The following is a 72,089-nucleotide window of genomic DNA, read 5'->3' as shown; positions in this document are numbered from 1 at the left end:
GGTCAAATGTGGCCTCTGGCCCAAAGGCCCTGTATCTCCTTTAGTTTTTGTAGGTCAGACTTGAGTTGTAGGTAATTTCCAAGCAATAAGTCTTTTCTGCACAAATACTATCTGGTTCTGCTATAGCAAATAAAAAAAGAATGTTTCAGAGATGTACTGTTTGTTTGTTAGCATCCTGAACTGTGCCTTATCATCTGGCTAGTGAACAGGACTTGGTGAAGCTAAAGTCTGCATTTGCAGACTGATCAATCTATAGAACTCCTTATACTGACTACCAGATCACTCTTCCTACTATCTAAGCAATGCAAGAATATATGTCTTCACAGCCATCTGACCCACTGAGATGACAACAGTGATGAGCATGATATCCTAGTGGTTTCCTTCCTCCAAATTTATTTGTAATTTGAGCAATTTGGCTATGTGCTGGGAGAGGAGGGCCAGATTAAGGCCAACTAATGCCTTAAGCACAGCCCCAAAATAGTGCCCCTTGATGGAAGCAAAACTCTCACACCATGGGACAGAAACAAATGTGGTATCTGACAACACCTTCAAACCAAACTTTTAAATTTAGTCACTATGCAAGGAAAATGTGTTTTTTAAACAATGCAGATTAAAGTCAAACATGACAGATAAGGACAATTACAAAAAAATTGACTAAAGTCAAGTGTTAAGGGCATGATAGCTAGGGGAAAAAACTCTATGGTACACCCCTTCCCTTGGTGCCCTAAGCATGTGCTTATTTTGCTGAATGGTTAATCCAGGGCTGTAGGAGAGCCGATCATCTCTGGAGAATTGCTTCCACAGATAGAAAGGGGGAGATGCTAGTTCATGTTAGAGCCTTTCTGGAAGATCTGAGGACTGTTTTGCTTTTCCAGTTCTAGGTACTGAATCAACATCACACAGGCTAGAAGTGAAGGTGCAGATTGGCAAACCTACAGAAGAAGTAGGAGATTCAGGTTTTTCTGACCCCACTGAAGTAAAAAAAATGCATTCAACTTCACTTCGCAGAAGGAATATTGATCAAGATGGGAGAAGCCTTTGGGTGACAGCCCTTCAAGATAGTTCAGGCAAAAAACCAAAACCATGAGTACTACCACTACCTTTACTGTAAGGTTACAGTAACAGAATCTTGCAAGTCTAAAAGCACATTCCCCCTTTCCTGCCTTTACTTTCCAGAGGGTCCCTTCTGAGATGCTTTCCTGTCCCCATTCCTTCTGTGGGCTGAGATATCTTCTGTCTGACCATTGTCTAGACTCTGGCTGCTGCTGCTGCTGCTGCTGCTGCTCCTCCTCCTCCTCCTATCTCCCAAGGTTATCCTTACAGCCCATTACATTGGGGATGTTTAATGTCTTTACAGATGTTGTTGTGAGATACTGCTTCTTGTCTCTTCTAACAGCTCTCTGAAGCTCTTTGTTAATTTCCTTTCTGAGATTGTCGTCTTTCTTGGATTTTATTTTATTTATATATTTGGTAAATTTATATAGCCACCCATCTCACGTACATGACTCTCAGCAGCATACAAAGTTAAAAATACCAAACACTACAACAAAATAACAACAACAACAAAAATAGAAACCATTAAAAAGACATAATTGGTGGCACAGTGCGCTCAATGTCCTTAGCAATACAGCCACTTTACAGGCTCCATACCATGTTCCCAGATCCCCAGGCCAGATGGCAAAGCTATATTTTTAGGTTCTTCCAGAAGGCCAGCAAGGTCAGGGCCAATGATGTTCCAAAGAGTGGGTGCCATGGCAGAAAAGGCTTTCCTCCTGGGTCCCATCAGATGACATTCCTTTGTGGACAGGACTCACAAAATGCCCTTCCTGCCGGACCTGATGGGATGGGTTGATGTGATTGGGGAGAGGCATACCCTCAAATAACCTGGCCCTATGCTGTGTAGAGTTTTATAGGTCATTACCAGCACCTTGAATTGAACCCTGGAGCAAAATGGCAACCAATGTAGCTCATGGAGCAGTGGTGTTACATGCACTGATGTCGGTGCACACATAACTGCTCATGCTGCCGCATTTTGCACCAGCAGTAGCTTCTGTATGATCTTCAAGGGCAGCCCCATGTAGACCTTGTTACAGTAATCCATATAGGAGGTGATCAGGGCATGAATGACTGAGTGTAGGGCCTCCTGGTCCAGGAATGGGACTAACTGGCGCACAACCCTAAGTTGTGTAAACGTCCCCCCAGCCATGGCTGCCACCTGCTCTTCAAGCAGGAATCCTGGGTCCAGAAGGAATCCTAGATTGTGCACTGGGTCTGTCTGGGGCAGTGCCACCCCATCCAGAACTAAAGATAGTAAATTCCCAGATCCAGGTGGCCCCCAAACCCCAAACCACTCAGGCTTTGGCTTTTCTTCTCTTCTTGGCAATTTCCATGGTTTGTTCTGACATCCAGTTTGCTTTCTTCCATTTCTTCATTTTTGGCAGTCTTTTTTCACATTCATCCTTAAGACTTCTTCAGGTTTGTTCCATAAATCCTCTGGTTCTCTGTCAGTGAGGTTCAGGACTCCAAAGGAATTCCTGATGTTCTCGTTGAAAATAGTGGGTATATGTTCAAGATCATATTGTAGAAACTGAATGGTCCTCTTCCTCCTCCTCTTCTGCTTCCTCACATGGAACTTGCACATGAACAGTTTGTGATCTGTTCCATAGTCAGCACCTAGCCATGTTTCTGATGCTATAATTGAGCACCTACTTTTAACAATAATATAGTCAATTTGGGGATATTTAGATCTTTGAATTATCCCACACAGAGTCCTTTAATAGGGAAAAACCAGATTTTTTCAGGAAAAATAATGTGACAGAGAAACCTTAATCATGGCTTTGGGATTGTCATGCTTATGGCTTGCAAATTTGGGGTTAATGAGGCATTCTGTTGCTACCATAACTTACTTGTATAGAAAGGCTTATATTCTATATTCCCAAACAGGGATCTTTAATAATCCTTCTTACTGAAGGGTGCAAATGTCAAGCCAGAAGTAGTGTAATACCTTCACTGCTCAAATGTGCAGCCTTAATGGTTCATATTACAAGGCAGCTTCTGTGTGCAGCACTGTAGGATCCTGATTTTAGCCTCTATAACTATGCACATTACAATCCTGTACAATCCATGGAGAGCTAAGAAAGGGAGCAAGGTGTCCTAATATTCTGGGCTTAAGCAACTACTGTAAGGGTTTAGATAACCCAAACATCCTGTTCTTCCTGTTAAGTTCCCTTACACTTTTGTAGTTGTTGCTCTTTGTTAAGTTGTAAAACACTGCAACTATCCAAAAGGGGGGGGGGAAGGAAATGGGAAAAAAAAGGAAGCCAAAAAGGGGGAGATGGTTTATTCAGAAGAAGAGGAGGAAGATGGCAGGACACCAGAAAGATGTCATCATCTTGAATTCAACTTTAAAAGTACTTGAGTAATACTTGCATAGCTTTTTTTATGGATATGAACAATAATAGACATTTTTTCAGTTTTAAAGATGTTTCTACACATTTAGTCCAGATGGAAAGGTAAATCTCTTACTTTGCTTAGTGTTAATTCATGACTTTCTCATGAGTGCCCAGTACAGGCATCTCAATTTAACAATGTAGACTTTATTTTTCACATTTATCAGTGTAGTCATAGTCATAAACTATGACTTCAAAGCCATACAACGTTGTTATAATGGTTTTTTGTCAATCCATCTTCATGAATAACTGGGTCATATTTCATACCAGCTATATCTTCCAAGTAGAAGGCTTTTTTTCCACCCTTACAGTACTATAGAAAAACTCTGAGCAAATTGAAATTAGGGCCACACCTGCAGTGGTAAAAGGTATAACTCTACCTACTTTGCACATCTCCTTAAGCATCGCATCTGTGAAACTATTGGGAGAGTTTCAATATTAAAGGTACCAGGTGATACAGATCTCTTAAGAAGTAGCTAATGAAAGCATATTTGCCGATGGTCTTGGTGTTCTGAACAGAGATTATGCCTTTTTGTGCTATTGAACACTAGATGCAGAAACAAAAGGCCTTCCCTAGCGTTTTGAAAAATGCTATTCCTTCCAACAGTAGGCATTTTCTTACTGGTTTCCAAAGTGGTAAACTGTTTAAAATACAATACTGTATGACTCGATCTGTTCAGAAACAACAGAGGCTGCACAGGAAGAGTGGCTTCTATATACCTTGCCCAGTTAAGCTCCTGTGTTTTATCTTCAGAACTGCACAAGCTGTGGAAAGCCATAGAGCCAATAGAAAGCAAATAGAGAAACAAAGAATGCATACCAGATGGGGCTTCCTGTATCCATCTTCTTCTAGCCCAAACAATCTGCTACTCTGTTCTCAGAAGTAGAATGTGGAATTGCAGAATGCCTCAGAGCTGCAGAGAAAGAACAGAGGGTCTGGCTCAAGATATACCACGTTTTTATGGAAAGGGATATCATTGTTGTTGCTATCAATATTATTATTATTAGTAGTAGTAGTAGTAGTAGCAGTATTGCCAAAGGATTTGGCCATTTCTTTCTCTCTCAGTACAAACATTTGGCTACTGTAAGCCAGCTGGCAACTAGTAGGAAAACACCACACAGTACTGGAAGTGCCAGTCAATAGTGTACCATTTGTATGGCAGTAGAGTGCCAAAGTACTTGGTAGCATAATTATGTTTCCCATTTGTTGCTCAATTGTAAGGTGAATAGGGAGTAAAACTTCTTCATGCTTAACAGAGACAAAATAATTGAGCCAAACAGCTTCCAAAATTTTAAAAATATACATTTTCTTATCTATCAAACTGCTCAGTTTTTTATGCAGATGGCATAAATGAATTTTAGAAACAAAATCCATTCCAACACCCTAACAATTTGTAAGATTTTTCAAATTTCACTATACATTTCTAAGGTTTGGCAACTGAGTTGCCAAATCAGGCTTGAGTTATATAATGAAAGGGAAGTGGTTTAGAAAATGAGTGAATTGTGACTCCAAAGTTGCTGATTAATTAGCCTTTACAGATATGGTGAATAAGACAATTAGTAGGTGAGAAGAACAAATGAAACTATAGTCTCTTCAAACAGTGTAAGTAGTGGGGCTGGTCAATTGAACAAAAAACAAAAAAACTTTGCATGGTGCAGGGTATGTATCTATAGGTCTGAAATGTCACTGAATTTACACCATTGGCTATTTTGGCCAGGGTGCAAGCAGTCAAAGTTCCACCACATTTGTAGGGCCACAAGTAACCTACCCTACTATAGGAGAACATCACCCAATGTCTTGCCAGTGAAGTGATTGTCAGAAGAACTTATTCATCACCCCAAATTTGTTCAAGTGGTTCCATATGAACTCATGGCAGCTTTCTCCATGGAACCTGTGACATCCTGAGCAAGAATTCTGGGCTGTTTCACATGCCTTGGCTTAATATATAAGACTAGTTAAGTAAGCAAATGGTTGGAGCTTGAAAAATTGTGATATGTGAGCTGCTCTTAGTCACTGGCTCAATTACTCAACTGGATGTCCAATGTTTGTTCTCATTATGTGTATTAGGGTTGTGCAAAGGGTGATTCAACTGAAGCAAATTATGAATCACTTTGAAGCAATGAATCAAATGGGGTAACTCCATAGCACTTCAAAGCTTTCTGCTGCTTTGGAGATTCTGACAATAATATATTTATTTATATGTATGTACTCTCAAATGTAACTTTGGGTGGCTAACATAGGATTAAAAACAAAGCAAGATAAACAATAAGCATAAAGAAACACAACAATGCAATATAAAACAGCAAAAACAGAGGCCCAAAGCACAACATATTCAAAATCCTAAATCCAGTTTTTTAGATTGGCTCATTTGTTTGTTTGTTTATGTATTTATTAAATGAATTTATAAGGCCACCCAACTCAGACATGGTGACTCTGGTGGCTTACAGAATTAAAAACCATAAAACACAATACACACCCCATGGCAGCAGCAAACACATTCATATTCATATCATATAATATCCAAAACCAATGCAAGGGGAAATTCAAGTTTTTAAAGCCTTACTGAAACCCACCAAGGTTGGTGTCATCCAAATGACACTTGGGTGTTGTTGTTCCAAAGGGCAGATGCCATGATAGAGAAGGCATACCACCTTGGTCCCATTAGGTAGCACTGTTGTATAGTATTGTTTCATGGAGGGGGCCTGAAGATGCCCTCACACGCAGACCTTGTGGCATGGGCAGATACAGTTGGAGATAGGCAATCCTGCAAATAACCCAGCCTTGTGCCATGAACGGCTTTATAGATGACTTAGGCCTGCTCATCCTGGCACCATGAATTGTACCAAGACACCTATAGGAAGCCAGTGCAGCTCATGAAATAGTGGTATATACCCATATCTACGCATGCTCCTGCATTCTGGACCAATTACAGATTCTGGATGGTCTTCAAGGGCACCTCCCTGTACAGCACATTGCAGTAGCCAAGTGGGAGGTGATCAAGGCATGAGTGACTGTGAGCAAGGGTATCCAATTTGGAATGGGATCATATGGTACACAAGATGAAGTTGTATAAAGGGTCCTTTGGCCATGCTCTTTAAGCAGGAGTCACAAGTCCAAGAGGAGTCCCAAATTGTGCATCATTTCTACCTGTGAGTGTTTAGTTCTATCCAGAACTAAAAATGGGAAGTCTCCTGAAGGAAGTGGGGCTAAAACCCACAGCCATATGGTCTTGCTTAGGTTGAACCTGAACCTGTTCTTCCCCATCCAGATCCCAACAGCTTGTCACACTGGGAAAAAACCTTGATGGCATTGCTTGATTGGCTTGGGATAGAGATGTAAACCTGCATAACATCAACTTTCTGAAGATACTTAACTCAGTGCCATTGGATGACCTTACCCAGTGGCTTCCATAGATAGTGGCTTCCAAGAATGGAGAGAGAGTAGAGCCCTGAGGGACCCAGTAAAGCAGGAGTCTAGGTCTAAATCCCTCCCCAGCACCAACACCATTGGACCTAGCCTCAGAGGAAGGAGGCCACCACTGCATCCACCATGCCCACTTCTTCCAATTCCCAAAGCCAATCCAGGAGGATACTTTGATCAATGGTATCAGAAGCTGCTGAGAGATCCAAGGAGAGCTAGGATGGATGGATCACCCCTATCCCAGTGCCACCAGAGTTCATCTACAGGTGTGATCAATGGCATCTCAATGCTATATCCCAACTGAAAAGGGTCCAGATAGTCCATTTCCTCCAGAACCTAAAAAGGTAAAGTTGAAGACAGGACAAAAATTGTCCAGAACCATTGGATGTAATTCTGAAACCCAGGGAGTTTTCTAGGACTCACAAGAAGAAAGAGTCTTCACAGACAAGGTCTGATCCAAAGCTGTTGTTGCCCTCTCATTTCAGGCAGTGACTAAGGCCCTGTGTCAGATCCTCAGGTTCCCTTTGAAACTCCATCAGGTACCTGGAGTAAGCTGATTGAATACTGTAAGTTCTTCTTCTCTGCAGTAAGGAGGAGCTGCAGCAAATTCCAAGGCCAACAGAGAGTGATCTGACCCCAGAAAGAGATTAATAGTAACATTCTCCAACTCCATATCATGTTGCCTCTGCTCCAGAAAAACAGTTCTAATATGTGACTGTTGCTGTGAGTCAGACCTTTAGTAATCAGGGTCAGGTCCATGGCTGCCATGAATTCCCAAGCTACCTCTGACCCCATAACTAGGGAAGGCAAGTTGAAGTCTCCCAATACTATAAATTTGGGGAAGTCCATCACCACCCCAGGCACAGCACTGAGCAGATCAAGAAGGGAGCAGCAGGGAGAGTGGTAGAGGAGCTCAGTCTTAGCAATTGAGTCTCACACTGGGCTATTTGTAAGGCAGATGACAATAGCTACTCCATGGGGTATTGTCTAGGGGTTGTGGCTAGTGCTACACTTAAATCCCTAGTAGCTACATTTCTGAGAGGGGAACACCTGCCTCTGTGCCTGACCAGGTTTCAGTAACTGCCAGGTCAGCCAGGTCAGCCTCTTCCTCCACTATCAAGTCATGGATGAGGTAAACCTTATTATGTGCAAACCTGACATTCAGTAGCAGGAGCCAAAAGTCTAGGCTACTGATGATTGAGCATTGGATCCGAGCACAGAGGGGTGGAATGCAAAATCAGTATAACAGAAGAATAGACAATGATGGACAGCAATACGATCTTCCATTCAATATTTGAAGAATGTTGAGGGAGGTTGAATGATGAGGTGGTCTCTCTGCCACTGACATGGGCACCCAGGCAATGAGATTTACCCCATCATTAAACCTTCTTCCTATCAAAACACTTTTGGGGTGGCAAGGCTTACAGTATTTTGGGTTTCATTCCCTTTTCCAATTTCAGCTTTTTAAATGTGGCCAGCACAAGTCCTAACTTTGCTGTCTCTTATGCTAATGAAATGTGACACGTCTTCTATGCTAGCCCTGCTGATACAACTGGGAGTTTAACTTTCAGCACTCTGAATATGGGTCAACCCTTATTTTTACATTGTTCATAACTGAGTGAGGGAACATGTGTCAAACTTTCATTGACAGGTGCTGGGCCCAGCATTTACCGCTTTTAAGAACAGGAACTTGGCAAAGCTATGAATGCCACTTATTCTGTGCCGGTTACTTTCTCCACAGCCTGCCTATCTTGTGGCATTATATCTCACTTTGCCAGCTTCCTTCTGCTGACTCTGCTAATTAACAAACATAGGTACTGCCAGCAAGCCATATCTCTGACTCAACAAAGTTCAGACAGTGTTGAGGGCTCTTCCTTGGAGAGGCCAGGGAGATATACAACTTTTCTGACATCCCAGAAGAGCCAGGGACCAGAGACATTAAAATGACACCACCTTATAAGGAAAAGCTAGTTGTCATTCTCCAGAATCCGGCCCAGAAGAAACAAGTTTTGCCAGAGTGCTCAGTCCAGCCTGGCATCCCACTAAGAACAGTGTTGATGGCATCTTCCCAGGAGGGAGAGTCTAGTCAAGCAACTATGCGAGCCCACTGGGCACTCCAAGAAACCCATGGATCAGAGGCAGCACAGCACAAGCCTGTGATGGTCAGGCTAAGCTTCTGCAAGAGGCCTACCATCCTTGCTATTTTCATTGCATTTGCCAGAAAATGAATCTGCTTCAGACATTTTTAAGTTTCTGTATTGTAGCTTATGGTTGAATCTTTCGTCTTCCAAATTTAATCTTGAATCGTCTTGAGCTCAGTCAGGTTACCACTGAATCTCAAATCACAAACACAGACTGCATCATGTCTTACTGAATTTCAAATTCAATCTAAATCAGAGCTGTTTTACACAAGCCTAAGGCTTATTCCTCCACCACCCATCTGTCGGTTTGTCGTACTGTGGTGGCTTGTGTGTTGCTGTGATGCTGGAAGCTATGCCACCAGTAGTTCTACTACCAAAAGGGTCACCCATGGTGGACAGGTTTCAGCAGACCTTCCAGACAAATAACAGCAAGGCCTGGCAACCTACTCCCGAAAACATGCCAATGAAAACCCTATGGATTACAACGGAACGTTTTGCAATATGGTGCTGGAAGATGAGCCCCTCAGGTTGGACAACACTCAATATGCTACTGGGGAAGAGCTGCCTTCTCAAAGCAGAGCCAACCTTAATGGAGTAAAGTCTCCAGGACTTTCATTTGCTGATGTGGCACAACTCAAAATGAGAAGTAACGGCTACAAATATCCATTAATAATTGGGACATGGAATGTACAAAGTATGAATCAAGGAAAATTGGAAGTTGTCAAGAATGAAATGGAACACCTAAAGATCGACATCTTAGGCATTAGTGAGCTGATGAGGACTGGCATTGGTCACTTTGATTCTGACAGTCATATGACATACTATGCTGGGAATGAAAAATTGAAGAGGAATGGCATGGCATTCATCATTAAGAAGAATATTTTAAGATCAATTCTAAAGTACAACGCCCTCAGTGATAGACTAATATCTCTACGCCTACAAGGAAGACCAGTTAATACTACTACTATTCAAATTTATGCACCAACCACAAATGCTGAAGATGAAGAAAGTGAAAACTTTTATAAAATGCTGCAATCTGAAATTGATTGAACATGCAGTCAAGATGCTCTGTTAATTATTGGTGACTGGAATGCAAAAGTTTCAAATAAAGAAGGATCAGTAGCTGAAAATATGGCCTTGGTGACAGAAACAACGCTGGAGATCACATGATAGAATTCTGTAAGACCAATGATTTATTTATTTTCAACACTTTTTTCCAACAACACAGTCAACGACTATATACAAGGACCTTGCCAGATGGATTACACAGAAATCAAATTGATTACGTTTGTAGAAGGAGACGATGGAGAAGCTCAATACTATCAGTTAAGACAAAGCCAGGAGCTGATTGAGGGACAGATCATCAATTGCTCATGTGCAAGTTCAAGATGAAGCTGAAGAAAATTAAAGCAAGTCCAAGAGTGCCAAAGTATGATCTAGAAAACATCCCACCTGAATTTAGGGATCACCTCAAAAATAGATTTGATGCGCTAAACACTGATGACCAAAGACCAGAAGAGTTGTGGGAAGACATTAAGAACATAGTATACAAAGAAAGTGAAAGATCATTAAAAAGGCAGGAAAGAAAGAAAAGATCCAATGGATGTCAGATGAGACTCTGGAACTTACTTTTAAACACCAATTAGCTAAAGCTAATGGAAATAAGAATGAAGTAAGAGAGCTAAATAGAAAATTTCAAAGGGCAGCTGAAAAAGATAACAAAAAATATTATGATGAAATATGAAAAGCCCTAGAGTTAGAAAATCAGAGAGGAAGAACACGATCAGCTTTTCTCAAGCCGAAAGAGCTGAAGAGAAAATTCAAGACCTGAGTTGCTATGCTTAAAGATTCTATGGGCAATACATTAAATGACATGGGTAGCATTAAGAAAAGATGGAAGGAATATACAGAATCACTGTAGAAAAAAGAGTTAGTCAATGTTCAGCTATTTAAGGAGGTAGAATATGATCAAGAACCATTGGTACTGAAGGAAGTACCAAGCTGCACTGAAGGCACTGGTGAAAAACAAGGCTCCAGGAATTGATGGATTACCAGTTGAGATATTTCAACAATCAGATGCAGCAGTGGAAGCACTTACTCTTCTATGTCAAGAAGTTTGGAAGACAACGACCTGGCCAATTGACTGGAAGAGATCTGTATTCATACCCATTCCAAAGAAAGAGATCAGACAGAATGTGGAAATCATCGAACAATTTCATTAATTTCACATGCTAGCAAAATTTTGCTGAAAATAATTCAACAACATTTGCAGCTTTATGTCGACAGAGAACTACCAGAAGTCCAAGCTGGATTTAGAAGAGGACACGGTACGAGAGATATCATTGCTGATGTCAGATGGATCTTGGCTGAATGTAAAGAACACTGGAAAGATGTTTACCTCTGTTTCATTGATTACACAAAGGTGTTTGACTGTATGGACCATAACAAGTTATGGTTAATATTATGAAGAATGGGAATTCCAGAGCACTTGATTGTACTCATGTGGAACCTGTACACAGATCAAGAGGCAGTTGTTAGAACAGGGAAATAGAAATTGAAGTTGTCAACGATTTCAGTCTACTTGGATCAACGATCAATGTCAAGAGAAGTAGTAATCAAGAAATCAAACGAAGTATCACGCTGGGAAAATCTGCCATCAAAGACCTATCTAAAGTTTTCAGAAGTAAAGATATCAATTTAAAAACAAAGTTGTGCCTGACTCATGCCATGGTCTTCTCAGTTGCCACATATGCCTGTGAAAGTTGGACATTAAAAAAGGAAGATAGAAGAAGAATTAATGCATTCGAATTGTGGTTGTCCTAACAACCAGGAAACACACTGAGACAATGAACTGGTCTCTAATATTTATTGCTAGTACTTAACAGGAATCCTAACAAACTGAAGAAGCGTGGGAAAAACCCAGACATATAACCCCCAAGGGTTAAGGCGGTCCCGATCTGTGTCTCTTTGAATGGCTGAACAATTCCTCAGTGCTACGCATGCGCTTGACAGTCTGGATGGGAGCCCCCTGCTCGCCATCCTTACTCATGACAGTGGTGTTGGCAAAGATTATTGAAAATACCATGGATTGCCAGAAGAACAAACATATCAGTTTTAGAAGAATACAACCAGAATGTTCCCTAGAGGTGAAAATAACTAGGCTTAGACTCTCATACTTTGGGCACATCGTCAGGAAAGACCGATCGCTTGAAAAGGACATCATGTTTGGTAAAGTCGAGGGCTAGCGGAAAAGAGGAAGACCTTCAATGTGATGGATTGATACAATTACCGCAACAACGGATGCAAACAGTGAAACAGCCAGGCAAATGGTGCAAGACTGAACGGCATTTCGTTCTGTTATACATAGGGTCACCATGAGTCGTAAATGACTCGATGGCAACTAACAACAACAACAAGGTTTATTCCTATCTTTTAAAGTGTATACAAAAAATGGTTTGGCCTTAATTCTATTATTAATTTGGGAAGGCTGGAACTTTGTTTTTTTTTCCCCCATCCCATCCTATGGTTTCTTCTCTACCTGAAATGTGGCAAGCAAATGGAGTTTTTTTTTTTCTCCTTTTAGGCGCCCTTTGGCTACTTTTATTGCTTATCCAAATCCTTCCCTGCCAATAAGGCTCCTTTTTGTCTAATAAATATTTATTCCCCTAGAAGGGCTTAAACTTGAGTTTTGGGGAGGCCTGTATATTTGCTCAAAAATGCATTGGAATTTCTCTCCTCCCTCTTAATGAACAGTAGTCAGAAACATGATGGTTAGTCGTGTGTGTGTGTGTGTTAGACTGAGAGGGGAAACCTCACAATAAGATAATCTAACTAAAGCCCAAAAATATTAGAAGTCAACGGCTGGGGGAATCTCTCATACAAAGTTAAGTTCTCAAGAACTAAAAGACTAAACAACGAAGCCTGGCATGCCCCAGAGAGAAGCCCATTTCCGTATCATCATGTGGCAAGCTATGGTGAGCCCTGAAGAACATAAACCCTGGGATAGAAATGGAAATGGTGGCATGAATGCTGAGGTGGTAAGATTGTTCCATTCCATTTTCTAAAACTTAGCAGCTTGTGTGTGTGTGTGTGGTGTACTATTTTTCAAATTTTGTATTTCTCTTCATTTATTTTTTCTGCTAAGAACATATCAGCCTTGTCTAAGGCCGAAAACCTGCTGGCCTTAATTTGTGAGCATTGGGTTGCATGGTATGTTATAGTGACTATACACTGTGTAAGTAGTAGCTTACTCAGACTTTAGATTTGCCTGGTCTGTTTATTTGAATGTGGACTAGTGTTTCTCAGCCTTGGCAACTTTAAAATGTGTGTACTTGAACTCCCAAAATTCCCCAATCCACACATCATACAGTTCCTAAGGTTGAGAAACACTGAGATAGAGTGATAATTCTCATCCATATACACAACTGAAACTCTCTCTTTTGTTATCTCCTTTGGGGCTGGGAGCTGCCTTTTAAAATCTATTTAATGATCAAACAGTAAGCAACACCAACAAATCTCCAGCTCATTGTGAGCTATGTGTGCTTCTGGTTTGCTAACAAGTTCCTGAAATTGTTTCTCTGTGAGTACTTTTGATGCTGGTTGGGAAAACAATCCAACCAATCCAGCCAAACCAAGATGGCTGTGAAAACTGAAAGAACCATGTGGATCACTTCATACATTTAAGTCAATTTGCTCAGAAATGAGGGACCACACAGCTATTTTTATTTCCTTATGAAGGAGCCAGACTATAGTAGTAAATGTATTTTGATGGTAATCTGACAAGGTAGGTATTATATACAGGTAACCTGGCAAGATAGGCATTATGATGCATTTTGAATAATTTCTTATCTGAATGCATACTTCAGATTCCTTCTAGTTTATTTTCAGAACAAACAATTTCAAGGGTATCATAGAATTATTTCCAGGGAATTTACAGAAAAAGTGAAATAGCTATTTACTTTAAATATGCCAATTAAGCATTACTAATGTACAGAACATTTCTGGGTTAAGTATGATTGATAGTACCATGCAGTGAAATGTTCTTTAACTGCAGTCACAAAATGTAAATGCAGAAAATGGAGGGGAAAAAATTCCCCACCACCAACTGACAGCAGTATTTTCATGTTTCAAAACAACACTTACTAGTTGTTCTTTTTATTGTTTGCTCAAGCTTCCTTTGTGGTATGCTCTGACTAATGATAACCAATATTGTTCTGTCAAAAGTTTGCAGAGCTGAAGTAGCCAAATTGATGCATGAACCATGTTAAAATACTGGGTAGTTCAGAGACAGCACACTTAATATATAGCTATATATACTCACATGGTTAAAGCCAGTTCTTTATTATTTATTTGTGTTTTTACGAATTGGATCCTTCCTTACTTGTAAGATGCTCAAGGAAGTATTCTGCTTTCACAATATTATATCATGCAGGTTAGACTGATGCAGATGAGACTTCTTCCCAGTTTCCAAAATGGACCAATTGAAATTTTTGGCTGAGGATCTCATTTATACTTAAGGTTGTATTCTAGCCGAAACCTGCACTATAGTATTTATGAAATTTGTATGAAACCCAGAAAACAACTCACTATATTTTCCATTTGGCTCCTTATCATTTTACAGATACATACTGTAAAATATATACAGTTTTGCAATCTATATTCATATGTGTATGCTTGTGAAACATGTACTGTTATGAATATGAAGTAACTTAGGGATGTTTTGATATATTATCTACTTATAGGTATAAAAACATTAAAGATATATGATTTGTAGAAATCATTGTAATGTATGAATTAGTGGACTTTTTTAGGTGGTCCCAGTGAACCCAGGAAACTGCTCAAAGCATAAAACAGGAAATATAACTAAACAGACAAGGTAAATGCACAGAGACAGAGATAAATGGCAACTATATACATATCAAGAAAAGGCAATGAAAGATCTACATCAGTTTAGCAGATACTAACCTATGGGATGGACAAGGTAGCTTCAACAGAAAGAGGAAGGTAGAAAAGGAATAGTCACAGAGTGTTCGGCAAAGGCAAGAAAATGAGGACAGAAGAGAGATTCTACTCAAGAATCAAAGTGTATAAAAAAGAATAGATTAACAACAGAGATATGAGAGGTGACCAGCAAGAGAACATCATCCTGAGGCAGCCAAAATCCAATTTTGGTACATATCTGTGAGAGTATGAACAGGGAACATCAATATTTGCATTTATGCTAAATAATCCTTTATATTGAGACCCAGTTGGTGTAGTGGTTAAGGTACTGGCATAGAAAGCTGGAGACTGTGAGTTCTAGGCCTCCCTTAGGCATGAAAGTCAACTGGATGACTTTGGGCCAATCACTCTTTCTCAGCCCAACCCACCTCACAAGGTTGTTGTTGTGGGGAAAATAGGATGTAGGAGTATTAAATATGTTTGTTACCTTGAGTTATAGATAGATAGATGATAGATTGATATATAGATAAATAGAATAAAAAAATCTAATAATAATAATAATAATAATAATAATGACTTATTTTGTGTCTATTCTGTAACAATAAAATAGCATTATGTTATTTTTGGTATTGGTCTGCTTGTCTTATTCTCCTTAATGATCCTCCACAATAGACTTGATTACTCTGCTACGTTTTGGGAATAAATTCAAATAAAGTGATTCCCTGGATTTCTAACAACACAGATCATTTAATTTGGGAGGCAAGTCTATATGCCCACATGTTTATTTGCACCTCTTCAACTCTAAGGTTGAAAAGTTGACACAAGCCCTTTAAACTATCAGTGAAATGGAATGACTACAATTTCTTCAGACTTCTAATAGCTTGGGGATACAGTAGGTGGGTAGATTGTAGCCAATGGGCCATGATATATAAAAGTGTAGAGTAAAACCAACCTTCACCTTCAAAGAATTTTAGAGCATGCCTTAAACTCTAACAAAAGCAATCAGCATAAGTCATAAAAGCACAGATTATCCTTAGCGGGATGCCCACTTTACCTGACAAATTTGTACGGGGTAATTTGACAGCAATAGAATGTATAGTCATAAACTACCAATACACTGTTATTTCATACTAGCAACACTTTGTGTCTTTATACGACAGTGTTAATAAGCACATTTCTATTTCCAAGCATCACCTATACTAATCTTTTTAGATTTCTGTACACTACAAATAGATGTTTTGAAAGTAGACATTTCAATTAACTAATTATTTTCTAGAAAATGCAGTTAGTCATAGATATTTTATGGCTAGATCATTGAGATAAAAGGTTTAGTAATTTAAATCACTGACAGCCCAAGGGGATTACCATCTGATGCTTTGAAGAGCTGGAAATGTTAAAGATGATGAGGACATGGATGATGTTTGACACTTGGGGAAGTAGCTATTTGAGGTTTCTAACACAATTTAGGGCAAAATAACTATCCATCACTCTATCTATTTTTTGAATGTTCACCATGATAGAGTCAGGTAATCTAAACCAAAAGTAAAATGCTTATTGTTATGTTTCCTTTTTCATAATTTAAGAGAACAATGGCATGATACTGATCAAAGCCTGCATGTAAGTATCTATCATCTCTCTCTCTCCCTCTCTCTGTCTCTCCTATCTATATCTATCTATCTATCTATCTATCTATCTATCTATCTATCTATCTATCTATCATCTATCATCTATCATCTGTCTATCATCTATCTCTCTGTCATCTCTCTCTCTCTCTCTCTATCCAAACTTCACTTAAAAAAATACCCCAAACCCTCAAATATGTGCATTTTTAAAATCTCCATTGGTGGCAATGGGGAAGGGCACTCTTTAAAACCCTCAGATTTTTTAAATATTCTAATTAATATCACCTTCTAAAATAATTGTATTCACAAAGTACATTAGTTATTCTTTATAATAAATCTTCCATGACCTTCCAAATGTAAAAGGAAAGCAGCTCTTCTGTCCTGTCTCTGGATTTTGCTTCCTTCTCCTGGCTTTAGTAGTGCAATGAAAAACCTTTAGGAAAATTCAGAAATCACAATATTATATGTATAAAGTCAAGGTGGTGAACATACCACCACTGCAAACCAGAATTAAATTATTCAGGGCTACCAGAACCAGGCTGCTAAAATCTACGCATCCTCTAATTGGCAGCAAAGAGATATAGAAAAACTCAGCCGTTTGCTAGTGGCCATCCAGATTGCAGTAGCTTAGTTTTAGCAATCCCAAATGATTGCTGTCAATGCAGGAGGCTTATGCTAGTACAAACGATTCCTTGGATCTCCACATGTGAACTCTAGACACAACTCTAGAACAGGAATTGGGATAAATTACTGTTTAGTCATTCATGCCCTGGTCATCTCCTGCATAGATTACTGTAATGCACTCTACATGGGGCTACCCTTGGAGAGTATCTGGAAGCTACAACTGGTATAGAATGTGGCCACGCGAGCAGTTTTAGGAGCCCCAAGAAGGGCACATATAACACCATTGCTGCGTGAGCTGCACTGGGTGCCAGTTTGCTTCTGGGTCCAATTCAAGGTGTTGGTTATCATCTTTAAAGCCCTACATGGCATGGGTCCAGGTTACCTGAGGAACTGCCTCACCCCCATTATATTGACCATCCCACCCAGTCAGGCAGAGAGGGCATGTTACGGACCCTGTCCATGAAGGATTGCCGATTGTCAGGATCCAAGAGGAGGGCCCCTGCCCTTTGGAATAACTTAGCCCAGAGGTGAGGCTGGCCCCCACTCTCCCAGCCTTTAGAAAGGGAGGTAAGACCTGGCTTTGCCACCTCACTTGGGATGAGAGGGAGGACAGCAGATTGTAGAGGTGGTTGGTCCCGTGATGTGGTCCCTGAAAATTCCATCATGACCATCTGTTATATGTTATATTTATTTATTATATTGTATAATGGTTTTTTATTCTTTTATTTATTGTAAGCTGCCCAGAGTCATCATTGAATGATATTGGGCAGTGGATAAATTTATGTATGTATGTATGTTTGTTTGTTTGTTCGTTCAAACAGATGGAGCACCGAGACTATGGAATGGTACTAGAATCTGTCCAATATTCCCCTGTAGGAAATTTAGCTGAATCTGTATGAAGAGCAATGTTTAGTTTGAATGCACAATTTAGGGACACACTAAATGGGATGAAGAAGATCGATGCTTAGGTTTTAATTTGGTCAGCCTTGATAGTTTAGCAGTAGTGGTAAATGACATTGGGATGGTAAACCCTTTTTATGTTATTTTATTGGTGACGATTGTTGTCTAAATTTAATCATTAGTTGCATGTTTAGAAAAATGTGTCTAACAAGACTGTACACAAACATTTCTTCAATTAGGGAAGTTTATTCACAATAAAAATGTTGGGGGAAGTTAGCATCTGGAGGAAGAGATGGACAGTCATAGGTTTTGCTACAGTTTTTTTAGCTGTTCCTGCTGCATGACCAGGCATGTTTGAGAATAAGTAAATGGGAACACAGGAGGAAATCTAAAGATTTAGAGAAACTGAGGATGAAAGCATCATCTAATCAGTAGCCTTTTCAGTAATTCCTTGTAACTACTCAAAACCTTGATTGGAAACACAATTGTGTGAAAATTGTGGCAAGGTGATGACAGTTCACCCATCACCCGTCTTTAATTAATCATTGTTAATTTGGAAGTAAAAATATTATTCAGAATTGAACTTAAGTGTTAAGGAGCCCCCCAAACTTTAACAAAGATACTTTATTATTAGCTCATAGTCCATAATTTCTTTCAATTTATTTGGAAATTAAATAATTTAATGCCAGCTACTGTATTCTTGTGACTAAGAAGACAAGAACAGAATTATTCTTATAGTCACTAAAAGTAGTAGTGAAAATAATAATAATAATAATAATAATAATAATAATAATAATAATAAAATGTATATGCCACCTGACTCCCAGTGACTCTGGGCAGTTCTCTAAAATATTAGTGCCTTGGCATATGATATTCTCCTGACCAGGGGGAACCAATAAACATAATAATAAAGTATCTTTGTAGTTAGAGAAAGTATCTATATGTCTAGAGGTCAATGTTTATTAAATTAAGGTTAATATATTGTCTTAAGAGACTAGTCATAATAGGATAACTACAGTAAATCAATGAAATATTAAAAAACAATAATGAAAAGGTTACAGGGAAAGCATGACCTAACAATGATTTAATAGTTAACTGATTTTTCTTCTAACAAGATTTAATTCAATATGAGAAGGCTTTAGTGATATACCAAGATCTTCCATTAAAAAAATGGCTATCGCCTGATATCTCAAAATCTATATATACGTTATATATATCTAAAAACTTCTGAGAGCTACTGATATTTCATTTTCTTCCTTACTGATATGCATCTTATGGAGAAAACTGGTGGTGATTCAAGAGCCAGTTGTTTGGGGTTATGTTTACTAAAATCAATAGATGTCTTCTGTAGGCAATATGTGTCTGAGAGCAAAGAGTAAAGTCCTGCAGTTTAATCCTAAAGGAAGGACTGCATACACATTTTAAAAAGAAACAAAAACAAGCCAATAAATGTTATGAACATGCTAGAGAAACCCTTTCAATCACTCCAGATAGCTGTTCTGATTACATGTTCATCTATTTATATGCAATAACTGTTTTTTGACCAGGCAATTTTTGCAACAGTCCCCCCCAAAATATCCAGCAAAAATGTTTATGTTGCTGTGGTAAAAATTGCACTTGCAACAGCAACCCCACATAATCGTATGCATTCCTCCTCAGAAGTAAATTTCATTGATCCCAATTGATCTCAGTCCCAGTCAAGATTTATTTATTTATTCATTCATTCATTTATAAGACTTATATAGCACAACTATGGGTGGCTCACAACAATAATAGTAACAACAAAAATAACAATAAAGAGCAGCCCTTATTTACAGGAAATTCCTCTGAGTTTGATGACATTATCTTTGTAGCATGAATTCATATTCATATGACTTAAAGAATGTGAGATACTGGCTCGTAATTCTGCTAAAGTAATATAAAAGTGGATATGAAAATACAGTAGGTGTATCTGAACCTAGCCTGCAAGCACTGATCTATAATGTAACCAAAGTATTTCTAAGACTGTGTGTAGAGATACATCCTGATAAAGCATTTAGTTGATACTTATGTATAATATCTTAAATAAATTCCCCCCAAAAGTGTTCTTTGTCTGAGAGCCCCTTCTGAGCAGTTTTATAAAGTTCATAAAGCAACCATTTTTTGTGTGCTTGAAAATTACTGTGCTAATTAACAAACACGCTGTATCCAGTTGTGTTAATAAACAAGAAACACTTCCACTAAAATGGCTTTTGATATGGAACACACCAGGATCTGGAGATCAAATTCTGAAGAAAAACCCTTTCTTCTTGACATTTCTTTGTTCTTAGTTCCAAGATTTCCTTTATAGTTCAGGACTTTGCAACTTCTGAATCTTCTCAATAGCTTAAAAAAATAAGGAAATTGATTCCATGTTGGCTGCCAGTCATACCATATCCTGTGCTAAAATGTGATGATAGAAAGATGAACATTGATTCAGGTAGAACAGAAGGGACATCTGGCCAACATATAGTATATTTCTAAGGGTAAAAGTATAAGCACTCTAAGGTAAGTTTAACTTTCCAAGATCTTCTGAATTTATGTCTGCAGTGGCAAATATACACTTTATTCCTCTAACTAATACTACAGTCACTTAAAATGTTACCACTCCAATCTGAGTCCTATCAACAAACTCTTCCTTGTGACAGCCAGGAAAAGGAAATGCTTATATCATTGCCATTTTGTGAGGACATTGTTGATCCTGGACATCTCAATAGAAACAAGTAGAAAGTAGTTTTTTAATCTTCCTATTTCCTTGTGGAATATCTTTAAGAGAAAGAGGTTTTGGCAATGTTCAGGTGGGGATGATAATATTTGAGACAGCTTGCTTCACAAACCAGGGCAGCAATTTTGTCTGTCTATTTTTAATTTTTTTAGCACTATGCTATACAAATAGCAACCATTTTAATGAAACTTATTTTTAATTCTTATCTACATTTTTGCCAGACGGTTCACACTTTGAGGACAACTGGCTCTGAAGTAAATTTATCTTAGATAGAATTTTGAAAATCACTTGAGTTTTTCTTTCCAAGAAAACCACTGCACTAAGTTCTTAGCCAATTCAAATAACTTAACTGTTGCTCTTATATTTTGAACCAATATTTTAGAAAGGAATACATGTTTCCACACAAACAGGATTGAAGTTACTTTAAAAAAATTCATCTGAGATAGTCAAACTCTCTGTTCTGCCACATCACATGGGAAACAGATACTTCTGTTTCCATATTTTGTACATATGTTTTCCTTTTCATTTTAACAAAACAACTATATGATATAAAGCTTTGACAGAATGGAACATTTTAATATTTCAAACTGCTGCACTTGATTTTTATTATTACTTGACCTTTTGACCATATATGGTATAATTTCTTTTCAATTTTCCATCAAAAGTTGCTCAGATATATTGACTAGATATATAAATCTAATCTGTACATGCGTGAGAATGCAAAATTACATTAATTTTTGCTGGAAATTTTAACTTTTGTTAGTTGTAGAATTTTACAGTTTTTATTAACAGATGAAGAGTTGATTAGTTAGAAGTTGTAAAAAAAAAGGTACTGTTTGTACTCTAATAGAACACTTAGCAATCTGAACATCAAGCCACCAAGGCTATTTGTTAGCTTTTAGCAATGCATTTTGGAAATGTGTTTTACTATTAGGAATCAGTAGCCTGTTTGATCTTAATGTATATCTATGGAATGTATACATTTTAAAAATTCTTGGTTTTTTTACATTACAGGCTGCTTTGAGAATAAAAAGCAATAGAGAATGAAACAAGTGGATAAGTGTCTTTCTGTGTTTTTCTGAGTGTCAATGATTGGGAAAACAATGTTTTCTTATCCTTCTTGGTGGCAAATATGTGATCTGGCATTTGATGCTCAGACTCTGTGCAATATAGAAACTTTCTGAGTCTGTGAAATCTTGGGTTCTGGTGAGCATCACTGTGGTTTGAATGCCTTATGAAGAGTGGACAGTTACTTTTCTTTTAGCTTAATTATTTCCATATTTTGAAACAGTCAGCTTCTGAAAGGCCATGTTCGCTACAGCAGTTTTTCTTTGGACCCCCAAATAAATTTCCATATCTACCCACTGGACCCAAAATGCTGGAATTGATTTATGTGTAAAACCAAGCTTGGCAACAGCCATACGCAAAGATTAGGGAAAAACTTTTTCCTTAGCACCTAAAAATATGTTATTGGCATAATATCAAGGAAAAATTATATTGTACCCTGCTTGTATATTTCAGTTTAAAGGTATGCTAATTTCTTGGAAACTGGCTTAAGGTATAGCCCAACTATAATTAGCTTTTGTAGTCTACATTTCATTTATGGTGTAATCCTAGGCATGTATACATAGAAAGAAACTCTGCTGAGTTTAATGGGACTTACTGCAAGGTGTTGCAGTCTTAATATTCAGCAAGAGATGAACTAAAAAAAAAAAAAATGAAGATTTAAGAATGGTTCTGGCATACTATATAGTAATCTATACTTTATGTGTCATTAATGTATTATTTACTTATTATTTCTGAGGATACAAACTAAGGTCTGGCCTTGTACTTTTTGCTTCTTTATATATGCACTTATATAATTTATGAAGAGTGTTTGTGTGCCACTTCTCAGGTATTAATGGTAATGGAAAGAGAGCAATTTGGAAATTTTCATTATGAAGTTTGGTATATATGTATATTATCAGATGCACTACATATATGTAAATGTAATTTATAGTTTAGTTTGAAATCAGATGTGTCAAGGATATATCCTGATGATTTTCACGTACTTTTGTGCAGCCACTTCTGTTTTAATTTAGGATAACATGGGTAGGCTTGTTAAAAACTTATAATTTTTAAAAATATGATACAGCACCATAGAGGCTGACCAATTTTTTACAAGTTACACTTTCCTATGTTAGTTCACATGCTTGTTTGAACGTCAAGAGCTGAGCTCTGGTCTATACCAAAGTCTTTAAGTCTTCTGATTAATTCACTGGTGCACAATGACTTAAGTAAGACTGAACAACATTTATGTCTTATTTATTATTTGTATTTTTCATAGTCCAGTTTGAAAGAACTGAAGGTGGATGAAGCTGATAAGCATTGAAGAAAACCTCAGATAGTTCTAGGACTTGTTTCTCATACATGAGGTTTATTTCTTCTGTCATGACTTCCTCGTGGTCAGAATGAGATTATGACTTAAACTTCAATATCCTGACTCATGTGCTGGTTGATAAGGATTTACCAGGACCCCTGGGATGGTTACAACTTTTCCTAAACGTCCAGCTTCATCAGCTTGATGCCAAACACTCCTATGAATGTATTTGCCCATCATTCAGTTTTGGAGCCACTAAGATTATAATTGTACATAGAATGGATAAAAATGGAAGTGATGGTTTGCAAATGGCACAATTACCCTGCTTGCTTTATAGCAATCCTTACAAAACACTCCTTAGAGAATGAAATCATGCAATTTCCCAGTCCCTTGTTATGGTCTAGAACATAAAGAAAATAAAGAGACTTTAAAATGTGTAGGTCCTTATTCTTAAAGTGACTGGGGGAAAGGGGGGAACCCATTCTGTCAAACATTCCCAGTCTTCTTTGACATAGGCTTTACTTCTAATCTTCACAGTTGCTTTGAATTGTACTTTGTGTGAAAAAGCAGTAATAACCTAGAAATTGGCAACCGTGTTTAGTCTTCTCTGAGAAATGTTGCTAGTCTTTCCTACGTCCTTCTAAACATTTATTGAGTAATTTCATATTTTGGGCAAGTCTTCTCCTTGTTACATCTCCAAATGCTTACAAAGGTCCTCTTAATTTCAAAAGGTATGCAAACTAAATAAATGTGTGTGCCTATTATATACTGTAGAAAATACATGCTATAGGGCATTATGCACTCCCTTGATTTTGTTTTGTGACTTCCAAAGGTCCCCCCTAATTTGAAGGACCAATACATTCAGCTCTTATTTTGTGCTTGGTGTTTTGGGGAAAGGTTAATGGGCAAAATGGGTGCCTTATACTTTGCAGAGGCTTACAACACCCATTAAATACCTCCAAATCACTGATTATTCCTTTTGGAGAGTTTTAAAGGGGCCAGTACCTATTTTAATATCTGAAAGGTTTAGGGCACCTAATGAACTGTTTAACTCCTGCCTCAGATAAGCTAAAACGTTTGCTTCACTCATTCTGGAGAGATTGCACAACCCTGCCCCTACCCTACAGGCCTCAAAAAAGAAGAAAAAAACAACAAAACAGAAAGGGAAGGAAAGGAAAGGAAAGGAAAGGAAAGGAAAGGAGGGCCCTGTCTGGTGAAAACAAACGAAACCATTTCAGGGGATATGTCCATGGATGTCATTGCAAAGTTGGCATCTCTCTCTCTCTGTATCTATCTGTTATCTATATATCTGACAGAATGAAATGAAATAATGAAACCAAATGAAATGAAATGAAATATGGCAATAGGCTGGTTTAAGATAGACCCAGAACCAATTGAATCACTATCTGAGGAAAACAGCAAAGTATCTAACCTCCACAGTGCCATAAGATCTAAGTACCTATTGACAAATGTATCCAATTTATGCAAGATTAGTGATATATGCCAAATTAGGGATACTTTTTGTAATTCTGATGACCTAGTATAATAATTAATAATTATACTATGTTGTTGTTTATTCGTTTAGTCGCTTCCGACTCTTCGTGACTTCATGGACCAGCCCACGCCAGAGCTTCCTGTCGGTCGTCAACACCCCCAGCTCCCCCAGGGACGCGTCCGTCACCTCTAGAATATCATCCATCCATCTTGCCCTTGGTCGGCCCCTCTTCCTTTTGCCTTCCACTCTCCCTAGCATCAGCATCTTCTCCAGGGTGTCCTGTCTTCTCATGATGTGGCCAAAGTATTTCAGTTTTGCCTTTAATATCATTCCCTCAAGTGAGCAGTCTGGCTTTATTTCCTGGAGGATGGACTGGTTGGATCTTCTTGCAGTCCAAGGCACTCTCAGAATTTTCCTCCAACACCACAGTTCAAAAGCATCGATCTTCCTTCGCTCAGCCTTCCTTATGGTCCAGCTCTCGCAGCCATATGTTACTACAGGGAACACCATTGCTTTAACTATGCGGGCCTTTGTTGTCAGTGTGATGTCTCTGCTCTTAACTATTTTATCGAGATTTGTCATTGCTCTTCTTCCAAGGATTAAGCGTCTTCTGATTTCCTGACTGCAGTCAGCATCTGCAGTAATCTTTGCACCTAGGAATACAAAGTCTTTCACTGCTTCTACATTTTCTCCCTCTATTTGCCAATTATCAATCAAGCTGGTTGCCATAATCTTGGTTTTTTTGAGGTTTAGCTGCAAACCAGCTTTTGCACTTTCTTCTTTCACCTTCATCATAAGGCTCCTCAGTTCCTCTTCACTTTCAGCCATCAAAGTGGTATCATCTGCATATCTGAGATTGTTAATGTTTCTTCCAGAGATTTTAACTCCAGCCTTGGATTCCTCAAGGCCAGCTTGTCGCATGATGTGTTCTGCATACAAGTTGAATAGGTAGGGTGAGAGTATACAGCCCTGCCGTACTCCTTTCCCAATCTTAAACCAGTCTGTTGTTCCGTGGTCTGTTCTTACTGTTGCTACTTGGTCGTTATACAGATTCTTCAGGAGGCATACAAGATGACTTGGTATCCCCATACCACTAAGAACTTGCCACAATTTGTTATGGTCCACACAGTCAAAGGCTTTAGAATAGTCAATAAAACAGAAATAGATGTTTTTCTGAAACTCCCTGGCTTTTTCCATTATCCAGCGGATATTGGCAATTTGGTCTCTAGTTCCTCTGCCTTTTCTAAACCCAGCTTGTACGTCTGGCAATTCTCGCTCCATGAACTGCTGAAGTCTACCTTGCAGGATCTTGAGCATTACCTTACTGGCATGTGAAATGAGTGCCACTGTTCGATAGTTTGAACATTCTTTAGTGTTTCCCTTTTTTGGTATGGGGATATAAGTTGATTTTTTCCAGTCTGATGGCCATTCTTGTGTTTTCCAAATTTGCTGGCATATAGCATGCATTACCTTGACAGCATCATCTTGCAAGATTTTGAACAGTTCAGCTGGGATGCCGTCGTCTCCTGTTGCCTTGTTATTAGCAATGCTTCTTAAGGCCCACTCAACCTCACTCTTCAGGATGTCTGGCTCTAGCTCACCGACCACACTGTCAAAGCTATCCCCGATATTGTTATCCTTCCTATACAGGTTTTCTGTATATTCTTGCCACCTTTTCTTGATCTCTTCTTCTTCTGTTAGGTCCTTGCCATCTTTGTTTTTGATCATACCCATTTTTGCCTGGAATTTACCTCCAATGTTTCTAATTTTCTGGAAGAGGTCTCTTGTCCTTCCTATTCTATTGTCTTCTTCCACTTCCGCGCATTGCTTGTTTAAAAATAATTCCTTATCTCTTCTGGCTAACCTCTGGAATTTTGCATTTAATTGGGCATATCTCCCCCTATCACTGTTGCCTTTTGCTTTCCTTCTTTCTTGGGCTACTTCTAGTGTCTCAGCAGACAGCCATTTTGCCTTCTTGGTTTTCTCTTTCTTTGGGATGTATTTTGTTGCCGCCTCCTGAACAATGCTGCCAACTTCTGTCCAGAGTTCTTCCGGGACCCTATCTACTAAGTCCAGTCCCTTAAATCTATTCTTCACCTCCACTGCATATTCCTTAGGAATATTAGTGAGCTCATATCTAGCTGATCTGTGGGTCTTCCCTAATCTCTTGAGTCTGATCCTAAATTGTGCAAGAAGAAGTTCGTGATCTGAACTACAGTCAGCTCCAGGCCTTGTTTTTACCGACTGTACAGATGTCCGCCACCTTTGGCTGCAAAGGATGTAATCAATCTGATTTCGGTGTTGTCCATCTGGTGAAGTCCATGTATAAAGCCGTCTCTTAGGTTGTTGGAAGAGAGTGTTTGTTATGCAGAGTGAATTGTCTTGGCAAAATTCTATCAGCCTGTGTCCTGCTTCGTTTTGTTCTCCCAGGCCATACTTACCTGTAATTCGAGGTGTCATTTGACTGCCCACCTTAGCATTCCAGTCTCCTGTGATGAAAATAACATCTCTTTTAGGCGTGTTGTCCAGCAGGTGCTGCAGATCCTCATAGAACTGCTCTACTTCAGCTTCTTCAGCATTTGTGGTTGGGGCGTATATTTGGATCACTGTGATGTTAGATGGCTTGCCCTGAATTCGAATTGAGATCATTCTATCATTTTTTGGGTTGTATCCAAGCACTGCTTTAGCCACTTTACTATTAATTATGAAGGCTACTCCATTTCTTCTGTGGTCCTCTTGTCCGCAGTAGTAGATCTGGTGGTCATTTGATGTGAAGTGGCCCATTCCAGTCCATTTCAGTTCACTGACGCCCAGAATGTCTATCTTTAATCTTGACATCTCACCAATAACCACATCCAATTTGCCCTGGCTCATAGATCTTACATTCCAGGTTCCGATGGTGTGTTGATCCTTAGAACATCGGATTCGCCGTTCACCACCAGCACCGTCGGCCGCTAGCCGTCCTTTCAGCTTTGAGCTAGCTGCGTCATCACGTCTGGGGCTAGTTGAGCTCATCCTCTGTTCCTCCCCAGTAGCATTTTGACCATCTTCCGACCTGGGGGTCTCATCTTCCGATGGTATACCGACATATCTCTGGTTGTACTGATCCATTTAGTTTTCACGGCAAGAATACTGAGGTGGGTTGCCATTACCTTCCCCAGGGATCGCATTTAGTCTGACCTCTCTGTCATGACCTTCCCGTCTTGGGTGGCCCTTCACGGTTTAGCTCATGGCATCATTGAGGTGCTCAAGCTCCAGCACCACGACAAGGTAACGATCCTTTGCTGAAGAATTATACTATAGCCCGAGTATAATTAAGAAAGGAAGCATTTGCTTTCAAGGTTGGAGTGGACAGATATTAGACTTCTGGGATCTATTTTTTAAATTCCACTAAAACTTTAAATCCATTTTCCAAAGTCTGATATGAAGCTTTTATATTGTATATAGAATTTAGCCCAACATTTTATAACTACATTTACAGTCCTTCCACCAAAAAAATAAAATCACTCTTGGTTGTTCTAAACTTTGTTCATGTAGGTTTCGGAGTATAGTTTAGGTAGCATAAGGGGCTGGGAGGGGGTCGGAAGAGGAGAAAGAGTGATTTTGTGGCTGTTATTGTTCAATGGGAGTCTTTGTCAGTCTACTGCAGATCTCCCAGAGATCTACCTGTATTTCCAGATCTATGCCCACAGTTACCTTAAAGCAAATAATCATTGCAAATAGAGGAAATATTTTCTCCTTATCTTATAAAGCTCTTGCTTTTTCAAGAGCAAATAAAAATAAACACACATGGCAGGTTATAAACTCAATATTATTTACTCAAGAGACTCTTCCAGACACTTGGGTAAACACCAAAAGCTGACTTGTGTAAATATGTATTTATGACTGGCTAAAGGGTGAAAAGTTAAAGACATATTTAACAAGTTAAATATACATTTTTGGTACCTGTATCATATTATTTAAGTATGCTTCTTTAGAACTGTTATATTTTGAAGGGTAAGAATGAATTGTAGCTGTGAAAATGCCCAATTTCTTATCAAATGGGCAGAGTTTTTGATCACTGAATTATTGCCAATTCAAAGCCAGCAGAACTCTCAGAACCAATTGCTAACTGGGAATCTAAGTTGCTACCACAAGATCCTCCTGTAGGGATCTGGCCTCAGACATAACGTTGATCCACACTGCCTTTAATCTAATACAAGATGGTTCTTAGGTTTGTCTTTTTAAATGTATATTCTGTCAATCTGTCAGGGCCCTTCAAGGTATATTATCTCAAATTCTAATGAACTAAAGCACAATAAATCCAACTTTTGTTTGTTTGTTCCTTTTTACAAAACTTACCTCATTCAAGTCATACTAGTATCTTGGAGTTGAATCTTACTTTCAGGCAGCTGTGGACAAATAGTGTTTCAGACCTTAACCCTAATGATATCAAATGGCTGGCTGCCTGATGGCATCCTTAATTCCAAAAATACAAGATGACTACATTAGAATATATTATGGTAGACCCTTGCTTGTTATCATCCTTTCATGAAACAACACCTTGAACAGTTCAGTGAAAGCACTGCATGATAAATATGGTAATGACAGTATTTAAAAATACATATAAAACATAGATGCCATCAAACAAAACAAACAAAACTACAATAAGTTAATAATACTATGAGACATACAATCAAAGGTAGGTAGGTGCAAAGTTTATTTAAATTTCACTGAATGGAATGGTCCTTCTGTTCTCTGTTCATATCAGCAGTCTTTTTCATATAACAACCTAAATACTTTTTTATTTAAATCAGAGTGAAATAATGTAGAAACAATGGCCTGGACCTTTCTCAAAATGAACAAAAAGCATTGCCACAAATGCTGTTACACACGTGCAAGGGAGAGTTTGCGAAAGAGATTGGCAAGAAAACAAATACTATACTTTATTTGTTGTCCAGCGTCACAGAGCTCGTAATATTTCTTAACTGAAATTTGTATTACTTTTATCCCATCTTTCTTTTATTCTGCAGCTAAGCTCCCACTTCCTTGTAAACTTCCTCAGGGAACAAAAACTGCTGACTTTACATCTACTGACAGAAATGCCACAATATAAATTAAGTCAGGGATATGCTGGTTATTTGGGAGGTGCCAACCTAGATAAAAAAGCCACTATGCAGCTGCAAAGTATAAAACTGTCCAGTTGAACACTGATAAAAATTTATCATGAGGGCACATATGAGGAGGCAGCTTAGAGAACAATTCTGTGGTAAAATGTGTAATAGCAAAACAACTAATGGATTATCACTACCTAATTGTAAATGCGCTGCAAGCTTAGGGTCTGATGTTAGCCTTTGGAACAGAAGCCTCTTTAACTACTTACTTGTAAAATTTAGTAACTAAGGCAGCTTTCAGAATTGTGAATATTTTCAAAATTGTCACTATAGGAGCCTGTTACTTCAGATTCTACCACATATGTTTGTAGGCTACCATCTAAAATACAAAACTGGTTTTAAACATGAGATGGTAAAGAATGGATATGAGGAGGTTTGGTTTCCCTTGTTTTGAACTTTGGGATGCCAAGCTTTTAGTGCTTTCATTGGCAACCCAGAAGGCTACCAATGGGGCCCAGTCCAATGTAGGTGCTTTAATTACTGCAGTGCAAAATAGGAGGTTTGGGTGTTCTTTTGAAAAATGTAAGTCAAGTAACAATTGTTGAACAGAACAGTGCTTGCTGCTGGGATTTTCCAGCTTCACCTCCATCCTACTGTGGTTTTGGCAGTCAATCACAGCAAGTAGTCCTCAGGCAAAAAACCAAGAAACGTCTGCTTTGGATCTATTTCAGGCCTGGAATGGGCCAGATAGTTATACTGCCAAGGATACAATTTTGAAAGTTTAAACAAATGTTAGCATCCATCAAATAACTTCCTATTCATGTATGGGAAAGATTCTCATTTGAATCCAGTTCCTCCACTAGTGATAATATGGCATAACTTCCTTAGACTAAGGCTTATCCACACTTGTAATTTAAGCTGCTCCTGTTCTATGCATCTGTTGGATTGACTCTAAACTTGGAAATTATTCAGTTTGGACTGCAGGCTACCAGGTCCTCCCATGGACAGTCCCCTTCTGCAGGGCCCTCCCATTTCTTTCTTCCTGGAACCAATTGCCAATAACTCCCTTTCTGTGACTTGGTCTTCTAGGACATACATACTTTTACACATCCACATCCAAACCCACCCACCCACATACACATGTGCTCCATCCATCCATCCATCCATCCATCCATCTCTCTCTCTCTCATACACACAAACACAAAACAAAATTTTCCTGGGGTCAAACCCTTCTACTTCAGGTGACTAGAAAAGCAGTAAAATGGTACTCCACATTTTTTTTTGTCTTTCCTGAGTACTTTTAAAGCCCCTAAGACTTCAAAGAAAAACAACATTTAGTAGATATAGAAACAATTAGAGGTTGAAGGGGTGATCCTTTGCAAAGAAGCCAAAGGAACTGCTTAGGTTAGCCTGCAACAAACTGATGTGCTCTAACCCAGACAGGAGCAGGTAAAGCAACATCACAGGGAAAAGTGTACTTCAGAAGTAGAGAAGAGAAATGTGTCCTGAGTAGAGCTTTGAAGGTGAGGACCTCAGTAACAGAGGGCAATGTTATTTGTTTCTGCCCTCCAGAAATGGTGGCCTGCCTGTTCTAGTAATGGGACAACTGAGCAGTGCAGATCAACCCCAATTCCTATTGGATACCAGCTGAACTCTCAGCATCACCAGCCAACAGTTATATATCCTTTGCTAAGCTCTTGATATTGAAGTACTAGGGAAGGCAACATGATTGGACTGTTATTGTGCCCTTGGCAAATTGATATAAATAGCTATAAATAATTAGTGGGCAGTCTTCTGTGGAAGGAGGACATCCATACCGATACCATGTGATAATAGCCCAGACAGCTTCTGCTACCGGGTGTTGTAAACATTTTAAAAAAATAGGTATCTCTTTTTTAAACAACTCTTCAATAATAACAACAACTTCTTAAACAGATACCTGTGTTTTGCAAGAAAACAAATAAAACAATACCTGAAATTTCCTGTGTAGTTCACAGCAACTTAAAACCCCGAATCATCAGAAAATAACAAATCCCAACAGTGTAACAACCAAAATAAATAAAAACAGAATAAAAACTATGGCAGATTCCAAGATCACCAATTACAGATTTCAAGACAGAAGAGCCCAAAGTTCATGTGGAGTAAAAGTGTCAAGAAGTCCACCAGATAAATAACAGGTGAACTTGAAAGAATATTCCTCAGCTGAGAAGTTGTCACCCCCTGGAAAATGCACAGTGCTTGACAGCCACTTCCCTTACTTCCTTTGTCATTTATAGGAGTCCCTCTGATATCTTTATTGTTCAGCACCAGGTGACGCCAGGCCTTGCAGGCTTTTTGCCCAGATGAAAACTAATCTGTGCACCCAGGCTTTTAATTGAATCTATGCTGTGGTGCACGTTGCTGCTGGTTTTGCTACCTTGGTTTTAATATTTTAATATGTTGTAATTATGATGGCTTTTAACTTTCCCTTTTGTATTCACTTTGGAGTTCCAGATATGAAACTAATATTAGCACATTTTAAAATCCTTATATTTTGAACTGAGCCTACAGGAGTTAGGAAGCCAATGCAGGTCTTAAAACCATTTGTGCAATAGCACCACATTGTCCACTCCTTGTTTATAATTTGCTTTTTTTGGGGGGATCATTTCAACAATTTTAAAGATAGCAACAATGCACCAAGAAAAGCCAGATGAGGGAATAGAACTGTACATGGACATCTCCGTATTGGGCCAAATGCTCCCACCAGCATCTCTATGGCAGATTATTCTCCCTGCCTTTCTCTTACTCAGTCTTCATCCCTTTCATCCCCAGCAGCTGAGGAGCACACTTATGTCCCATGTTGCAAAGACATATTCCCCCTGCAGCCTGATAAAACTGAAATGCACATACCCCTCCTGAAATATTAAGCTCTTTTTTAAACAGTTCTTTTTCTTCCTAGTTTAAAAACAAATTTGTATAATTGCCCATGGGATGCAACTTTCAGAAAGAAAGGAAGGAAAATATTAAGGTAGTTAGGTTATGTGTCTACTAAAATAAATTAGCAAGCCATCTATAGTTAAGGTTGCACAGGTGCAACTGTGCAAATTCAGCATAAAGAAAATAGCAAAAAGAAAAAAGAAAGGGAGTAATAAAATATTACTTTGATTTGATTGAATAACACTTACTTTATAGATGCTTCCTATTTCCCCATGTAGGCAGTTTTTATGGACTTTCTTGCTCAGGTTCAACAATAGGTCCTTGTATGTGTGTTCTGGAAAAAAAAGAAACTTTAAATGTTCATACTCTCAAACATTTTATAAATGAACTACTGTTGAATTCTTATAACCTTCCTATTTGCCCTCCTCACTGGTACAATCTTTCAAAGGATCTTCTTTACCTGCAAATCATTTATTCAACAGTTAGTGTCTGGTAAGGTACATGAGTAGAAGAGAAACAGTTTGCTGGCATTTGGGTTGATGCACATCAATATACATGCATGTGTAGGAGTCAAGCATCAGACTCCCACATCCAAAACTCTCCGGGAGTAGAGTGGGGAAGCTGAAACTTGACTTTAGCATCCAATCTGTACAAGCATTCTTAAAATCTCTCCAGAAGACCAAAATAGGGACAAAATCTGGATGATAATTTACACTGCCAAAAACTAGGCCCTGTGCCTGGTAAATGGAGAGAATTGAAGCTTGTGACATCTGTGTAGTGAATGCCAAACTCTGAAAGATTTTGACCCTATATTAGAATAATTTTTAAAATCCCTTTAAAACAAATGAACTAAAAATGGAAGTGATGAACTAAATAGTGAAGAATTGTGGAATGTGAGGTATATTCTGTTACAGTGGCTCACAGAACTTCAGTAGCAGATCACGTTAAAAAATCCGGACCTCTTAAGAAAACTCTAATTCAAATAACTTATACTCCTTACTCCAGAGCACTCTATTGGAAACTATTGTCTGTGATTTTTTTTAAATCAAGTATCTCATGCAAGAACAATTTGTGATACAGGAGAGCTACAGTGGAATGTCTCTAAGCCAACTCTGCATGACACATTGTCCTTGCTTTCTAAAGTCAGCCTCATCTCACTTTTAATGTGTGAAAGGAGAGATTATTCAACACTGTGGTAGACACATTTCTGTTCTCAAGAACACTGTGATATCATTAATCTTGTGGCAAGTCTGCAAAGGCAGGTTATGTGAATGCAAGTATTTTGCAAGGCTATAAATAAAGTTTAAAGAGAGAAAGAGGCAGAAAGAAAGGCTAGCTTCTTACAGCTTTTATTTCTGCAATACAGTCTATATTAATTGTGTAATCGTTTACAATACTTAAAAAAAAAGCTTTTTGTTGCTTTCAAAAATGTCTTTATGTCCAGAAGCTCTTCTAGTTATACAAGTTTTTTATTCTATACCACAAGTGTGTTAATTTATCCCAGAAAAGGTACAAGCAATAAAAACTGAAATCCTAAAATAGATTTTAGAAGAGGTCATTGAATACTGTCTGATATGATTCTTACCAAGTGTAACATTGTTTTGAGCTACCAAGTAATAAGTATAGCTTAATTCTGCATTCTTGATTTCCAACTAATTCAAATGGCTTTTATTTTTAACTGCTCTGCATTTCTGAGTTGCTTCCACACTAGAAAACAAGCTAGCAAATTCTTGTAGTGGTTGGGCAGGGGTGTTCGCAGGAATGTAAAAAAGTCAAGATGGTGGCCACAATAATGTGATCAAAGCCTTCTCCTTTTTTACATCCATTGGGGCGTCCCATGATTAGGAAAATATTTGAAGTTTGTAATGCCCTGTTTTGAGTTTGAGATAGCTATTCCAACCTTACAAGAAGTGTTCCAACTATTCTGGTAAAATTCAGAGCTCAGAACATTTCAGGAATGGTCAGAAACAGCATCAAAATGCTTTCAGTAAGAAGAAACCTGTTTTATATATTACCTGAAGCATTTAGAATCAGAACATTTTGCACTCTGTTCTTGACTACTGAGACATTGTTCTTTCATAGTCATTGCAATCCATAACATTTCTATATTTACTCAAAAATTAGTTCAATTTAGGGACGCGGTGGCGCTGCGGGTTAAACCGCTGAGCTGTCGATCGGAAGGTCGGTGGTTCTAAACCGCGCGGCGGGGTGAGCTCCCATTGCTAGTCCCAGCTCCTGCACACCAAGCAGTTCGAAAACATGCAAATGTGAGTAGATTAATTGGTACCGCTTCGGCGGGAAGGTAACGGCATTCCATGAGTCATGCTGGCCACATGACCCAGAAGTGTCTATGACAACGCCGGCTCTAAGGCTTAGAAACGGAGATGAGCACCGCCCCCTAGAGTCGGACACAACTGGACTTTATGTCAAGGGAAACCTTTACCTTTACTAGTTCAATTTAGCAATGCATGTTAATTAGTAGTTTCTTCAAAGAGCCAGGTCAAGCCACTTTATCGATAGGAAATTCTGATGATTCTGGTGACCCCATGGCCAGGGGACTGCTGCTTTCTTCTCATTTATTCATTTTTGTTTTGCTTTGTCTTTTAAATAATGCATCATCAGACCTGGCAGAGAACTGGTCTTGCTGTGGAGTGGTACATGGGCCAACTTTTCAGAAATAGGGACACGGCTCTTTCAAGGTATCTCTCACAGCACAAACACACATTGTTTTGCTTCTCCCTTCTGACCCCAGCACACATTCTCTCCCTCCAGCCTTAAAGGATTGTCTTTGTCTAGGTCCAATCAGGTGAGACATTTAAATACCATTTTTAAAACATTTACCTGATTATTTTCAGCAGGTACAGAGAAGCTTTTACAGCTTAATTCTGGGAAAGGTGTGAAAGGTCACATTTCAATTTTGATGGGGCCAAATTGAAATGGAAAGTTCCCCTCCACAAATGCAGTTCCAAAACAAGCAAAGGCATCAGTTTCATACCACTCTCTCTGCCATTGCTTACACAGAAGTCAGCAAGGACACCCATTGAAAAGCTGCTTTACTGCATGCTGACTCAGAAGTGCACCTCACTAGATTCAGTGCCAGTTATTCCTGGATAAGCAACTATAAGATCGCAGTCTTCTCACAGAAGATTAAACAACAATGTATTCACAACACAATCATACAGCAGCATATTCTTCCAACCTGTTTTTTCCCCCTGGCCAATGTAAAACCATCTACAGAAGCAGCTTTTCTATAGCATGCTTGGATAAATTGCTATTTGCACAGGGCAATCCTATGCGTGCCTGTTGAGATATGAGTCCAAATGATTTTAATGAGGCTTGTTCCCTGGGAAGAAGGTAGTATGATTGTAGTCTTCTTAACCAGAATTAAACAGCATAAGCAGAATCAGACACCACCAACTGCATTTGCAACTTTGGGGATGGGGGAAACTTATTTCACTTTCCACTCCTCCCTGCCCAATTATTGGCTCATAATATGAACACAATTTAATTGCAAGGGAGAAAAAAACATGTAAAAAACATATGATCATGTTATATGATACATGTTATATGATACATAAATTTGATTTGATAAATTTGATAAATAATCATGTTATATACATCACAGTGTTATCAAAGAGATCAAGGGTCATTCATAAAAGTCTTTGTTCTTAAATCCGTGATACAAAGAAAGTAAAGTAAAGAAGAAGAAGAAAGAAAGAGGTAAAGTCTCCATGAGGTTAAAAACAAAAGGCGGGGGGTATCTGCCATGAATATTTCTTTGAGTTTCCATTCTAATGGCCCTTTTAAATACTAATCATATCTGACCTTAATTAGGTTTTGAGCCCAGACAAGGCGTGTGCTACTATCTGCTGTAACATAATATGAATAGTAAAGGTAAAGGTTTCCCTTGACGTAAAGTCCAGTTGAATCCGACTCTAGGGGGCGGTGCTCATCTCCGTTTCTAAGCCTTGGAGCCGGCGTTGTCATAGACAACACGGAACGCCGTTACCTTCCCGCCGAAGCGGTACCTATTGATCTACTCACATTTGCATGTTTTCGAACTGCTAGGTGAGCAGGAGCTGGGACGAGAAATGGGAGCTCACCCCGCCGCGCGGTTTCGAACCGCTGACCTTCCGATCGACAGCTCAGCGGTTTAACCCGCAGCGCCACCGCGTCCCCTAAATAGCTAGTCCTAAATTTCAGGTGGTGAAGGTTGATAACTCACCACTATCAGTTTGTCTTTGCCCTTAACTGGCTGTAAAAAGGTAATGCTTTCAGCAAGAGGAAGAAGCTAAATCTTCTGTCAATAAAATGGACAACAGATCAACAATATTCAGAAGAAGGAGAATCAATCAAATCTTTATTACGGTCATAGACCAGCATAAGGGGGTGGGGGGTGGGGTACAGATAATCAAAAAACAGAAGATACATCAGAGTCTAAAAAAATTGTGAAAAGCTAAAAGACATTAAAACAGAAAGTATATATAAAAGTCTATAAGAATCTAAAAGCAGGGGTTGGAGCATTAGATTAATATAGGGAAGCACAAAAGGTTAGTATGTGCAAAACTGTATCTACCAAATTACAGAGCACTCTAATATGGCAAGCCAGGTGCTCATTAAATCTAGTTTGTGGCACAAGTCATCATCCAATGAATTTTGAGCACTGCTGCGCAGAACCTGGCAACACTGTATGTTGTAGTAGGTGGGAGAAATGTGAGAAGGGAGCGAGGGAGGGAGCAAGGGAGCCATGAGAATCAGCATAAAAAAGGTACATTGATATCTGCAATTTGAGACCAAGGAATATTTTTCTTTCAGGGGCAGGATTTAACTACTGGACCATACTCTGAAAAATGTGGCAGTCCTGGGAAATTTGTAACAGCTGGGAGTCATAAAATGGTGCTCACCGGAAGTCTAGAAAAACAGGAAAGTAGCAGCTACATTAGCACCAAGAACTCCCACTTTAATAGTGGGTACAAGAGAGAACTTTGATGTGGGATTTGAGACTGCTAAGGGCCATTGGGGCAGAAAGAGAAGGCTAGAAGGACTGTATTTAAAACTGAGCAAAAGTAGCTGGTAGCTATGCTTCTTTTCATCTATTTTTATGTTGAAAAATTATATATATATATATATATATATATATATATATATATATATATATATAAGCATATAGTTACTTTACATTCTTCAAACTAATGATAAAAAATAAAGAATAGAGATACAAAAGAATGAAGTTCTAAAGTTGTTAGTGTTAACTACGCTGATCTCCAAGTTCAGGAAAAAGTAGAGGACTGGGCCTTGCAACCAGAATGGGTAACATGCTTAACCCATTACTCTGGGTTTGGACAGTATATCAACCTAAAAATAAGTACATGCAGTGGGGTTTCATAATACACTAAGCCAACACACAAACACCTCAAAGATTTCAATGGATGAATTAATTAAATAAATGCATGTCAACTTCTTACAGAGTCTTAAGGTTTATCAGGTTTTTTTTAATGCAGCATTAACTGTCTTTATTTCTTTATTTCTATTGCATCTCCATTCTTTGCTGAACATCAATGACACAGAACACAGGGGAAGGATAGGAAAGGATAGGAAAGGATAGGAAAGATTACTTGGGAGTGTGTGCTTAAACATTGAAGTATTTATGTATTTATTTATTTATTACTCATATTTAGCCACCACTCATCTCCCCCAGAAGAGGGACTCTGGGTGGTTTACAGTAAAATCAAGTGCAAAACATAAACATTAAAATCACATAAAACAATTACAATAAAATACAATAAATAAATAAAATCCAAGAAAGATGTAAAATCCAGGCTGGTGGGAGGGACTCTAGGGTGCGAGCCACCCCCAAGAATGGTTATTCACTTTCCCGCCCCAGGCGAGACAGCAGAACCAGGTCTTCAGGGCCTTCCGGAAGGTCAGGAGTGAAGGGGCCTGCCTCACCTCCAGGGGCAAGATATTCCAAAGAGCGGGGGCCACCACAGAGAAGGCTCGCTTCCTGGACCCCACCAGATGAAATTCTCTTATGGACGAGGTCCGTAACATGCCCTCTCTGGATGATCGGGTGGGGCGGGCCAATGTAATGGGGATGAGACGGTCTGTCAGGTAACCTGGCCCCAAGCCATATAGGGCTTTAAAGGTAATAACCAACACCTTGAATTGGACCCGGAAGCAAACTGGCACCCAGTGCAGCTTGTGCAGCAACGGTGTTAAATGTGCCAACCTAGGGGCACCAAAAATAGCCCACGCAGCTGCATTTTGGACCAGCTGAAGCTTCCGGATACTCTTCAAGGGTAGCCCCATGTACAGCGCATTGCAGTAGTCTATATGGGAGATAACCAGGGCATGAGTGATTGTTCAGAGGGCTTCACGATCCAGGAACGGGCATAACTGGCACACAACCCAAAGTTGCGCGAAGGCCCTCCTGGCCACGACTGCCACCTGCTCTTCGAGCAGGAGTTGTGAGTCCAGGAGAACCCCTAGATCATGCACTGAGTCTGTCTGGGGCAGTGCGACCCCATCCAGAACTAAAGATGACAGTTTCCTGGAAGATGAAGCCCCATCAATCCACAGCCACTCCGTCTTACCAGGGTTCAGTTGAAACCTGTTGCTCCCCATCCAGACCCCCACAGCCCCCAGGCACCGAGAAAGGGCAGTCACTGCATCACTTACCTCACCCGGGATAGAGATGTATAATTGGTTATTATGTATGTATGGCTATTAGATCATGCTCAGAAATTTGTAATGATAGAAGAATTCAGCCTAGAAGGAGAACTGATTAGTGTTCAGATTGCCAGAACTACACAAAAAGGTCCTAGGTGTGTGTTAGGCAAGACAATGCTTATTACTGTACTTTTTCACACAGATGTTACAACCAGTTAACATGAGTCTGTGACATTTCTTTGAGAAACTGCTTGTAATTGTCTTTTGTTTCATATGTCATGGCACTCATTTCTTAGATGGGATCATTCTCTAGTTAATGGAATCACTTTTCCCAGGAAGCTCCATGGGTATGGAGCAAAGCAGAGTTTTTAAAACTATTTTTATTCAGACACCCCAAAAAGAAAGTTATTCCTGCTGGAAATATGATATATAGTGAGCTAATACCATTCAGTATTCAGGCACTAGATTTCCAAAGAGTGGAAGGGTATCAAAACCTACCCTTCTTTCATCAAAATCCTGCCTTTTCAGATTCCCAGTTTATCTTCAAGGAATTGCTGACTAATCCCTCAATCAGTGGTATCTGCAGTGGTGGAAAGGGATGGGGTGTCAGAGTGACACAAGCAGAATTGCGATGTTCCTGCCCCTTTGCTATATTCAGCACTCTGTTCTGTGCCTCTATATTATTTTGAATATGGGAAAAATGACCCTATGCATGTTTTGCCTATGTAAAGCACTCAAAAGAAGTGCTTCACAAAGTGTGCAAGTGTGAATGAAGCACTTATTTTTGAAGTATTAAAGCAGTAATATTATTTGCCCACCCAATAAAATAAAGTGGTTATGGATGAACACACTGTCCTTGGTAGTCATCTTTCAGAGCAGCTACATGAGGCTCACAAAGGACACAGTTGCTTTAATGCTTCCAAGAGAGATTCTTTGTTGTGCTAATGTGCTTTGTGAAATATATTTTGCAAATCCTTTACCCTAACTTTAAGTGCATGTTATGCTCCAGTCCATGGTAGCAATGAAATAGCCAAAGATGGGTTTGGGGGAAAATTGTGCAATGTTCTGAATGAACGAGATCAAGGGGAAAATTATTCTATTAAAAGACATGAATGAATAAATAGAACTGACACAAGAGAGTACCAAAAGTGATAGGGCTATCCAGAGGCTCAAGAATGAATGAATGAATATGGGGATTGTTGGTAAATATCTGCTTATAAGGATGTTTATTAGAGTACATGGTGAAATTTAAGTTTATTCATATGCACATGTGACAAATATTTATTTATTTATTTATTTTCTATCCCACCTTTATTATTTTTATAAATAGCTCAAGGTGGGGAACATACCTAATACTCCTTCCTCCTCCTATTTTCCCACAACAACAACTCTGTGAGGTGAGTTGGGCTGAGAGGCAGTGGCTGGCCCAAGGTCACCCAGCCGGCTTTCATGCCTAAGGCAGGACTAGAACTCTCAGTTTCCTGGTTGCTAGCCCAGCACTTTAATATTTATGAATATGAAACAGAATGCATATAAGAAAATGACTGTTGCAAAAATGAGGATGAGACATATATTGTACAAAATGTATTTACAGAGAAACCTGTCTCTATCATTGGGGGGTCAGGGGAGGCGCGAAGGAGATCCCAGCTTCACGCAACCATCCCCCATCCTCCCACCCGGACCGCCGGCAGACCGGGGCCGGAGATGGCTCTGGGATGAATCTCCACCCACAGAGCTTGACCACCAGTGTCCCCACCCCGAGGAGGGAGAACTGCTGTAACCTGGGGCCCAGCCACTCAAGCAGCCGCCAATTCCGCTCCAACAGGAGTGGGGGTGAGAGACTTTTCTGTCAAGTTTGATGAGGATCCAACCAAGTTATCTTTCTTCCTAACCAATGCTAAAAGTTACATGAGGCAGTTTGGAGCATACTTCCCTTCCAAAGAAGCTAAGATAACTGCTGTTGCCACCAAGTTGAAGAGTCGAGCGGCTGACTGGTATGTTCAATTAAGTGAGGCTGGCTCCCCTGAACTTGAGTATTTTGAGGACTTCCTATGGGCGTTAAAGGAGCATTTTGAGAATCCTCTGGCCAAAGCAAGGGCTAAGAAGGCACTGAAGGATCTTACCCAGGGCCAGCTGTCTGTAGCTGATTATGCCCTGGAGTTTAAGGCTTTAGCTGGGAAAATCCCCGACTGGTCTCAGTCAACCTTAATAGAATGGTTTAAAGAGGGACTCAACCGGGACGTCCTACGGTGGGCGTTGTGTAGAGACAACCCAGAGTCATTGTATGAATGGATCTGTCTGGCCGGCAAGGCTGAGCATGCCCAGCATACCTTCATGCAAACCAGATGACCTGAAAAACCACCAGCCACCATGAGGGGACCCTGAAGTGCTGCAACTGCTGCCCGGCCAGGCTATAGAGCCTGGGAAGAGGAAAGAGATTGGCGCTATGCGAGGGGTCAGTGTCTCCGATGCGGAAAGGAAGGGCATCGAGCAGCTGATTGCCCAAAAGCCAAGGCTGGAGATCAAGCGGGCAAGCTGCTGGCCAAATCGCGACCGCCCCCCCCCCCCCGCTTGCAGCAGATGACAGCAGCCAAGGGCGCAGTCGACGCTGAGGAAGTATTCTACTTCCCGGGAGAGGCTGAAGATGACTCTAAGGACCCGGCGGGAAAGGCCAGCCACCTGCCATGAAGAGCGCCTGCGGGCAGGAGGAGGAGGATGGACACGAGGATGCTACGGTGAGTGCTGACTGTCCCACTTTAGCAGTAAAAGTGAAATTGGGCTCCTGCACAAAGACTACAGAAGTCTGGGCTTTAGTTGACTCTGGGTGTTCCAGGTGTCTAATTCACCCTGATCTGGTTGCTGCTTTGGAACTGCCTAGCTTCCCCCTCCAGCAGCCTTTGATCTTCACACAGTTGGATGGTACAACGGCGGGGGGGTGGGGGTGGCAATCCATTTCACTAGAACTGTCGCAATGCAAATGGGCAGCCACCGTGAGACTTTAAAATTCGTAGTAGCACCTGTTGGCAATCCCTTGGTAATTCTGGGGATCCCCTGGTTGACCTATCAAAGCCCATATATGAACTGGGAACACAGAACTGTGACTTTTAAAGATGGGTTTTATCAAGCTCCTACAATGGAGAAAGCTTCACGTGCGGGGGTTGGAAGGGCTGCAATCGCCATGCCGTGCCCTAGCTTGGCACATTTAGAAGGCTTGCCCGATTGATACCAAAACTTTGCAGACGTTTTTGGGGAAATGGAAACAGATCAGCTACCCCACCATCGGAAAACTGACTGTGCAATAGAGTTGGTTCCCAATGCTCAATTGCCCAAGCCAAAAATTTATCCAATGACTCAGAAGGAGCTTGAGGCATTACGGGACTTTATTGACAAAAATCTGTCAAGGGGGTTTATTGAACCTGCAAATTCCCCAGTTGGGAATTTGCAGGTTCAACAAACCTGTGCTATTCCAGGAAAAGAAAGACGGCACGCTTCGAATCTGTACGGACTATCAGGGGTTAAATTCCATCTCAATTTGCAACAAGTACCCTCTTCCACTCATGAAGGACATGTTAGCTCACTTGTCTAAGGGCAAGATTTTCTCCAAGCTCTATCTTCGTGAAGCCTATTTCCGGATCCACATACGAGCTGGAGATAAGTGGAAAACCGGTTTTAATTGCCCACTGGGTTCATTTCAGTACAAAGTCCTCCCTTTTGGGTTGGCAGGGGCACCCAGAGTCTTCATGCAATTGATTAATGAAGTATTACATGATCATTTGTTTAAAGGGGTCCTGGTTTACTTAGATGATGTTCTCATTTACACTGAAACCGAGGAGGAACACGAACGCCTCCTCAGACAGGTGTTACGCTAACTTAGAGATGCCAAAATCTATGCCAAACTCTCCAAATGTGAGTTTCACAAAACCCAACTTGACTATCTGGGCTATCCGGTGTCTGACAAGGGCATTGAAATGGACTCTGCAAAAATTCAGGCTATTTTAAGTTGGGAATGTCCCCGCACCTGAAGGCAATTGCAAAGTTTCCTCGGGTTCAGTAATTACTATCGCCAATTTATCCAGGGGTTCACTGAGATTGCTTTGCCCCTCACTGATTTACTCCGTACCAAGGACTTGGGGGAGACACGCAAAGTAAAAAACCCTGGGGCAGTGCTGAATTGGATGCCTGAATGCCAGGCAGCATTTGAGAAGTTGAAAACCCTCTTCACTGCTGAGCCTATTCTACAGCACCCTGATCCTGAACACCCCTTTGTGGTCCAAGTTGATGCTTCTGACTCCTCAGTTGGGGCTATATTGTTACAGAGAGATTCTGAAAATCACCTAAGACCCTGCGCTTATCTGTCTAGAAAATTTTCTGAAACCGAACGCCGATGGCATGTTTGGGAAAAGGAGGCTTTTGCTGTAAAAGCTGCTTTGGAGGCCTGGTGTCACCCCTGGAAGGTGCTAAATGCCCTTTCAAGGTTTGGACCAATCACAGGAATTTGGAAGCCCTCCGCACCCCCCGGCGTCTCAGTCCTAAACCCTAAGATTTATTTCGGGAAAGAAAAACTTTCTGGCCAATACTTTGTCACGTTTACCTCAGGACCTTGACCATGTGGTGGATGTGGTTGGGACTGTTCTCACTGAACCACCACTGGGCTTAGTTGCTGTCACTCAGAGCCAGACCCGTGTGCAGGCAACCCCACCCCCAGCCCAGTCTGGGAAGTAGAAAGTGCAAGTTCCTTGCCAGTTACAGAAAGACTTTCTCTAGGCGCTGAAATCTGACACTTAGTTGCTAGCTAATGAAGACACTGTTTCTTTTGAAAACGGTCTGGCATGGGTGCAACACCGCCTTTATGTACCCGAAACTTTAAGACCTGACATTTTACAGCATTCCCATGATGATAAACTTGCTGGACATTTCAGTTTTGTTAAAACATTGCATTTTGTTCGTTGTCAATTCTGGTCGCCTACCTTGAGATGTGATGTAAAAGACTATGTGGCTTCCTGTCCTGTTTGTGCAATGTCAAAACGTAAGGGGGGGGAAACCACAGGGGCTTCTGCCCCTGTGGCCAGCCCATCCTGTCCCTGGGACGAGATTTCTATGGATTTTATTGTGGATCTTCCTCCCAGTCAGAAGAAAACTGTCATTTGGGATGTAAAAGATTTTTTTTCCAAACAGGCCCATTTCATTCCATGTGCCTCCATCCCATCTGCCCCACAATTGGCATGCCTATTTCTCATCCACATCTACCATCTCCATGGTAGCCCCTCTCGTTTGGTCAGCGACCGCAGGACGCAGTTTACTTCCCAGTTTTGGAAATCACTTTTGAAATTGATTGGCACCAAACAGGCACTGTCCACCTTGTCCCATCCTGAGACTGACGGATCTACTGAGATTTTAAACTCCACCCTTGAACAATTTCTTAGAACGTACATTAACTACCATCAAGACGATTGGGTGGAGTTACTGCCTTTTGCTGAAGTGGCTTACAACAATGCTGTCCATCAGAGTACCGGGCAAACCCCTTTTCGTGTGGTTTCTGGTCACGACTTTGTTCCCATCCCTGAACTGCCACAACCCCCTTCCCAAACATATTCTGCCTCTGACTGGGCTGTTAAGCTGGCTGATTCCTGGCCGGTGATTCAACAGGCTTTGGCTGATGCCCAGGCTGCTTACAAGTTTCAAGCCGATAAGCATCGTTCCTTGCAACACAACTTCAAGATTGGGGATCAGGTGTATCTATCTACCAAATTTATCAAGTCACCACAACCCTCTAAAAAGCTTGCTCCCAAGTTCATTGGTCCTTTCCCTATTGTTGCTCTTATCAATCCAGTTACTGTTAAATTGGACCTGCCTCACAATTTGAAATGCTTGTACCCTGTTTTCCATTGCAGCTTGCTCAAGCCTGTCCACCACTCCTCCCGCTGGCATCCCCAACCTCCTCCTCCTGCTCCGATCATGATTGATGGCCAACAGCACTTTGAGGTCAAGGAGGTCGTTGATTCTCGCAAGCTTCGAGGCACCCTCCAGTATCTGGTCTGATGGAAACACTTTCCTCATCCTGAATGGGTGTCTGCTCGCCACGTTAATGCTCCTGATTTAATTCGCTGTTTCCACTTGGCTTACACTTTGAAGCCTGCTGCTTAGTGTTTTCTTTCTTTTGGGGGGCAGTATGTCATGTTCACTGTTTCAATGTGCACTGTACATCGTAACGTTTCACATGCCATGGCGCTGACGCGTGTTTCTGTTTGGGAGGGAGCTGCTGTGAAACCTTGTACCAAGCTCTGTTCATTACAATGGAATGTGTTTGGGTTATGTGCTCTGTTCAAGGATGTTTCCCAGAGACCATCAGAAGCTGTTAGGAGCACCTGGAATTGTGAGCTTGGGAAGATTCTACGGGGGGAGGGATCTCATTTGCACCGAGAGTTTTTAGTTTGCATTTGGCATGCTTTTATCATTCTCAGCTTTCTTTGTGATCCTGCATACTATTCTTTAATAAATCAGATATCTTTGAATTCCTGCTCATGAGTCTGATGGTGTTTTAGAACAGGCAAACATTACAGTAGCCTCTAGCAAAAGCTAAAAATAAATTAATGAAATTATTTGATAAAATTGGAGTGAGGAAATGCAATGTAGAGAGTAAGGAAGATGGCCTTGCTCCTACATAACTGTCATTTTCCTTACCCTCTACATGCAAGAAGGCATATTTTAAAAATTCATATGACAATAATAGTGACATGTTGAAAAATAGAATTGAAACAAATGCTATAAATGTTAGCATTTGAGAAAAAAAATGAAAAGTTTTGCAGTCTTAAATGCTGCAAGAATGTTGAAAAATGGTAATCCCGCAAATGTAGACAATATAACTGGAGAGTATGGATGCAATTGGCTCATGGAGTGTGGTGCAACATGTTTAATGTCAGAATACTGCATCCATGCCTGACAATTAGAAGGATGTTGTTATTCTTTTCTTATGTAAAGAGAAAGCTAGGAAGAGTAAATGCAAAAACTGCACAGGGACTATTTTGTTAAGTGTAATGGGCGGGTATTTCCAAATGAAAGAGTAGAAGATGTTCCAGTGAATAATGCTGGGGACTGCAGTGCAGCTTTATATCTACATATTGTTGCTCTTCTTCAGCAGATCAGTGAGAAATTTATGAATGTTTGTTGGTTTAGAATAGATGTGAATTATGGAATGTGTTGTTTGAGTATGATTAGTTGTCAAATGGGGTAACAGCAGTATTTAATGAAATTAAAGTATGCATAAGAATAAATGGAATGCTTAGTGAATGGCTCTATATGGAACAGGAAACATGACAAAGGTGTGTAACGTCCCCTTAGCAATTTAAGCTACTTACAGATAAATGTATAAAGAATGTTTGCAATGGAGTTAAAGGTGTGTTAGTTGGGGAATATGAATTTAACTGAACTTAGGTTGTGCAAATGACATGTTCTGGCTGAAAATCCAAATGATTTGCAGCAAATGTTAAATAGATTGTATGATACCACAAGGAATATGGATCTGAATATGAATATGAAAATTAATGTAGCAAGGACCAAGAACCCCTGTGTTTGGCAGGGAAAATGGAGGGAACGATTACAAGTTATACAAATGACAAATGACTGAAGCAGGTAGGTGAATTTGAGTACATTGGAAGAATGCTTACTAAAGATGGGGAAATGAATGGAAATATTTTAAACTGAAAATGCTGGTAGAAAAGTAGTGGATAGTACGTGATCTATTGTTAAGGATGAAAGAAGTGAAAATGGCTGTGTATAACAGCTTGTTTCTGCCTATTTTTTAATATAGAATTGAAAGCTGCATATGTCAGGAGAAACATGGACAGAGTTCATGAAGGTAACAAGTATAAAAAGTCATGGAGAGGTAAAATGAACAGTGTTGGTGTAATTGGATGAACATAGAACATAAATAGTGCCCTGCTGGATTGGATCCCTGGCCCATCTAGTCCAGCAGTCTGTTCTCACAGTGTCCAACCAACTGGACAAGGAAGCTCACTATTCTTCCAGCAGATGGCCTTCTCAGGCAGTCCCCCTGAGAGCTAATAGCCATTGGTCCCCAGGACTTCCATGAATTGGTCCAATTCTATTTTGAAGCCAGGCAAGCTGGTAGCCTCTTGTGGTTTAACTGCGTTTCCTTTCCTTTTCTTTATCGTTTTATGCAATGTCTTATTTCTTGTGCAGTTTCTGCAAAAAGTAGGGCTAGGCTAAGCCAAATTTTACCATCAGACTCTTCTGTTTCAAAAATGGGGATGGGGTAAAATTTGGGCCACAGAAATGTGGGCATTTTACTCCAACTACTGAAAAAAGTTTACCAGTGTGAGTGGAAGCTTCTGTTTTACAAAGGTGGAGAGGCTTCTTCCATATCTTAATAGCTTTAATTGGCAGCAGACATTGACAATATACAGGTCTGAACTTCTTTGTCAGTAGCCCAACTGCCATTTCCTTTCCCATCAAATGCTCCCTTGCAACCATCATTCTTCTAAGGCAGTGTTTCTCAACCTCAGCAACTTTAAGTTGTGTGGACTTCAACTTCCAGTATTCCCCAGCCAGCATGGGGAATCCACACATCTTAATGTTGCTGAGGTTGAGAAACACTGTTCTAAGGCACTGGGAGAAGAAATGGTAGGAGCTGCAAAATAAATAGAGTTCCCCTTTCCTTCTCCACTGCTTCTCATAGATATAGCAGTTAGTGGAAGAAAGCTCATGGCATCATCTAGTCTGGAGAGTCCAGTAAAACTGAATACCACTTTATACTAAAAATATATGGTTTTAATAAAACCCATTCTTCCTGCGGACCAATTGGTAGAAAGGCTGATATTTCACTCATTTTCTTTAGAATGCCAACTGTAAGATTGCACTCATGCGGGCTTAGTTATTCTGATATATTAGATGCAGCATGCTTCAAAAGGGGTTGAAGGAGACAGTTGAAGTTCTTGAAAAAGGACTGAAAAGATCTTACCTATGTAGATTAGCCAGGTGTAGCAGCCAAAATTAATCAAGCATCTGTCTGTGGTGAAAGGATGCACGGATGCAATGGTATAATAATTTCAGACATTGTTGCTGTTTTTACAGCTTTAGTAATGATAGAAGGGGGGAAAAAGTACTAATTACCAGGAAGATGAACAGCATGATATTTCTCTCCTGCTTAATGCATGTACTTTAGCATGAGAAATAGGAGTGCAGGCACTGGTAAGCGATGGGCCCAGACATTGCAGGCAAAATTCCTCATTCAGTCTCTGGCATCTCCAACCATGAAGATGAACCTGGAGAGCTACTCTCCATCAATATCATCAATGCCAGGGTTGATGGATCAAAGATCTATCTCAGTAGAAGAAGCTTCCTATCTTCAGCTTAGATAATTGTCCATAGCAGATCAGCTGCCAAGGTTAATGCAGTTGATCTGATACAAACTTTATTGAAAATAAACCCTCTTGGCATTAGTCAGACCTCCTGATGTATGTATAGGATTGCAGGCTTGGCAAACCCTTTTTTTTTCTGAGAAAAAGAAATGTTTTTTTTCCCCCTAGCTTGTAGGAAGAATATCATCCTTTTTTAAAAATGCTTTTTATTGTCATTTCCAAACTTTAATTCATTTTACTCTTTGGGAAATATTTTCCCACTCTGGGCTGGGTAATAATGAATAGTGAGGACTGTGGCTTGGCTTTTACCATAGTTCTCTATTAAGGAAGCTTCCAATATAAAGGAAATAATTTCTTTTTATGAAGAGTACATTTATGATTGATTTAATTTTAATTTTACATGCTACTTCCAGTATTCATCTCACCCAAAGTGTTTTATAGGCAGTTTCTGCAGCTGTGCTTGGTTTTGTTGCCTGAATGTTCACATTTACTCTTCTGCTGTCTTAACCTGCTGTTAGCCCATTACTTGAAATCTGTGGGAGGAGGAAGAGACAAATTGTGTCACTGTTCCTTATCAAAGGACCACACAGTTGCTTGCCACTTTGACTCCATGATGGATAGTTATCTTGAAGTATGACAGGTGCGAGACTAGACGTTTCAAAGGAAACAATGCAGGAGCCTGTTCACATTTCGTTATTGACACTTATGTGATAACCACATAGGGTTAATCTATTTCCCACATTATCCCAAGCCACTTTTCTCTTTGTCTGTATGAAGGGGCGTTTTTCTCGTCAGGTTGACACTGCAGGAAAGGGGTCAAGGAAATAACAAACAGCATTTCCCCCCTTCTCATGTTTTTGATTTGCTACTTCAAGTCAATAAGATTTTTTAAACTGTATAGGTATACTTCCACTAAGAGCTTTTATTTTATAAAATAAACCACCCTAGCATACCATGGGGGAATGGAGCATCTTAAAGAATATTTGCCTCCCTCAGAAGATGATGACCATTCTACGTGTCGTAAAGTGGACATTTGCCCTGGTAGAAAAAGAAATGTTATCTTTTAGGGAGGAAGAAATGCTTTAGGATTCACAACTGATAGGATGATGAAAATGGCTGTGCCATTTCAGATATAAATCTAACATTTGGTCCCAAACAAAATTCTTATTAAGTCTGAATAGCAAATTCAGGGGCATGAGTTCACAATGTTGGCCTCTGTCCTACTGTTTCTGTTCCAGCTGTCATCTTTAACAACTCTGCCATGCTAATCTGTGATGTCTGAAGGTGATTCCTTCCATATTGCTACTCTAATATGGATTGATTACTAAAAGATTACAAAATCTTTATGCCTTATCTTGGCCCTTCCACTCTGATTTGATGGCTCCATTATTGGTTTACTTGGGCAGCTGCCTATTACTCAGCATTCATACTATGGATAAGTTCACATTTTGTGCTAAGGCAGTTTTCTTAACCATTTGTTTATTGGGGCTGATGGTCCAGTACTGGATTATACTGGAAACCTTATTTTATAAACAGCTATGGCCGGGTTAATGCCATGTGCTAATCTAAAACCAAACTGATCACATGTTTGATTAGTGCAATGTCTGAACTCAGTCTGTGCCACTTACAGGACTTCACAACATGTGGTCTACTTTTATGTAGCATATCATAAGCTGAGCCACACCTTAAAATGTGGGGCAATGTATTCTTCCCTGTTCACACATGTCATAAATTTTGACATGCAAAGGAGGCGATTTCCTCTGATACCTATCATTATATCATAACAGTAAGCAGAATATTTGTTCTAAAGGAACTCTGCCTAAGATTGCCTCACTGCCATAACACATTTTCTTGACTCTTCCCATTAGCCTTGAAGTAGGGTTCTGTGTCTTTCTCTGCCTTCCTGGCAGATACTAGACGGGAAGACTCAAAATTTGAAGGCTTCTGCTATAGATGTTTCTTCTAAATATTATAGGATGGAGAGGGATCTGTTGTAAATAGATTGGGAACTGAATTTTCCAGTCTCCTAATGGGGACTGAAATGTGTGCTTCAGTTCTGTCTTAGGCTTTAATGTTCCACAAGAATATTTGAATCTGACTGAAAAGAATGAACAGGGCTGTGCAGCTACAGACATGAAACCTGCTGTACAGAAAAAGGAAAACTGTATCCTTTTCTAAACTATTAATCAGCAACACCATAGATGTATTTGAAGAACTGTACATTCCCAGCTTTAGGTCACTGGGGCAGGGAGGAGGAATTATGCATGTTTAGGCATGGCAAACCACTTCTGAAAAATTTGCCAAGAAAACTGCAGGGACTCATCCAGGCAGTTGACAGCAGTCAAGAATGACTTGGATGTGCAAAAATAAATAAATACAATTTCCAATAAAAATGAATTGGAAATGTATTATTGAAGCCTTCTGGTCACTGTTCCTTTCCTTACTTTTCCATATTTCAGGCCACATAAGTCTTTACAAATATTGCTCAACTGTTATATCTCACAGCCTTGAGACAACTTTTTCTCTAAGCTGAGAAGGAACCTGCTAACTTTATTGTTCCCCTGTGGTTGATACTGTTGCACCCTACCTGTAAGAATGTGTGGTTTCTGTTCTGTGCTCTTAAAACCTGGATCTTTTATATATGTTCTCTTCTTTTGTTTTTACTGCAACAGTTTAGCTCAAGAAATTTCAAGGCATCCCCAAATGGCAACAGGAATCTAAATCATGTCAACAAGAAGCATGAATTCACGTGATTGACAATGCCTGAAAGCAGGACTTGAGAAATATCATTGGATTGTCAAAATGGATGATTTCCAACATTTTTCTTTAAAATAGGCTAAATTGGCAAGGTGAAATTGAATAGTCAAACTGATTAAATGAAGACTTACCAAGGTAAACAGGATGTTATGCTGTATTAGCTGGGGATCTAGACAGGATTGATACAAGGTAGCCTGAATTTCCAGCCAGCTTATCCAATGGTATATTTGTAGGACATTAGATTGGGAAAGCTGTTGTAAAGAGCACTGTGATCATGCTTGTAACACTCTAAGCACTTTAGAAATGCACATTAAAAACAAGAACAATTACTTCTAGTATTTGGTGCAAGATGTTCCAGTGCCTGAGACAGAAAACAAGATGGCACCCTTTCCTCTATTCCATGTTCAGAAGCTGACTGGACTGTTAGAATGGCAATAGCAGCAGCAGTTAATTCCAAATTCATGTATATTTATGAGAGAGAAGGAAAAGGGAGGATTAATTTGCTGCTACTCCCAGACAAACATGTGTATTCCAACATGCTAGAAGCTTCTCCCTCACATCTCACACAAACAGGTTTCTGGAGTCCAGCTCTACCTGAGATTAAGTTGAAACGTAAGTTCTCATGTAGCTTATGTAATGATGCTGAAGCAAATAAAGGGATTTCTTTTTGCGTCTGAATTGTGTTTGAATGCAACTACAGTAGATTTAACTGATAAGTACACTAGATTTAACTGATAACTGTTGCTAAACAAAAGTACACATTCTAATTCTAACTGGACTGCCAGCTGACTCTTACTTCTGTCACAGTCCTTCTCTCTGTGTCTCTTCATCGCAGTGGAAGACAGGACTAACAGAGAGGATTACAAGTTAAACAGAAAGGATGTGAGACCCCCATGTGCACAAAAGAGGTCAATCCTGACAGATATGAGTGATGGTGGTGAATCCAACTTTTTCAGATCTTGAGCTCTCCCATCCTTGCAGTCAAAGCTCTGTGCTATCTCAAATGCAGTTGCAGTTATGGTGCTACTTATTTCCTTTCTCTGTGCAGGCTTAGACAACTTGCGCATATCCTCACATCCCATTCACCACTAACTTAGAGGGTGTATCTTCATGACATAGTCTTTGTCTCATCCTCAGTTCACCTTGGACTAAGGCCTAAATTTATTCTAAGCCATTCCAGTTTTAAAGTCATATTATTCATTCTCCTGATACAAATCTTGGCACATGAACAATCAGTGACACTTCATTTATGATCTTGGTGATGATGCAAGCAGGCAACTGCTGAGGTCCTATTGGTTGGCTGAGGCTGCTGCTGGGACACCCAATCTCCTTCAGTCACTGGTCACTAATTTCCATGGCCAGTTTGTCTTTGATGGAGGAGATTGAATGACTGATTTTTGCAGAAATTTCTACCCACATAATGTCTGACTTGTGCTTTGCATTTAGGCATTATGCAGGCTCCTTATGGACTAGTATACTGATCTTCTAGATGACTACTAGACTTGTTATTAAACATGTACTTAATTGTCTTTTACTGAGGGCTGCAGGTGTGTCTTGGGTTCTGTCCCAAACGAAGGAATTATGCGTTAACTGTTGCTTCTGCTGGCAAAGGATTTCATGTCACTGTCATGTTCACTGTTTCAATGTACAGTATACATTGTAACGTTTAACATGCCATGGCGCTGATGCACGTTTCTGTTTGGGAGGGAGCTGCTGTGAAACCTTGTACCAAGCTCTGTATCTGTGTTCATTACAATGGAATGTGTTTGGGTTATGTGCTCTGTTCAAGGACTTTTCCCACAGACCATCAGAAGCTGTTAGGAGCACCTGGGATTGTGAGCTTGGGAAGATTCTACGGGGGGAGGGATTTCATTTGCACCGAGGGTTTTTAGTTTGCATTTGGCACGCTTTTCTCAGCTGTCTCTGTGATCCTGCATACTATTCTTTAATAAATCAGATATCTTTGAATTCCTGCTCATGAGTCTGATAGTGTTTTAGAATAGGCAACCATTACAGTCACTTTTTTTTTTACTAGAGGAAAGGGGAGGGAAAAGCCATTTTGCTTATTACAATGCTATTTTGTGAACCGTATAGGTTATTGTGCTGACTATGGGCAGTTGTTGTGATCACTGCCTTTCTTCTAGCACTGATTTATTTGGGATATTTAGCAGCTGGTGTGAAATTGACAAGAGTTCTGCCAATTTCCATTTCTAGCCCAGGGAAGCCTAGTAAACCTGTGTCTGAAAATAGCCTGGCTGGTAGGTCAGTGGCACAAAGGATGGCCCTGGAATGTTGGAGTGAACTGTGTGAGCTCCTGCCACAACCTTCCTCATCCCACCAACCTGTCTGCTATTTTTTGACACAGGTCTACCTGTGTTCTAAAGACAGGTATATCCATATTCAGAAATAGCTTCAGTGACAGGTTACTGGTACAGAGCAGTCTCTTCCTGGCAACCTTTTGCTTGGGAAATTTGAAATGTGGCTAAAGCTTCCATCCCAGGCATCCACCCAAGCCTACCCTATCACACTTTAGGCTGGCCATTTTGGGGTGGAGATGGATAACTTAAGGACTAGAAGAATGTACCTTTATGTGGCCATAAGGAAGAACTCCTATGCTCCTATGTGTTATAAAAGTTTTGAACTACTCCCAAAATCCCTGAAGCAAAAAACATCTCCTGTTTGGTATGCCATTCAGATAGTTCAGCTGCTTCTGACATGAGCCCAGGAAACCATAGCAGAAAAAAATTAAAAGCATTAGTAGTAGCACAGCCCTTACAATGTGCTGACCCACCCCTATTTATCAATTATATGAAGCAACAAGGTAAGCACTTACACCATGATCAGACATCAAGTGTTTTAGGCCAATCTGCCCTAATCACATGGCAAGAAAATGTTACTAGAAGCAATACGGGAGCAACCATAGAGACAGCAGTTAAACACTGCTTTAGGTAATGTGCAAATGGGACCTATTGTTCAAGCAAATAATTCATTTGCTGAACAAGTTGCTGACACTCAAGGGACAGAATTATCTGGAAGGCAAACAATAGATGGTCTATCTGAGGATTTTAGACATCTCCATTCAGTTAATGTGGTTCCCCCCACTCCCTTCTATTTCATTTTTCTCAACTCTTTGTCTTTCTTGCATGCTTATGCTCTCCAGGGAAGAACAGTCTTTTAAAATGTGTGTGATGAGGACTTCCCATAATAACATCCAATTCTTATTGGCACCTGCAGACACTCTGTATTATAAAATAATAGTTTAAGGCTTTCGAAGGTGACAAAAACCAAAAAATTCTTTTCAGATTTATAAAATGACACTCTCCATTGATCTGTGCTTAGGACAGGGATAGTGTCAAAACAGCAGCACAACTGTACAATGTTATTGTTCAGAGCAGAAAAGTATAAAGTCTATTAGGCTTTGATTTGTTCCTAATAGTGCTTAAACATTTTGTTAAAAAAACAGAAAAAAGAATAAAAACAATAGCCTCTGTTCATGCAAGTTAGTTTTGCTCTTATTAAAGCAGTCAGAGATTCAGGTGGTATTCTAACATGCCTTAAGAATAGAAGGACAAGCAAGGGAAAATAGGTTTGAATGAAAGAAATGGCACAATGGAATTTACAGAGCTTTACTTAATCTAAGAATTTCTCCACATAATGCCAAGGGATCTTTTCTTTCATGTTTCTGTGGTGGAAGATGGGAACGAAATCAAATATACAGTCGAAAGAATTTCAAGGGTAATATTAAGTTTCGTCTTCTTGTGCTTTAGTCAAATATTCTATTATGTGGTTAAACTTTTTATACATGAATTTAGTGCTGCAGCTGAGGTGTTTTCCACTTCTACACTGGAGCAAAAAAGAGGAAGATATTTTATGCATACAAACATGCATACTTGCAACGGAGCTGTAGTTTGAAAAGGGGACACTGGAACAAAATTTTCTCCAGGTGTGGGTTAGAATGTTGTGTGAACCAGTCTAAGTGGTGTGTGTGTGTGTGTGTGTGTGAGGATTATTTGTCCAAGGCATGATTGCTTTCACTGATATGTCAGTTTGCATCTTGATGTTTTTAACCCACTATAGCTGCCCAGAGTGGCTTGGTAAGTGGGCAGCCTTAAAAATAGAAGATAGAGATAGATGATAGATATTTTAGGCAACTAATTATCAGGTTTATGTCTTACCTATTCAACTAAAAAGGGCACTCAAGGGGAATAACAACAACAAAAATATAATACAGAAATAAATTAACCGTACAAATAATACAAAATCCTCATTAAAACAATCAAATAGTTAAACTGAAGCTAATGTGTTTTGATGCAATTTGTAGACACAGAACAGCGGTCGCCTGCAATTCCAGAGCAAATGAGGAAAGTTTCTCCCTCCATCATCAGCAAACAGGTTCTGTGAGTAGCAAGACCTTCGGAAGAGTCTTCCTTGCAGATCTGTACAGGTTCATAAAATGAAAGGCACCTGATTCTTTAGAGATTTAAGAATTAAGATATTACTTTTAAATTTTAAAAGTAATTCCAACAGATCTTGGAAATCCATAGGCAACAGCGCAGGCATGGCTGTATGTTACTTCCAGTAATGGAAAGAATAGGCATATTGGTGTTGTATCTAATGGTTGATGCTTACGCATGAAAACTGTCAGAAGTTTACCCTCCCAGTTTTCACCGTGGCTCTACTTGCCAGAGACGGAAGAACATTCCAAGGAATAGAAAAGATCCAGTAAGTAGCATGCAGTTTAATAACCTGGGAGTGTATCCTAATCCATTGTATCAGGTAGAAATGGACATGGTGAAAGGGAAGGTATATTATGCCTGTACACCTCCACTAAATTTAATAGGACTTTCCCTTTGGCAAAGGGGTTTAAAGTTACATACTTAATTTGTATGAATTGGAGTTTACTCTCCTTGTTCTTTTTGAAAGGGAGATGAAAAATGACAGCTATGATTTAATCATCTTTAAACAGGATATCCCATGTGGAAGTTGACTATAGGCTTTCTAAGGCTGGAGTCTCCCTACATAGTAACTGGGTGCCACTGTAGAACAAGAAACTTGTCAGTTATCTACTTCATTTAATCTTAACCTCATGGAGTAGATCAGCTGGCTGTTACCTCTGATGCTTTGACATGTTCCATGGAAAGGAAGAAAACTTAATTCTTTGGAATGGTTGATTACCTCAAATACAGAGGAAGACCATTTTCACTTCCTTGTGCAAATAATAAACGTTTGTTACAGCAGTTCAAACAATGGTGGTGATGACACCCAGAACATCACACAATCCAGGCATCACTTGAGACATTCAGGTATCTAAAACAAGAGATAGGTTTGCTACTTTGCTTTTCTTTTTCCTCTTTCATCATGCAGCCTCCTTATGCTCCTCACACAGTTAAATTGCACTCTATTTCTTGGAAACAGATGTGATTAATATTCAGTTTTATGAGCTATTCAAAAATATTATTTGTAGTGTTTTCTGAGGCTCATGGCCAAGCTATGCTAGTCAGTATATGCTAATTTTCAGAAGACCATTTTATCATCTTGGGACCTGAAACAATCTGGCTCCTGAAACTTTTTTTCTTCTTTTTCTCTGGAAAAATTAGCATGTTGTTATATAGCCATGACTATGGCTGTGTTATTGCCATATTGCTTTTGGCATAGGTTTCATGTTCTAATCAGAGTGTTATAACAATTAAGGCAACATTCTCACTGTAACAGTAGATGAGTACCTCTCTTCAATTTATCTTTGTTGTTACTGTAGCCATTTAAATAAACCCAAAAGTATGCTATTTTTTTAAAACTAGTCTATTGAGAAGATAGTAACTTTCAAGCTCAGTGCAAGGAAGTAGAAATGTTTTCTTCTACTGCCAGCACAGAAATGAAAGGTATTAGTCTCTAGCAGGGAAATAAATTACCTTTTACCAAGTTGGCTGATACAGGAGATGGAGCTAGGAAGTGGCCCACTCAGAATCCCAGAGGAATGGTGAAAGACAGAGAGATCCTTCTCTTCTCTGCCAGCCCACTCACTTATTTGAGTAATATACTAGGAATTCCTTATCATCTGTTGCAGGTGTGTGTTACTTTGGATAGGCCTATTACCACTCTCTATTAAACTTTATGTAACCTGCTGATGGTTGAACCACAAAAGAAGGACAGGGCCAACACAAAACTTGAATGGAACCAGGATGAAAACTAAATTTGATTTAATTGAATTAAAAGTAAATTATAATGGAAGCAAAATACATTTAATATTACTAGTACCTATAGCAAAACTAATGAAGGAGAAGCTCCTTGTGGATTATAATACTTGCTGCTAAAAATCTGTTGCAATTTCTAATATAATAGAGAGCCAGTTTGGTCTAGTGGTTAAGGCAATGGACTAGAAACCAGGAGACTGTGACTTCTAGTCCCACCTTAAGCATGAAAGTCAGCTGGGTGACCTTGGGCCAGTCATTCTCCCTCAGCCCAACTCACCTCACAGGGTTGTTGTTGTGGAGAAAATAGGAGGAGGAAGGAGTATTAGGTACATTTGCCGCCTTAAGTTATTTATAAAAATAATAAAGGCAGGATAGAAAATAAATAAATAAAATAAATAATATCAACAAAAGAGAAAAAAATGTTTTTGAGCACTTCTGGGGAAGATTTGGTGGACTGAAGATAGTTCTGTATTTTGCGGAGCTGACAATTGCAGCTAAGAACAAGGAGTAGATTGGCTCCTTTGACCCTCTCTGGAGGAAGAGAGGGCATGAGATTGCCAACGGTGTGTTCCATATGGTTGCTCTTCACAGGGAGATTGCAAGACAGTGGTCTCCAGAGGGTGGGGGAACTGGGAGACAAGACAATTTGCCATTCTTGCTCCAGCCGCAGTCAGAGCCTTCAAAGGACATTAAGTTCATACTTCCTTTGCTAACCACTTTCAGAAATTGCCTATTAACTTCTTTAAAGAAGTCAGACACCTTCAAAATAACAAGGCTGGAAACACCAGGTGAGTGTCTTTAATCCTTAATATAAGAAAATGAAACTGCATCTTTATAAGCTTTAAGAATTCAAAATAAACAGCAAAAATCAAGACAAGGTTTTGGCTATAGAAAGTTTTAAACAGATTAAGGGCTCAAAAAAAATTGGAATATTTGATTTTGAATATTAAGACCTTGAAATTAATTTTAAAGAATAAATGCATTTTCATGGGAAAGAAATTATTTTTGATATTGGAGATAACAATATAAGCAACTTATAATGATGTTCAGAGATATTGTTGAGGAATGGCAATGGGACTTTAAATCAACAATGTCAGCTAAGTTGTATTTTTTTAAGAACACCTTGTTCCCAGAAGAAGCTGTCACACCAGAAGATGCTGTTACCGAAAAATATTTGGAACAAAATTTATCTGACATGATTATGGAGAACAATATGAACAAGAATTTATCACTGGATATACAAAAACAAAAACAAAACAAACAAATCAGATGAGCCTCTAAAAATTAAGAAGGAAATAAAAATGCCAATTCAAGAGAGAAATTGGAATAATTTCTTCCTGCTGGACTTACAAAAGAGGCTTGTTAAAGTTTTGAAGACATTAGAGACAAGGGATAAGGATCATTTTAATGGATTAAAAAGCAAAATTGTTTTATATAAAAAGGAGAAACATAAAGTTGGCTTATTTGATCAAGGTTAAAGTGAGATATATTGATATTTGGGCAAGTTATTTCTGGACTTGCTGACATCTGGATGTTGTGTATTGGATTTTCTTGCAATTAAGAGTTGAGATATGGAATAATGAGTTTTATACTTGTTAACTAATGTGATTATTTTAGGGCTTTATTTAGACTTTTTGCTGACACCTGGATTGGAAAAGACGTTGTTTATTGGACTTGCCTATAGTTAAGAGCTGAGTTATGAGATGATGTTTTATATTTGTTAACTAAGAGGAGGTAAAGGGATGGTGAAACTGTTTATACTTGTGATAAGAGTGGGAAGTTGCTTTCTTCACCTTTCTTCTTTTTCTTTCTTCTTTCTTTCTTTCTTTCTTTCTTTCTTTCTTTCTTTCTTTCTTTCTTGCATCTTTTATTCTCTTTTTTCTCATTCTCTTTTTAGTTTGTATTATCTTTTATTATTGTAGTTAAAACTTTTAATACAAATTATATTTAAAAAAAGAGAAAAAATGTTTTCCAACTCATAAACCAGAATAGCTTTACTGGTTTTAATTGCTAGTTTCCATTTTTAAATCAGAAAAAAAACACCTTTTTTCTGAATAAGATCCAGCATATCTTTATTAAACACTTTTAAAAAAGTAATTAATAGAGAGAGAACCAACTGCTTTAGAAGAGGCAAAAAAGAGATAGAGGAGAAAAGGGAAGGGAAGGGAAGGGAAGGGAAGGGAAGGGAAGGGAAGGGAGGGTGGGTTTAAAGATAGGACACATAACACCAAAAACACAAGTAAAATTTAATGAAATTCCAACATACAGAGGAATGAGGCATGGATGCATTGTGGTTCCCTTGCTGTTTAATTTGTACCTAAATCTACTGGTGGCCAAAATAAATCAAGTAGAACATCACCCCCCCAAACTAGCAAACAGACATATTGCAACTTGGTTGTATGCAGATGACACAGTACTTCCGTCACAAATGTTAATTGGACTTAAACAAGCTCTGAATTCTCTGGCCAATTACTGTTCTGAGGAAGCTCTTGAAATCAACTGTAGTAAAACTAAGATCCTGATCTTTGCAAAGAGTCCTAAACTGCTTGCCTGGAGGATAAATGGCCAGAGTATTGAATAAGTGAAATCTTTTGAATATTTGGGTATGGTTTCCACAACTCCACCAAACATAGTGCACACCAAAATTATGATATACAAAATGCTCAAAAAACAGTGGCCGCAATTCAGTCTTTTCACTTTACCAGAGGAGTATAGCATATACCAGCAGCACTGAGGCTTGTGTGCAACTACTTTTCAGTGCCCAATTAGGACCTTACACTTCCTTTACTCCTCTTGAAAGGGTCCAATCTTTCACCTTTAGGTGCCTCATGTGGCGCAGAGTGGTAGGCTGCAGTATTGCAACCGAAACTCTCCCCACGACTCAAGTTCGATCCCAGGAGAAGCTGGATTCTCAGGTAGCCAGCTCAGGTCAACTCAGCCTTCCATCCTTCCGAGACCGGTAAAAGGCAATGGCAAACCACCCTGCTATAGTCTGCCAAGAAAAATCACGAAAGCGGCGTCCCCCCAAAGGGTCAGACATGACTCGGTGCTTGCACAGGGGACCTTTCACCTCACACATATTCCAGGTAGCCCTTTGTGTTCTGAATGTAGTATTAAGGAGGGAGGAAGGGCTGTCTAACATTGAAACAGTTCCATGGGCCTGTATCATAGCACATTGGTTGAAGTTACTGTTCTTTTCCACAGGTTTGCGTTCTTTCCTTACTGAGGACAATTACAAATCAATATGGTTCAGGACAATCTCACAAAAATGTCAACATCTTGGCTTTTCCAAAGAGGCATTCCTAATGATGGGTTATGAGCATGCACTGAACACATTTAAACAATGTGTCAAAGACCTGGAAGCCCAACAGGACCAGTCTGCTCTACCTAAGAATGTTTTTCTGAGCAGTCAAGCTCCTTTTTACAAACCAGCAAGATACTTATACCATATAACTGTTTCCAAATTCTGAAGAGCTAACTTTAGCATGCTTTAAGATCTCCCCACAGCGGTTTTGGAGGGCTGATACAAAAAAGTCCCCTATGAACTGAGACTGCCCCTGTGGACAAGGGGCTGTTGAAACTACAGCTCATGTCCTGCTATACTGTACCCTCTATAAGGACTCAAGTACCCAACTTGTAACTTCTTACCTGGTAAAATACCCAGGAAATTCTGATATTTTTAATATACAGATGCTGTTATCAGAGCAGTATGATTTAGCCTCCTTGAATGTAGCTAACTTTTGTTATACTGCCTGTAAAATTAGGCAGACTTTGATTATCCACTGATGAACCCACCACTAATTGTAATATTTTATCTTGTTTTGTTTTTACTTTTTTATTTTTTAATGTGTTTTTGTTTGCAATTCTGGTCAGCGACTGTAATAAAAATATTCATTCATTCACCAACTAAAATTTGGCTTAGAATTTCAGTTTATGAAAACCTCATTCTGTACTGAATTACTTGGCAAAACATCTATTGAAATCAATGACATTTTTGAATAGAAATATATAGGCTGTACTGTTATTTGCAATAGTAAGTAAGCCTAACTGAACACAACAGAGCGGATCTAGTGAGAAGGTAAGAATAATAAGAATTTGTAGACAGCTCAGGCCTGACCACAACATTGTTTGGTTTTGTTCCCACACAGAAAGGATATAAGTTTAGCATGTAGCAAAGGTATGAGATATTGATTAGCTAAATGGCAAGGAGCAAGAACTGTCATCCCATGATTCTTTGGCTAAGGATCATGAACGTGGAGGTAACCATAGATTAATGCCTCTTCCTCTATAAGACTGCACCATTTTAAGCATTTTCCTTGCTTAAAAGCTCATAGGTCCTTGGGATTCAGGCATCTTGTTCATCTCTGGAGTGTATCCTGCAAGGTGGAATAAGTCACTTAATATTTACCACAGTGTTCAGTGTTTTTTAGTTTTTTTTTAATGGTACTTTAAGCATGGCTAAATACAGCAGAGCTTACTTCTGTGGTACATTTTGTAAACCAGTTAAATATATTATCCCAATAACAAATCAAGGGCCAACTAGAGAATACACAGAATGTGTATTTACATAAAGCTTTTTAAAAAATGCAGTTTACATCAGGTGAGAAGTCTGATAATAAACAGGAACACAGCAGACAGCATAGAAAATTTATCCATTTTCTTTCAAGTTTTCTTTCTGAAGAAAAAGTCTCCTCTGGATCTGGAATTTATATTGAGAGAAAATACACCAATCAAAAAGGGTTAAATGTTCTCTACCAGTTCAACAGAAATGGTATACCTGAATCTCCAAAACACTTTTGACAAAGTCCCTTACTAAAAGCTTCTAAGCAAACTGAGTAGTTATAGGGTAACTATCTGGTTTAAAAATAATATAAGCAGTGAAAAGGTGAAAAGTCCCCTGTGCAAGCACCGAGTCATATCTGACCCTTTGGGGGGATGCCGCTTTTGCGATGTTTTCTTGGCAGCCTATAGTGGGGTGGTTTGCCATTGCCTTCCCCAGTCGTCACCTTCCCCAACAAGCTGGGTACTCATTTTACCGACCTCGGAAGAATGGAAGGCTGAGTCAACCTGAGCCAGCTACCTGAGAATCCAGCTTCCGCTGGGATCGAACCCAGATCATGGGGAGAGTTTTCGGTTGCAATACTGCCGCCAACCACTCTGTGCCACACGAGGCTCACACAAGGCCACGTGAGGAATTTAAGCAGAGCATAAGAAAAAAATGTATTTCTAGTGAAGAGATAGAGACAGTAACTCTGCAAAGGTTCTGTTTTGAGATTATTGCTTTTGAATTTATCCTCAAATGACCTGGATGTATGGCTGGCTGGCTGGAGAATTCTGGGAACTGAAGTCCACATGTCTTAATGTTGCCAGGGTTGAGAAACACTGTTGCTAAGTAACACATTGGGAAGGTGCAACAGTGATTATGTCCCACTTGTGGACTTCCCTTAAGCATCTGGCTGGAACAGAAATACTGATTAGAGAGGCCAATAGTTTGCTCCAGTATGTTGTTACTTGAGCTATCTTAAGGACAATTTATTTATTTATTTATTTAAAGATATTTTTGTTGTTCAAATAATGAAATACAAAGGAAAAAAGGCTACTATTTAATTGGTTACTATCTAACCAATGTAGTGCTACTAAGAATAAATAAAGCATAAATAAAAACATATTGGAAAATTTTCTAGTAACATGTTCTTCCTTTCCCTTCCATTTATTTCCCCAACTGCTGACGGCATATGATGAAATGTTCTTTGTTATGGCATTTCCAACTTTTATTGCTACATAATTTATCTATCTTGGTTATTATTGGTGGAATTGTGTACTATCTATAAAACATTTTGTACCAATTTCCCCTTAAATTATAACTTGGAGTAAATTTTATTGATTTTTTCCCCATAATTCTTCCCAATGTTGTACTGTGATTATTTCTTTGAAGTTTTGCATCCACTTTATCATACACTCTTTGATTTGCTCCATCACCTAATAGGTAATCTTGGTTTGGTATAAATGTTCTAAATTCTGTTATCATTTTCAGAGTATCTCCTTCTTTCTAGAGATAATTTTTTAATTCTTCCAGCAATTTGAAGGTACATTAACCATGGTAAATTCCTACCTTTATTAAGCAGTTTTTTCTGTGTGTAGTATGTTTCCTGTGTCTGGATGCACTATGTTGGCATATGTTATTAAATCTTTCTTACTCTATTTGTCCCTAAAGTAAAAAGTAATTAATGATGAAGCTAATAGTGAAATCACCAGACTTATTTTTTTTGAAGATTCTATATTTTTTTATCAAACTTTGCCTTATAATATCTCCTTTCAAATTCCTTTCTTCTTTTGTTTCTCTTAAGGACAATTTAGAGGAAGAGGAAAGGGTATGGATTTTAAGGGGAAGATGACTCATAATGGTCAGTGTGGCCAGGATAAAATGCATTGTAATGTGTCTTCCCGTTATCAACTGCTTATACATTTCAGCAGGTGGCTTACAAATGTAATAAATAAAGAACACACACATAGAGAGACACTTCAAGTGTATTGCAGGGCCAAGGCCATACTTTAATAGAGATTCCTGTACTGAGCTTGATTTTTGACGAGATGACTAAAATGGTCTCTTCCAATTCTGTTTCTATGATCTTGAAACAGATTATTCTCATTATAAATTTTGGTGGCACTCAAAAATAAGTAGTTGAATTTAAGGAAAGTTCAATAGGAGCTCACTTCCTGATTTTTTTAGAAAATAACTCTCTAGAAAGAGTCACCCTTGAAATTACTCAAAATAAAGAACATAACATCTCTGCTTTAAGTATCTTATTTTTTCTTTCCTGGATTCCAACTATAGTTGATTGATCTTTCACACTGCAATGTAAATGTCACCCAAGACTCTCTGAGATACAAACAGTTCTTGATTGTACTTATGAACTGGTTTGTGGAGGTTTTTTCTTTCTTTTTAGAAAGCTACCATTCTAAAATGGTTGCTTGTACAATCCAGTTTCAAATTCAAAGAACAGATTTGTTTGATTTTGTGAAACTTTTCCTGTTGGTCCTGAATATAAAGGCAAGATCTATGTTGAGACACTGAAAAAATTTCTTATGTGGCCACTTTAAAGTGGTTTTACACAGTTGTAGATGCCTGCGGTCAGCATTAGAGGCTACTTTTGGAAAAATAACAACAAATTTCATTTACTCTAATGAGGTGCCCATCATGCCTTCTTGATATGAGAAAAAATGTCTCTATTCTGAAGCTGAGATGTCAGGCTCAGCTTTATCCCACAGAGCCTGTCCATCCACTTTTGATAGTTTGAAGCAGGAATGGCTGGTTCTCTAATCAAGCTTCCTCTGGCACTTAAGAAGCTATTTATATAAATTCCCTCTTCTGCTTTTGCATTGTTTCCTGAAGCCACTGGAGCACCTCTCAGTGCAATAACAAAAATGTGTGTAATTAAAGTGTGCCTACCAGCAGTTAAATTGTCTGAAAGGAACAGGTACATTTGCAAAAGGATATCTCCAGATGATACACCATCTTCTGAAGCAGAGCCCAGCCTTTCATTCTGAAGATGCCTTATTTGGTTGCTACATCACCAGTTCACAGGATTGTTTGCCTCGTTGTATTGGAATAAAATTCTTGAGCCATTGTCAGTTAGATAGTACTGAGAGTAAAAACCACTTCAGTATAATGAAACAGATTGTTATGTTCCTATGCTTATGAGTACTGATGTGTGTTTGTATGTGAGTCTTTTGAAATCCCTCTTCAGGCTATACAGCTAGATAGTATTATTATCTTCTTTTCACTGACTCAATCCAGTTCTCTCTGAACATTGCTACTGCTTGATAGGAAACACAATTGACTGAGAAACAGGCCTAAGAAGAAGGAAGCTCAAGTCAATGTGTCTTTAAAAATATGAGGAATCTTTCATCTCTGTTGAGTAACCTATTTTAAGTAAGTGTGTATTTTGAATTGAGCAAGAGTTAGAGGATTGAAAAGATTGGCTCCCTCCACTAACTCATTTTCATACTGCAGTCTGAGAGACAGGCATGGAGGGGTTTTTAGCCTTCCTCATAATTCCTAATGTGAAGAGTAACAGCTATTCTAGGAGTGATGTCCCTCAATTGCTGGAGCCCATGCAGGAACAAAGATCCAGGCAAAAGGGAAGAAACAGCTGAGGTATGTAACGGAAGGGTGCAGACTGTCCAATTCACATTGCAAATAGAAGGGGACTATATCATCCTTTAGCTAGATCCTGAGAAGAATGACCAGGATGCCTAATAAAAAAAAGGGGATTGCCAAAACTTTCTGCAAAGTCAAATGAATTTTGGTGGGCAGGGAAATTAGGTGGAGGATTTCTCTGAATTTCTCAGGATAAGAAGAAATTCTTCAGCAATGTCTCAAGGGTAGGATGCCCTCATAATTGTAATAGTAGAAGCAGGACTGAAAAAGCACGACAGGAGTCCTATCATGATCTTTTCCTGAGGGATTTAATTGAATCATGGGAAGAGAGGGTGTGGTCTGTTAGTGAGATGATAATTTAGAAGTGCTCCAATGACAGTACTCCTACCTATGAGAATTTATCTGAAATTCTCTTCTCATTTGAAAGAATGTCTAAAGCAAATTATTTTTCATTAAATTGAATGGCAACTGGGTAAAAACTGTGGGAGCATTTGCACCAGATAGTTTTATGGTGTTGTGTATTGCCTCTGAGGGCCAAACAGTGGGTTCAGGGTACAAGTCAATGTATCTTCTTTGAGCGCATGTACTCCACTCCATCCAGCCTTTGCCAGCATTTTTTGGCAGCTCCTTTCCAATGGGATTTTTTCAACTGGAGCCAAATTTAGTACACTGTATATGCATGGAGTGGAGAGGCAGTCAAGTCCCACTTCAGAGCAGCCATTCCTACCACATATTGCTGGATATGTTACCCTGCAGTGTAGAATTCTTCCATAGAGACACTGGAGAAGGTAATGTCAGGGGAGGCCTGGAGGTAGATTAAAGCAGTGGCAAGAAGTTTTTATCTGTACTTTTTAAAGGAAAAAATTAGGAAAATAGCATACGCTATTTTGTATTCAAGATTATATTATTATTATCATATTACACCAAGGTCTTTTCCAGTTCTGTGCTATTTTATGACTCTGTCTTTCTTCCTTCAGTCCATCTCATGATCATGTTAGAAAAGTTCCCAACAAGATGTTCAGCTCAGTGTGACATTTTTCCACTGTCATTTACTGACCCTTTTGTGGATGACATTCCCCTCCTCTTTCTTAGATCTTGCTATCCCTCTCTGAAGGATCAGGTGTCTGGCAGTTTAAAAGAAGATTAGGTAATTCTGACGGGACTACATTACTGTGGGTATTAAAAGGTTCTTTTGGTGTCTTGAAATTTTGGGTTATTGATGTTTTATGGACTGCTGGAAGCCAGACACTTTTATCATTAAAATAGAAGAGAAGTTAGTGAATGAAATTCAGTTAAATTTAAAGCCAGTATAAGGACATTTAGAGACCTAGTGCAATACAGACTGCTTTGGTTCAGTGTTGCCATCACAGCCTTGTTCTGTTTCAGAATATTGCATTTAATTCCCCTCCCATTAGGAGTATCCACAGAGGGGAGTGCATAGACAGAAAAGGGGTGCATGGTCATGGCTGTCAACTTGACTTTTTGACACCTCCCCCCGATGCCCCTCCCCTCCAACTGTTTTTTTGCTTTTTTCTCCCAAATATTAAGTCAGCATTTCACTGTGACTGAACAGAAACAATCCTCCTTGGTTTATTTTTAAGGGGTTCTTACCCTTACAAAGGTTCTGGGTTTTTTTCCTTAAATTTTCCATAAACTTTGAGGCTCTGCAAAGCCAGTATGCAAGTGATAAAGTTTTGGGCTATATAAGGACTAGAATTTTGCGAATGAAGTGATTTTCTTCTGAACCAGGATAGCCAAGGTAGTTGAAGTATATTTAGTTGAAATAAAACCCACTGTAGAAATTGTAAATTTCTCCCTCCTTTGCCATAGGAAAAATGCAGACTCGGTTAATCCATTGCATGTTTTTTTCTCTCTGGAGCAAAACAGGAGGCAATTTGAATATTTGTATAATTTTTAACCATCCTGCCTATAAATAATTTATTGGCCATGGTCAATGAATGTTCATTCTTTCATAAGAGTTTTTCTGTGCAGAAGTCTGCATAGTTTATAGAGCTATTTCAGTGGCAATTGACAATGCAGAGTGTCTCTTAATGCAGCAGAGAAAAAAATGGCACTTTAATTGCAGAGCTACTATACATTTTGCTCTTGAACTGAAGCAAAGCGAAAAGGATGATATATAATTTGAAGTTATTTTTAAGTGACTGCCTTAGAGCAGAGGCATAGTATAGTACTTAGGGCTGGGCATTCAAATTAATCAAAAAGGGTGATAGAGCTTAAAAGAAGAAGCCCTTCATAGCATATACTTTGTAGAAGCTGAGTAATGATTAGTATTCTGATGTGAGTCATTTCATTTCTCAGCAATCCTGGTTCTTCAGTTCTACATCAATGCTACAATCAAAATATAACATAAAAAACCCTGAAGAGGCTTTTCAGATAAGGGATCCATGTTGATCTAGATACAGCCATGGACAACTGTTGAACCCAAATTCAGATGCACATTGCCACTATGACCAAAGGAAGCAGCTAGTTGGTGCAATATGGTATTGGCAGTACACATTAGCAATGTGTATATGTAGTATTATGTCATAACATTCTGCTGTATTGTTTTTACTATTTTCAGGCAAACTGACAGTCCCTTTTGTTTTATTTTTCAAGGAGAAAGATAAGTTGGGATACAAAGTGATCAAGGGTTTTGCATGAGCATCCTGTCTTTAATTAGCTGATCATCTTTCCAGGAGTTTGCACCCCCTTTTTCATATCATTGAGCAGGGACAGCTGGTGAGCAATATAACCAAAAACAAAACAAAAACAAAAAACCCTCCACAAAGCAAAGCAAAACCCTACCCCAGTGCCTCACCACAACAGTATCATCTGCCACTTGGCAACAATAATAATACCTAAAAAAACAACACCAAAATAAACTCTAAAGTGTCCCAAGAATAAAGTAGAAAAGCAGAAGCTGATTTCCACTGGAAGAAAAGCTTTGGGCTATTCCAGTATGTAGATCAGAGAGATGACTCTTCGTTGTGATACTAGCTTTCCTCGCCCACTGGCATTATAATCGTGAAAATTCCAGACTTTATAAACTGATGTGGGTTCTGAAATGTGGGATGTGTCAGCCTGATCATCTTTGAAAGACAGAGGAGCACTGTCAGATTCTTATGAGAGACTTCCTTTTACGTGACTGTGACTTAACCCAGGACAGATTAAAGTAAAATCATTGACTGCTAATACAACTCCTTTATTTTTTATTCACTGTCTTTTTTTAAAGACTATTTCTCCCCTCACAAGTAGTTAATCACTTTGGTATTGTTTTAGGTTTGTTTTTTTTTAAAGCCCACTCCTGAATATACTTTCCCAACCATACCCCTTCATATACCTGCCTTTATATTTTATGGCAATTAATTTGGTGGCTTTTGTCAGAAAAGATGCCATCTCTGTATGGAAACTGATTGAACAATGCACCTAATCTGATATTTGATTTAGACCTTTGTAAACGGAAGAGGCAGCTTGCCTTTAGCATCTAGCAGGACAAAGTGGTGTCTGTTAATATTTGATGAGAATGATTATTTTAATCAGTTTGGGATGATAAAAAACACTCACCAGAGGCTGTGTGAACATCACTGCCCATCACAGCAATGGATTTGCTGTCAAAAAGGAATTCAACAGAAGGTTTTCTTCACGACCACACAGCCGGCTCTTAAAGCAAAATTACTTGTTCCCTTGGTATAATTGGCTTTGTAACTCTACTTTACAAATCAATGCAAAGAATATCTAGAGTACATCTAGCTTGAGATCACTGATGTAGCATATCAGTTCATATGTATGACCTTCTGAAGACAGGGCCTTGCTCAGAAGCATTCCAGAGTAAAGGATGTTGCCAAAAAGAAAAGTCAGCAATAACGTGTACTGAATGACCATTAGATGCTTATGAGATGTTGATCTTGATGACAGCAGAATTGGATGAATTGATATATGTTGCCAGTATTAATTGATGTAACTTCATTTCTACCTATCATAAAATCCAGGAACTTTGATGAATGCTATGCTAATATCTGTCTTCCAGTTTTTCCTATAAAATAGGCTTGTTTTTTAAAATCTATGGCAGTAATTATCAATGAATAACTTTACAAATTTGCACCTCTTCCAAATGCTATTTAGGATTGCACAGTAATTGCAAATAATTTAATTTGGATCTAACACATGGAATTCTTTGTTTCCTTATCAGTGATTTGTTCCATCCTATGTCTTTCACTGCAGTCTTCTCTGCAAACCTTGCAGGGCAATCTCAATTTTAATTTAAAAAAAAAAAAAGTTTCCTCCAAACCCCAGTTCTTAGTGATGGCTACTGCAGTTTTACATTTCTGTTGAAATCAGCCAGTAGCAGCAAGAAGAACATCAGTTAAATAACGGCTGTGTGTGCATTCTAGATAACATTCAAACTTCTGGGAGCTTTGCCATTAATTTCAATGGTAGTTTAAGGCTTCTGATTGCAGCTGAGGAAGCAAGAACTAAGTGAAAATATTCTATACATTTGTGGCATTATATTTTACTTGAAGTAGGCTGTTCCTGATCAATTTGATCAGTTTATCTGGCAAGGAAAAGTATAAGAACCATGTGTTTGTGGGCAATTTTGTTTGTCTTTTCATCTGGCATTTGGGCTGACATATTTCCAGCAAACCACAGTAGTTTCTGAGACTTGAGGGAAAAAAAAATCCTGTATCATTATAAGCCATTCAGCATTTGGCCACATCATAGTCTTTGGACTGTATCTTGCTGGTAAATTTTCAAGGGGTCTGTGGTTGGCAGTCAACTCCACAGTTGTATTTAAAAGCAGCTGGTGTGTACATGTGCATGTTTCTTCATATGTGAAAAAAACTTCTGTAGCCCTTACCATCCATGGAAGTTCTTGAAAAGTGGATAGTGCTACTATTAACAATTACTTATTGTACTTAAAGACATTTCCGAACCCAAGAGGTACTTCTTCTGCACAGAAGTGCTAAAAACATGTACTTGAAATAGGTATTTACAAAAAAAGACAGTTAAGCACTGTTTCTTTTATTATGTATTTGCTTTTACTGCATTTCTACCCTTCCCATACAATCACATTTCAAAGCAATACACAACATTAAGACAGGAATCATGGCTCTAAGGAAGGAATCTGTAAGATATAAAGGGTAGCAGGGGTGTCTGGAGGGTGTGGTCAAAAAAGTCAAAGTGGCAGCCACAGTGATGTGATTGAAACTCCACATTTTTTATGAGTGCACATAAAAAAATGGGTAGAAATTTGATTGCATCATTGTAGACTCAATCTTGACTTATTTGACCACATCCTGCAGACACCCCTGAAGGACAGGATGTTCACTGGGGTTTATCCCAATGTTTTCCCCCCTTTTCTTTCATTAAATGTTCTGAATTGTTTTCAGAAATCAAATTACTTTGATTTCTCGAGGAAAATAAAGAAGCCTGTCCAATTTCCCTCCCTGACCTTTTACCTCTGCCTTACAAAGAAGCAAGAATGGACTGTTCTGACTCATTTCTGTTCTGCATCTGAAGGCCCTGACTCTGTTAATCATGGACCAATATAAATATTTTTAAGAAAATGCGTACGTAAAGGAAGATGCCCATTTGAATTACCTCTGCTATAGGTCCAAAGCAAGCAAGAGTCCATGAGTCTCAAAAGAATGTTATGGCTTAAATGCTTATGTCACAATTAGTGTTTTACATTTTCAGATGCCCCAGGATTTTTCATTTTTTTTAATCCGCAAAAATCTAACCAGACTACTCTTCTAAATCCTGTAATAGTAGTTACAAAGATGAAAATATTAATGATATAGACCAGTGTTTCTTAACCTCAGCACCTTTAAGATGTGTGGACTTCAGCTCCCAGAATTCCCCAGCCAGCGTGAGAAATTCCCCAGATTGAGAAACACTGATATAGATAATAATAACATTAGCAGTATTAATAGTGGGAGTGTTTCAAGGATAATAATGAGATATCTTGTAAAATCTCTAATACTGTAATGGCAGCAATTATAAACTGGGCAAGATTTCCTTGTCTGGCCTAGGAAGCTGAAAGAGACCTGCAGTTCTGAATGTGCCACTGATGAATATCCTTGGGTTATCAGGAATTAGAGACTGAAGAGAAAACAAAAGGTTTCAAGAAGAACATAGTTAACAATAGTGATGATGTGTATAGCGCTTTGAGTTACTTAGCTGAGTATCCAGAGTATACATCTATCATATGGAATTTGGCAAATATCAGTACAA

This window comes from Candoia aspera, chromosome 2 (genome assembly GCF_035149785.1).
Source record: "Candoia aspera isolate rCanAsp1 chromosome 2, rCanAsp1.hap2, whole genome shotgun sequence".
Taxonomy (NCBI): Eukaryota; Metazoa; Chordata; class Lepidosauria; order Squamata; family Boidae; genus Candoia; species Candoia aspera.
This window is presented reverse-complemented; position numbering follows the sequence as displayed.